General features: G+C 45.9%; 1 protein-coding gene across 1 annotated transcript; it reads left to right on the top strand.

Annotated features, from left to right (window-relative positions):
- The first annotated feature begins 21,958 nt into the window (after window positions 1-21,958).
- Window positions 21,959-68,880, top strand: LOC147668223 (transcription activator GLI1.S-like). The gene is made up of 11 exons (XM_086948692.1): window positions 21,959-22,055; window positions 34,938-35,036; window positions 40,741-40,936; window positions 48,264-48,429; window positions 49,109-49,216; window positions 50,863-51,003; window positions 51,677-51,826; window positions 52,822-52,986; window positions 58,281-58,523; window positions 61,944-62,226; window positions 66,381-68,880. The coding sequence occupies exons 1-11, from the start codon at window positions 21,959-21,961 to the stop codon at window positions 68,861-68,863; spliced, it is 4,131 nt and encodes a 1,376-aa protein (XP_086804818.1). The 3' UTR covers window positions 68,864-68,880.
- The last annotated feature ends 3,209 nt before the right edge of the window (window positions 68,881-72,089 follow it).

Raw genomic sequence — 72,089 nt, 5'->3', positions numbered from 1 at the left:
CCCCCCCCCGCCATGTCATAGAACCTAAAGGCGGTACACAATGAACAGTTCAGTATCATCAGTTTATAGGTTCCAATACGTAGGCAGCAACGGCATCGAAGCACTAGGAAGAGTCCCCACAGGGGTCTCTAATACTGATCTAGAACTGGAAGGTTTTTATCTACTTCTTAAACAGAGAAAAATGCTGCATGTCACACAGTTAGGAAAGTGAGCAAGCTGTATAAGATGAAGCACTTCATTGTATTGTAGTGCTTGTATAGCACTTTACACCACTGTCATGGCGCTACAGCACTCGCCTGGACAATTGGGTATGAGGGGGCATATTTACAAGACCTGACGCATTAGCATCAATGTTTCAGATTTCTTGCGCCTGCCACAAATGTCCTAACAACGCCATGGATGTGCTGCATTTACAATACAGTGCTCCATGGCGCAAGGATTCACTGATGCGTCAGAAAGTGACGCATTGCTGGAGTTGGTTGTAAGACTGATGCAACTCCAGCAATGCGTCAGAACACAGAGGAGAGTCCCATGTTAAAAGGCCTGCATCAATCTTTACGCCTGGTTTAAGAAGGCATATGGGATTTTGACGCAGTCAAGTCATAGAGTGATGCAGTGAAAAGGGTTAATTTTACTGGGTCAGTTCTACGTGGCTTTTAACGTGGGAACACTTACCCTTTATATATTATACCTGGCGCAAGTATGATGTGACGTAGGCCTCTACAAAATGATGCATTGGGCCCAATGCACCAGTTTGTAAATATGGAGCAGTGTGAAGCATTGATTGCGCCGCAGCTGGGTAAAAAACAAATGGCGCTGCAGCTGTGCTAGCACCTTGTAAATAGGCCCCTGGGTGTTGTGCCCGAGGGTTTGAACTTTGCAATATCTGTGTCACTGTGAATGAATAACTGTACCGAGATCTCAAGTGCGCCAGAAGGGTGCGGAGAAGACAAAGTCAAGTTTGAGAATACCCCTCAGAGTCTGCTTGTCTGACATATGACCGCTCCGATGGCCAGTTACTTGGCAACATCCAGGTCTTCACTGCGCTTACTGTATACAAGAATGGCCGCATGGGAGACTGCTCCCTGGCCTGTTGTAAGATCCCAGACTTTCCTTAGTCTCCACCCCTGCCTTGGCCCTCTCACGGCCCAACCAGGGTGACAAGTAGTACAGCGCTATACGCATCAGTGTTAACATAACATAGCACGGATCCCCAGGCATTTTATAACAGTAGTCATACCCAGCTTTCATTTTGAGAATACTCTACTCTTCACACCAGCACCTGAAGCTAAGTCCTGCTGATCGGTCCTGAGGCAAACAAAGAAAATCTATATTTTGGGGCCTAGGTTGGTCAGCATTTGTGGAGAGAGATATACTCAAAGGAATATGATGAAGCTGATGATGTACTGGCACTGGATCGGAGAGAGGAGATCCACTTTGGTTGTTGGCCCTATCATGTCTTTGGAATTTTTGGTTATTAAGGATGCCCCCAGATACGAGGCCTATTGGGACTTAATAACCAAGCCGAAAGATCGTAAATTGTACCATCAATTACGAGTTGGCTCGTTACCTGTGCGGGGGCTAACGCACTCCTGGTCCTCGGGGGCAGTGATAAATGTCCTTTCTGTGTAGCAGCAGTAGAGAACATCGAACACATATTCTTCTGCTGCCCCATGTATTTGGTACCCAGAAAAATTTGGCTTTCACCGGTTTGCCGCTCACTGGGTACTAGATCTGCTATTGCAGCTATTAGGATCTTAAAAACTGATACTACTCCCCTTATCGTCATTGGTGTAGCAAAATTCCTGAGCTGGGCCTGGTCACTCCGTAGTCGCAATATTGGAAAATGAAGTTTTTATGTTATTCGCTTTTATGTGTTTTTAGCTGCAATTTAGTATTGCTTATAGGTCATCATGGGTCTTCTTACATCATTGTTTAAATTTAATATTTTTTTAACCTGGTTATAAACTGTATAGTATTTATTATCTTATATACTAATCTGTATGAACTGTATTATTATGCATATTGTCTTTTATGATGTAAATCGAATAAAGACCTGTTTGACTTGACTTGATGATGTACTGGTGAATGGAATGGGAAGCAAAGTGACATACAAAATTGATTCTCAGGTAAATCAGGCCGCTAGCTGCAAGTACTGGGGTAACTACATAGAATGACAGCTGCTCTCCAGAGTGACAGCAACACCATACGGAATGACAGTTGTATTTTACAGAATGAAAGATGCACTCTACCGAATGACAGCTGTACTCAACAGAATGAACACTTATCAGACAGAATAGCAGCTGCATTCTACAGAATGACAGCTGTACTCCACAGAATGAGCACTTACCAGACAGAATGGCAGCTGCATTCTACAGAATGACAGCTGTACTCCGCAGAAAGAGCACTTACCAGACAGAATAGCAGCTGCATTCTACAGAATGACAGCTGTACTCCACAGAATGAGCACTCACCAGACAGAATGGCAGCTGCATTCTACAGAATGACAGCTGTACTCAACAGAATGAACACTTACCAGACAGAATAGCAGCTGAATTCTACAGAATGACAGCTGTACTCCACAGAATGAGCACTTACCAGACAGAATGGCAGCTGCATTCTACAGAATGACAGCTGTACTCCACAGAATGAGCACTCACCAGACAGAATGGCAGCTGCATTCTAGAGAATGACAGCTGTACTCCGCAGAATGAGCACTTACCTCACAGAATGGCAGCTGCATTCTACCGAATGACAGCTGTACTCAACAGAATGAACACTTACCAGACAGAATAGCAGCTGAATTCTACAGAATGACAGCTGTACTCCACAGAATGAGCACTTACCAGACAGAATGGCAGCTGCATTCTACAGAATGACAGCTGTACTCCACAGAAGGAGCACTCACCAGACAGAATGGCAGCTGCATTCTAGAGAATGACAGCTGTACTCCGCAGAATGAGCACTTACCTCACAGAATGGCAGCTGCATTCTACAGAATGACAGCTGTACTCCACAGAATGAGCACTTACCAGACAGAATGGCAGCTGCATTCTACAGAATGACAGCTGTACTCCACAGAATGAGCACTCACCAGACAGAATGGCAGCTGCATTCTAGAGAATGACAGCTGTACTCCGCAGAATGAGCACTTACCTCACAGAATGGCAGCTGCATTCTACAGAATGACAGCTGTACTCCGCAGAATGAGCACTTACCTCACAGAATGGCAGCTGCATTCTACAGAATGACAGCTGTACTCCACAGAATGAGCACTTACCAGACAGAATAGCAGCTGCATTCTACAGAATCACAGCTGTACTCCACAGAATGAGCACTTACCATACAGAATGGCAGCTGCATTCCCACGAATGACAGCTGTACTCTGCAGAATGAGCACTTACCACACAGAATGGCAGCTGCATTCTACATAACGACAGCTGTACTCCACAGAATGAGCACTTACCAGACAGAATAGCAGATGCATTCTACAGAATCACAGCTGTACTCCACAGAATGAGCACTTACCATACAGAATGGCAGCTGCATTCCCACGAATGACAGCTGTACTCCGCAGAATGAGCACTTACCACACAGAATGGCAGCTGCATTCTACAGAATGACAGCTGTACTCCACAGAATGAGCACTTACCACACAGAAAGACAGCTGCATTCTACAGAATGACAGCTGTACTCCACAGAATGAGCACTTACCACACAGAAAGACAGCTGCATTCTACAGAATGACAGCTGTTCTCCACAGAATGGAATCTGCACTCCGTAAATTGACAGCTGTATTCTACAGAGTGACAGTCGTACTCTACAGGATGACAGCCACACTCCTCAGAATAAAAGCTTCACTCTACAGAATGACAACTGCACCCTACAGAATGACAACAGCACCCTGTACTCTACAGAATGACAAGTGCACTTTACTGAATGGCAGTTGTGCTCCACAGAATGAAAGCTGCACTCTACAGGATAAAAGATTACTTTACAGAATGACAGCTGTTGTATGTCCCATTCTTTGATCAGACTACACAGAATGGAATGGGAATTTAATATATTGTGAACAAAAAGTGAAACGTTTAAGTATTCCAAACACAAGACAAAACAAACAAATGTTCAGCATCGTTATACACAACATAAAGTGCCACTTCTATCAGTGAAAGTACATGGAAGGATAGCTGTGTTCCAGTAAAATGACAGCCATGTTTCTTGGTTAGACAACATAATGTAGTGTAAAGGCAGTAAGAGGTAAAAGCTGCACACAGACAGAAGCATGGGACACCACAGCTCTTTCTTAGAAACATTCCTCATGACCTGGCCTGTTCTGGAGGTAAAATTACATGGAATGACAGCTGTATTCCAACCAAACGGGGGCCTAAGCTTTATGACTATGAAACACAGAATGCAATGTGAGCAACATATATGTTCTACCTAAAACTACCTACAGGCAGAATCTTGGAAGAGATGACACAGGATCTTCTTCAGGAACCCGCCAGGTAGTATCCTGCTCTTCGGATGAAGTTATCTAGAGCAGGAGCAGTGTTTCACTAGACTGACAGCTACACCGACCCTCTGAACCAACCCTCTCATGGTGCCCAGACCACCTTCCTCCGGCCGATCACTCCCACCAGTCCCCTCACTATGCTTTACCTCCACGCCCTGCTTCTACCACACATTCCGTGCTCACTCTCTTACTCCGGTCCTATTTTTCTACTTCTGACTTCCACTCCTTCACTTTGCTAATAAGCCCAATATCTCCCTTACTCCTCAGGCAGCTCTTATCACTTATGTTTCACCTTGTTTGGCCGCTAACCCTTCACTCTCCCCTTACCGTTCACAGCACCTTAATCCCTCGTGCTGCCCCTCTTTCTGCCGCTACAACCTACTTTGCTCCAATACTCTGTCACTTTGTTCTTACCTCCTCTCTTAGCTCAATTGCTCCCTCACTTTTCTCCAACTCTCTTTGTGCCACAGCCCTCATCTCTGCCCCTACACCTTCACTACATCCCCCCAAACCTGTTTTACTTATGTTCTGCTGCACTAGAATATATTGTGGCAATTTGGAAATTGGCTTGCTAGTGCCTACTTTTTAGGTCTCGACTGGCGACGCAGCGTGAAGCGCTGTCGCCAGCGTGACCTATTGTCGCTGACTTGCCTCTCAAGGGAGACAGGAGATAGGCATGCGCAGGCCGGACTGGAAATGTGAACAGGCGTGTTCACCACGTACAGTCACGTGCTGTGCACATCTCCTGTCTCCCTTAATGCGGGTGTGCACACAGGGAATAGCCATTGTGTTTAAACACCCCACTCACTCACCGTGCTGACTCAGGACTCCCCCGCTGCTCTCGAGGAGTCCCTGCTCACCGGGCGCTCTCTCTCTCGTCAGAGGGGCAGGCTCAGACGAAGGCGGGGCTCTCCATGAGCACGGGAGCCCTGCTGGCTCACACGCTCTCTTAATTCCGGCTGGCTTCACGGGCACGGGAGTGCGGGGTAGGCTCCCGTCTGCTTCCTGTCTTCTTGCGGCCCCATCCCAACACAGGTTGCCTGGCTTCCTGTCCGAGCCGGGCTGAGGCAGTGATTTCCTTAATACGGCGGCTTCAATACGGGGGAGGCTCCCGTTCCAAATGAAAGATAATAGCGGGGTGGGCACCCTCTTTTTCAACGAGCACCACTGCAAACTACAACTTATCAACTCTGCAGGTACAGATCAACGCAGGGTTATTTTGAGCGACTTTTGAAAATGTGTTTACTGCACTTTAGTATTTTTTCTGTCTGTGCCCCCTACCTCTCTCCCCGAGGTACTCCCCGGTCCCACCCATCTCTAGCTGCTCTTAGTTCTCGCTGGCTCTTCTCACCTCATTTCCTTCCCATCTTTCTTTCTCTCTTTCCCTTCCTGTCTCAATTCCCATGTGTCTCTTCAATGCCTCTTACAGTGTCCTCCCTTTTCCCCATCCTTCTAGCAGGTCTCCCACACTTGCGCTTCTCCATGAGACTCTTTACCACTTTTTCATACCCCTTCTCTCTCACTTTCCACCTTCTTTGACTCCTTTCTCCCTTCAACCTTTACTCTCTCCCCACTCACTACGTCTGAGCTTTCTGATGCAATTCACTGACAGTTTACCCTCTCGAGTCCTAAATTTTGTCCTGTTGCTTTTTCTTTGTTTTTTGGACATTCAGTACTAAGCAGTGTTGTGTTACCCTTTACTATGCTTTATACGTCGTCAGATTATCACCATGCTATATGTTGCTATATTGTACCTTGCTAGGCCACGCTGTGCTGTACTTCGATTTGCTTCCCTACACTGCAGTTTGAGAGGCTTTGCTGTGGGATTCTGTCATTTGCTAATCTCAACTATGCTTTGCCATGGCAAACTACACTATGTTACATGCCATATTTTGGTTTGCTGTACAATACTTTGCTTTTCCATAACATGACGTGCTTTCTTATGCTATTCCATGATATTCAATGTTAGTAGTATGCTGTGTTCCTGCTTTGATATTCTTTAATATGTTACGCTTTGTGATCCCATAATAGGTTGTGCTTTGCAATACTATAGCATAAGCAATCCTATGCTCAGCTTTGCTACACAGTTCTATAATAATGTATTCTCTATGTAGGTTGGGGATGGGCATCATGGACAATAGGGCAGAGGGTGGAAACCGTAAAAAAGGCAATATGAGTGGCATCTTAGAGATTTTTTTCCCCTTATGTCAGGTGAGGGGGAGGCACATAGACAACAGGAGAGAGGGAGATGGGAGGGAAGAAGCAACCCAGACAGGAGAATGAGGGTGGGAGGAAAGAAGCAATACAGACAGGGGAGGGTAAGAAGCAACACAGACAAGAGTGGGAGTGGGAGAGGAGGGAAGAAGCAGCAGAGAATGGTTGAAGGGTGGGAGGTGCAGAAGCAACAGGGATAGCATAAAGAGCAACACGAATGAGAAACATAAAGAAAACAAGCATTTGCAATGCAATAGATCTCGCATTTACGAGAGTTTGAGCTATTGGCATTGTAAATGCCAATTCCTTTTATTTATGTGTTGACTTTTAAAACATAAATAAAATGCATTGTCATTTACTATGCCAATAGCTTAAACTCTCGCAAATGTGAGACCTATTGAATTGCAAATGCTTGTTGTAGATTGGCAATGCAGAACCTGGCATGACAAAGCGGAAATTAGCATGAGAGGAGCAATGTGTGGTTCTTGTACCTGACCTGTGAAGAAACAGGCATGGTGAGGAGGAACTGTTGGACCTTGTATGCTTTCCCTACTGGGCCAATATGAAAATTCATAGTAATTTAGAAGCTGCCCTGGAACTGTATGCTTTTCATACTGTTATGACACAGAAAGTGTGTGGAAATGGTAAAGCCGGGATGGCAACGCATGTTTTCATATTTGGGCATGTGCAAATTAGAATTACATTTATATGGAATCAATGATCCAGACTTTATCTGAAAGCAGCAAGCTCTCTCCTCCAGGAGTTGCGGCATGGTATGTTAGGTTGTGTTTGTTATGTAACAGAATTAGTAGTGCATATTTCCAACATTTCTGCAGCCTCATAGCACATTCCGAATCAGGGGCCCCCGTACAGTTCTGCAATGATATTCGACCAGCCTCTGAGTTGTCTGTTGATGTTGTATTTAAGTGTGTTTCCTCTTGTTCTGATGGGAGTCATCCTGGATGGTGTCCAATGAGGATGTAGAGTGATGTTTTGTTTAGTGATGGGCTCTATTGTGACCACCTAGATCTGGTGATGAGTCTGTGCCAAGCATACGCGGATCGATGAGTTGTGAAGGACTCTGGTATGTCTTTCATTTCGCTAGGGTGTGTCTTTGTCCATTGCCTGACACAGCAGGTACTTATAGTTCAAGGCATCCTTCCCCATTACATGGCTTGTATGTCATTCCTGGTGTACATGGGTGTTTATGTATGGGAACGGATGTGCCACTGGTCGTGGAAAAAACATAGCCACCTAGATGGCTTGGAGCTGTGCTGTCCACATGGTTCTGCCCAGACTTGTCTAATGTGTTCTGTTGGAGGTTGTGTTAGTATTTAGTGCTTTCATGGCACCTTGACAGCCATTTGAGGTATATCTGAGTTGGGTGCATGTGTGTTCACTGAGTTCTTAGACTACTGTTGGGTTAACCTGTGGGCCGTGACCATATGGATGAAGGGAATCCAGGACCCAGACCTGTCCCTCTCAAGCATGATATCATAGATGCAGAGGCAAAATAGGCCGCCCTGTTCAAAACACCGTTCAGATACATGCTAGAGGTGGACTCTCAGGAACAAGAAAGCACAGCAAAATGGAGAGTTATCATGCATATTAAAGACACGGACTGCCGCAGGAAATGTTGCACCAGTCATCTGTGGTTTGGGATGCTTGTTAAGGCCTTTCTCCTATAGGAATGCCACATCGATTGCTCTTAACAATGCTTGTTTCATTTGGCATACATCCTTTTAAAATGGCATTCCGTATGGCGTGGCGTCATCGGGAGGAGTAAATAACCACCATTTCTGTGATCACCCTGACCCACTCCGTTGGGTTTAAAAGTATGTAAGGTGTCCTCTGCCCTGCTGCCTTCAGCTACACCAACAGTGCCCATAAGGGTACCCTGTTCCAACACGGCGGTACATGTATATAAATAAAAGAAATTCCGGGCCGGGCTGGAAACCAGATCAGCCTTTGCAAAAAAAGTTCAACCCAGCCCAACACTGCAGGAGGCCAGGTAGACTGGAGCATGGGTGCTTTCATGAGTTGGTCTTTGTAGCCTCTCACCCTCTGTAAGAAGCCTCCAGCCCTGGAAAAAACAGCCAGATGCCAGGAAGGTCAGTACAGCCATGACGCATTCACTATGCTATGTTGCAGCACAGTGCTTTACCATAACGGCAATGGCAGCATGCCTTTGCAGTGGTGGATGCAGAGAATTGGATTGCAACTTCAATGTCTTCTGATGCCCTCTTTTTTCAAACGATACAAAAGGGGATGATGGAGGGACCGTTTGAGCAAATCAAACACTCACCCCCAGTCAACTGATCTGGGTTTAATCCATCACTATTCTTTAGCTCACTCAGCCACCCCAGTTCAGTTTTTTCAAACATCGCTGCAACGGTATACACCTGTTACAACGCATTTGTTACAACGCGACTTTTACAACGCATACCATTACAACGCATTGCGCTGGGGGGCGCTCTAGGATAGGGAATAAGTATAATTTACTATCCAACACCTTCCCTAGGGTCCACGGGGACTGGAGTTAGAATAGTAAATTATACTTACCACTATCCAGCACCCCAAAGCGCTATGCGTTGTAATGGTATGCGTTGTAATGGTCGCGTTGTAACGGTAGGGCGTTGTAATGGTATGCGTTGTAACATGGTACATCCCGCTGCAACATATCAGCCCTCATTTGGCTGAAACACTAGGTGCCAACACATAGCAAGCACTGGCAAAGCCAATAGGGTTCATTTCGTGGTGGGATAGGTGTGGCGCAGCGGCCAGAGCGGCTGACTCCTGAGCGCGGGGTCACAGTTCGATCTCCGGCTGTAGCTCAGCTGAGCATCAAGTGACTCTGGGCAATAGCTCACTTGATCTCCCCGACGGCCCCCATTGCCTGGATACCCTTATGGGTGATAAGTCACGGTTTACAATTCTCTAAATATTGATATTATTATTAATAGAGACATTGGCTTTGGAAATTATTTGTAGCCATGCTGTACAGCTGTGGTGCTGCATGGCTAAAACAATAGGAAAACGGCCAGTACTGATGAGTTTCATTAAAAAAAAAAGCACATTAGTGCTGACTGCATCAAAGCGCATTTTAGGTCTCGCCCGCGTTAGCGCACTGCATGCACTCTCACTGGTGCCAGATATTGTTTTCTAAAAAGTTCTTGGAGCCAGCCCATTCCTTACCATTTGTGGGCTTCATTCTCACTCTCATTTGCTGCCTGCTAATTGGGCAGTGTGGGCTGCCTTTACTTCCACTTCTTTCTTCTGGAGCACGGGCCAGGTACTGATTGTTCCCACCCTCTGTTGTCTCTGTTTGTCCATGTGCTTCCCCATCCTCTTTTATCTGCACTCTTCCCTCTCCTGTATCCTTCTCTCCCATCCTCCATCCCTCCGTGTTGCAGCGTCCCACAACATACTCCCCAAACAAATAGGAAGTGGGTTGTGGGGTGCGAAACAACACACAGGAAAGAAGCAGGTGGGGGAAAGGACGGGCAAGATGGGATGGGGAGCATACAGGCAATAGAGGGTGGGCTAAAGAGAGCACACAGACAACAGAGGGTGGGAGGGAGGTGCTAGGGCAATCACATGGCCAACTAACGGCAAGCAGAAGGGTAAAGGACAAGCACATTTATAATGGAGGGTAGGGTGGAGGGGCTAGGTCAAGCACACGGACAACGGAGGGTGGTCAAGATCTTCAGCACCTAATAGCACAAAATATTTTTTTTTAAGCGGTGGGAGGTGAAAAATGGCGGGGGTGGAAGCAGCCGTGGAGGTTCAAGTAACATGGGTTGTGGAAGCAACCTGAAGGCCCGGGGTGGGGAGTGAAGCAAACCGTTAGGCGAAAGTGGGGGGAAGCAACGGGATGGATTGAAGCAATATGCATGGCACAGGTGGGGCGGAAACAACACAGAGGGTGCAGAGGAGAGAAAAGCACACAGGTGAGATAGAGATGCAACGTAGAGCTTGCAGGGAGAAGCACACAGTGAGACAGAGCAACACGGTGAGCGTCAGTGGTGGGGGAGAGAAGTACAAAAGGGAAACAGTTGGAAAGGAAAATCCATACACTTATGGGGAGTGCTTCAACAAAAAGATAACAGTAGTGCTTGGAAAGCGAGCAGTGAAAGGACACAAGTAATGTGTCCATGCTCCAAGAGAGGGATAAACATAAGAAGAAGAGGGAAAGCCCACACAAGCTGAAAAATAAGAAGCAAATGAGAGTGAAAATAAAACAAACCACTGGTAAGCAATAGGTGGTCTCTAAGCCCCACTGTAAGCTAACAATACACCTCGCAACAGCCAGTGCATGTGTCGTCTAGCAGGGAAGACCTAAAACGGCAGCTTTACATTCTTATATTAAAACACTCCTTGCTGGACAAGACCCATTCGCCACTAATCCTTCCTTCCAAGATACCTCACTAAAAACCAGGCGCGCAACGCCCATATGACTCAAAGGGCTTCAGCCCCCCCGTCGTGTGTGGCAGCCCGGGATGACACAGCTTCCCAGGCGCACACACAGCCGCACCCGAGTACTTCACAGGTCTTTTAAAGACCTTTTGCTTGTTAATGAGGAATTGTTGTTTCTTCACCCCTTCTAAGAGCCCCTGCAGCTACACTCTGTCTATTGCTCAGAGATTGAGCCCCCCCGAAATTTTTTCTTCGCCCCCCCCCACCCCGAAATGTGGCTCTAGTTGTGCCTCTGCCAAAAACCCACCTTACTTTAGTCACAGGGCACAAGTCTGGGGACAACCCGGCGTCCACTCACTATTTTCACAGGGTGGATGCCATCCAGCCTGTCAAGAAGTTGATCACCACAGAAATATGCTGAACTTGTCCTGGTGTTATTTTCCGACAACAGGACACGTTCAGCAGCACCTGCATGTTGTCTGCTGTCCATTCCCAGCAGCAATGTGCAGGCAGCTAGGGGGATTTGTAATTTTCACCTCCAGCTGGGCCAAAGATAAAGGCCGAGATTAAAGAGGCCCTTCAGGGCTCCTTTTGATGGAAAACAGCCTTTACAACGCGGGTATTACCACGCGCTACCATTACAACGCTGCTATTACAACGCAAGTCGTTACAACAACTTGCGCTGGAGGGCGCTGTTGGATAGGGAATAGTTTAATTTTCTTTTCCAACACCTTCCCTACTGTAACGTGGGCTGGAGTTGGAATAGAAAATTAAACTATTCCACTATCCAGCGCTTACAGCGCAAGTCGTTGTAACGACTTGCGTTGTAAAAACCAAGTTGTAATGGCACTCGTGGTAAAAGCTTGCGTTGTAATGCCATACAACACTTTTGATTGAGTATCCTGACTGGACACAGCCTGAAATTCACACTTAATTCAAATGCAACGGAGGGGAAGCAAAAGCACTGAGCTTGTTATCTCTTCACAGGTACATAAGAGAGGCATGCATTAAAAGAATGTCAGATGTGTTGGTCTGTCCCAGTATTTACACAAATAATTTAAATAGCACTATTTTATTTCTTTTAGAGTGCTACTCATCTCAGGACAGGGTGTCAGAGAGCTTCACATAACATAAACATTATACATTGACAATAAATTATGTAAGCGTGTAAATCAATGTACAAGACGTGTTACATGAGGCAGTGAGGGTTACAATGTAGGAAGAACATGTCCTTCATAGCTCACTGTGCTACATTAGAATGATTTCAAAAGGATCTGTTTTAATAACAGTAACCCAATTAGCTAACTATATAAAATAAAAACCTGTAATCTGCATGTTGCATGATGTGCTTTGCAGGAGATACATTATCCTTTTATACTACTTTGATTCAAATCTCGGACTACACTAACCACACAGATCGCTCCAACAAATGCGTTAACCTCCAGAGATATCTCACCGTTATTATTATTCCCTGAGATTGGAGCAGATGCCTTAACCCCATAAAATATTTTGAAATACAGACTTCGCAACCAATTAAGCAGAACAGATCTACTACCATGCTTCACTTTGTTGCCAATTTCTTTTTGGCAAGGTTTAAAGAAAAGAAGTATTTTTGGCACAACCCCAACGAAAATTCTCATTTGTTAAATCTCATAATGCGCTTAAATGTAGTTGCGATATACCTGATAAACGTGTGAGGTCTTAATATGTGACGTCACTGCTTGTGATGTTATTTCTTATGATGTCACTTCCAGTGAGGTCACTTCTTGTGCTGCCGCGTGGGATGTCACGCGTCGTGATGGCACGCGCTATGATGTCACTTGCTTACCTCCTAACTTGGTTAGTTCCCCCACTTCTTTTTTTAGGACTTGTGCCCTGATTAGTCAGCTAAGTAAACAACACAGTACGACAGAAATCTTACACCTAGCCCCCCCCCTTTCCCTTCTATGCAAAGAGCACCTGCACTCTCAGCTAGATCCTTGCTTCAGAAACACTCCAATGCATTGAAAATAAGCACACGGCAACATTTTTCAGCAAACACATTAAACCATTGAGTTATTTCACCTTAAATGAATAAACAATGCATTTTAGTCATAGCGGCAGGATAAACTATACAGTTTCCTGCTCTTCTTTTATTACAAAAGGACGATAGATGCTCTATAAATCATCGCAGAGTATGACAAGGAACCGAACCATGCACCTACTTTGAACATATGCCAGCAAAGTGTTTGGCTGCGGAGGGTCATCTGTTCGCCCGCCTCCTGGCCTTGCAGACCAGTTCACGAGCAGAGATCTGTAATCAACAATTACATAACGTTTCCAATTAGTTACAAGCCACTACAGGAGATGTTCCGGACCCGACTGCTACTGCTTAAAAGTAAGACGACAGCGCCATCTGGTGGCCATCAGAAAGCTGCGCTCAGGCGCGACTGACACTTGTCACTGCGGTTTTAATCATAAGTGGGCCGAGGCCTATCCAGGACATCTAACAATTGATATTTTAGAGTTTTATTGAGGTTCTTGCAGAGTATATACTATACCGCAACGCGGCTTGACGGGGCTGGTACAATAAAATTGTATGATAAAAATAATTATGGCCGTAGGCTGCATAAAAGGCTATAAAAGCCCAGAAAAACAGAAAATAGAAGATGCAGTTCACAAAATAAGGGTTTCAAGCTTTTTCAGAAGTGCACAAGAATTAATTTTAGTAAGAAAATAGGTAGTTCCTTCCTGAGTTTTACTTTAATATGTAAATTCAAAGTAAACAATAAAAATAAACAGAAACCGATTTCTGAGAACACAAATAGTAAAAAAAAAAAAAATTAGGGGAAAATTTATAGAAATCAAGTTTGATCAAAAATAATTTGAATAACCCTAGAGGAAAAAACAAATACCAATAAGAATTTACAAAAAAAAAACATCCTTTGCTGAATCAAAAAAACAATTGTAGACCCTATTGGGAATACTGGTGAGCAGACATTGTTTGAAAATTAAAGCAAAAGAAGAGACTTAAAGAAACAAAAGTAGAGGAGAGCAGGGAAATCGAAGTATAAGAGGAAGAATGACGCTAGAGCAAAGGACAGCCCGCAAAAATAGCTGAAAGAAGGAGGAGCATAAGAGAGGGGGAATACATTCATTTTAAAATGACTAAAGGAAGAGGGCTGATGGGGCTTCCTCTAGTTAAAACTCAAGTTGGGGTGGGGGGAGGCAGATGATTGACGGGTGGAGGAATATTGGGTGGAACAAAGCAGTGAAAATAGGGAAAAGTGGGGTTGCATTTTTATAAAATGAAATATCACCTAGTGTAAGAATGTGGAAGGCGAGTGGGATGAAGGGAAAACGGTCTATGCCGCGTGGAGAAGTGTGGCTCACTGGTTAGAGGAGGCAGACCTGGAAGCAGAGGTCAGCTTGGGACCAGGGTTCAATTCCTGGCTCGGCGTGGTCTTGAGTCCTAAAATGTCCATGGACTCGACAATTCTCGCTCCGGTGCCTACTCGATTCATGAGTTCCGACTCTGGGCAATAGCTTGCTTAATCTCCACAACGGGTCTCGCGGCGGGATGCCTGGCTTTCACCTTGCAGATACCCTGCAGGGGTTATCTCACAGGGGAATACCAGGACAGGTTCCCTAAGCAAGCGCTTAGAAACCGCTCGGTGATTTGCGCTATATAAATTCCAGTACATTTACATTTACATTGTACAAAGACCGACGATAAGGATCCACTTTCAAGATAAATTACATTCGCACCATTAACATCATCCAAAAGGCAATTTAGATTATGAAACTTCCATTTAGTGGTTTGACCCAACTGATCAATGCCATTCATCTAGAAAATTTCGATTAAACAGTTTAGGTGAAAATAGGTGCTCTCTAAATTAATTTTCCTATAGAACCACATTAGCCTTCTGAGGCGCTTAAGCTTTGTCACCCCAATGGCAACACTTGAGCACGACAAACGAAGCAGTGGGGAAGTCGCGGACCGAAGGGCTTCGTTTTTGTGGTGAAAGAAAGCAACTACTCAGGCTGGCAGAAATTCTTATGCATCAAACACAAAGATGTAAATTGATTTCTAAGGTCGTTTGGCAGTCTATGGAGGGATCTTCTGGCCTCTGATAATTGATCACATACGTTTCTGAAAGTTGGATTTAGTGCAAACTGCATAGACCTGTATTTTTTGGAAGTTAGCAAGGACATAAGCAGGGAGCCCCTGATACGGAATAGCGCAGTAGTAAAGCTATGGGTGTATACATGGCCCTACACTGAAGCCTGATAGTCTGTAGGGAGGAAAGGACAGATCTTTCTGCTAGGGCACGCCTGGAAGGTGCAAGCCATCGTAACAGGGCTGATCTGACATTTTATCGATAGCTCATAATCTAAAATCACTCACTAGCATCTCACTTTGCAAGCAGGCCTGGGGTCCAAACATAGGGGCATATTTGCAAAGCCCCTGCACCACCAGAGCGGCACTCTTTTTGATGTTCCGGTGGCGCACAATACTGAGCCATATTTACAAGGCCACGCAAAGCCACCCTACGTGGCTTTTCATGGACTTGTAAATATGGCCCCCTTTCCCACATAGGGGAGACATTAAAGTACCTTTATTTCTCTTCGTTTTTTGCTCTCTTTGTGCTGCATTCTGCAGCATACAAAGAAGGAGGAAAACACCATCAATTATTGTTTCTGTGCAGGAAGGTGTCCCTTCCTGCACAAACACAATCGTCCCTGCAACACAGGCACCGTTGCACCATGGTGCAAGGATGCCTTCGTTGGCGTTAGGCAGCCAATTGTGCGTCAGTACAGAGGAAAGAACAGGGATGCATCGTATTGCTGTAAATGCGCAGACCCGGACTGACCGTTGCGGGCAGCGGGCAATCCCCTGGTGCGCCGCAAGGGTGGGGGGGCGGTTTTGGGCCCCTGGGGGGTGTTTTTGTTACAGGGCCGTTTATGCAGCATAGCTGCAATATCGACCCTGTAACAAAATCGTCCGAAAACAGGCCCCGGCAAAGAGCTCGATCGCACCCCCAACCTCCCCCAGGGGGGCCGGCCAAGCACTTTGCCGGGGCCGGTTTTGGTTCCCAGTCCGGCCCTGTAAATGCGCTGCATCCCTGCACTTTCCTAATGACGCAACTCAGCGCAGAAAGATGGCTTGCAGTGCTGTGCCATTTTCTAGTAAATATGCCCCATCGTATTAATGTGGGTGTATTTCATAGCACTGTCTCGAGAGAACTAGCCACTTAGCAGAGCTGATGTTAAGGTGACCAATCTCTTACGCACATCTCTTTGGCGAGTGAGGAGCTAAAGAATAATCCAGAGAGGGGGTTGCCAGCCACTACCCTTTGGCTCATAGAATGGTAATATTGAAGCGCGGAATTCTGCCCCTTATCACAGGGGTGGGAGCCTCTGCGTTACATTAGAAGTTTTGAGAAGGTTTCTAGGAGGAGCCTGGCTCTCAGGTTTTGAGTGAAGGCTGCAAGTTTCTGTTGGCTTCTCAGCTCACAGCCAAGTGAGTTCTTGAGTTGTGCGCCAATGACCTACATCATTCTGCATCTTTTGTTTCCCTGCTTGAACCTGGATTGTAGAAACAAGGGTGCCCTGTTTAAATGTAGGTTTTGATAGGGTGTGTAAAGTAATGTTACTAGCTGTAGGTAGTTTGGGCGGAATCATTGTCGCTAGTGTTTTTTACAACAGTCGCGATCTAGTGTGCATAGGGGAGGTCTGGATCAAACCACGCCATGAAATTGTTTGCTGGATGTTCTGGGATTTTGGCAGGACCTAGTTCATCATTTTGTCAGCCCTGGTGTCTCCAGTATTGAGTGTGGAGGTTTCACACTCTTCAAGTCAGGGGAAGTTTTCCTTCAAATAGTAGCAGCTGTGTTTTAGGCATTTTGTGCCTGAGTTTTTGTCAATTTGAATGTTGAGTTGCATGTTATTTGCATAATATCTGGAATTGATTGTTGTAGAGCAACATAACCTGAGACAGGGACAGTTTACAGATGTTAAAGAAGATTAGAATGAATTATTCCATCTCTGTTTGTCTTCATCAATACGAAGCAGCTACGTTGTCATTCAGTTCTGAACAGCAAGCAATCCTTCAGAGAGGAAGCAGAACTGGAATCTAGCTCCTCAAGGTGGGAGTCATCAGCTTGCCTTGGAACAATGGAGCCCACATACCAGACAGGAGTGGCAAGAGAGAGCAAATATTAACAAGTGTTTACAATGCAATCAGTCTCGCCTTTGGGGGGTATAAGTATTTAGCTACACAGCACATTATTGTTGGTATAGCACAATTACTGTTCTACTGTGCACGAAGGAGTGAAAGGGTGAAGTACCACAGTCTGTCACTAGATGTCTCTTGAGAGCTCTTAAGGCCCACATAAGGTACTGCACCCTGCAACATGGTTAAAGAAAGGACAAGGCGCAGTGGCCAGAGCTGCCGACTAGGAAGTTGGGGATCCGTGCTCGAGACTGGTGTCGGTTCAACATGCTGTGACCATGGGCTGATCCTTTAATTTCCCCTGAGCGCCTGGATACCTGCACAATATAAATGAAAGCTATTAATTTAAAGTAACGCAAAAAATCAATGCAGCAATTTCGAAGGTGGGCAAGCAGTATTGTGAGGGTGCAGTACCACAAGCTGTCACTAGGCGTCCCTTCGGCCTCTTTAGGCAATGTAAGGCACTGCACCTTGTAACATGGATAGGGAAAGGATATGGCGTAGCGGTGTGACCTGCAGACTGGGGAGATGGGGATCTGTGTTTGAGTTTGGTGTCCTGTGGTTATGGGATGATCCTTTAATTTCCTCAGAGGGCCTGGATAGCTGCGATATATAAATGAAAGTTACTAGTTTAAAATAACAATAATAAATTAATGCAGCGATCTCGGAAGTGGGGTGGCAAGCAGTGTTGCGTGAAGGGGGACGGCAAAGGGAGATTAAATGAGGGCACTGCACTGCAAATCATACGTAAATTAACCAAACAAAAAAATTAGCCAAACAAGCAGCAGCCTTGGAGGGGTGGTGGGGGCCTGTGAGATGTGTTGCGTGAGGGGGAGGCACAGGGAAGTCAAGGAACGACAAGCAAATGAAGTGGTCTGAAGTTTCATTGCACAAGTAAACAGAACACTTAGCAAACAAAGAGGAAGGCTAACCAAAAAAAAGAGAGCTCTCAAAGTATAAATAACCTCAAGAGTAAGAACACATGTAACAGGGGAAGTCCTCATGGGAAGATACAAAATTCCAAAATGAGGGACTACTAAGTGTATTCACCAATGAAAAGCAGGCATTTCCAAAGGACAGCAAGAGGAACCGATGAAAAAGATTGGTGTATTTTTAAGCCCATATCCTAGATACAGCATGTCTTTAAAGAGACAGCGCATGCACTGCCCAGGCGAGACCTAAAAAGGATGGGAGAGAGGAAAGATCCTGCAGGACCCCACAAATAAATAAGCTTGTTCACAAAATGTAACAGAGAGAATTTGGGCTTGACTTTTCAAAAAGGAGCTAAACCACACAAATGCGATTCCTACACCACCCAATTCGGGCAGCCACTCAATTAAGATTGAATGGTCGACAGCGGTGAATGCAGGGAAGAGATGAAGGACAGCCTCACCTGGCACATCTGTGTCATAAGGAATAGATCTCAGTTCAGTCACCAGCACCAGGGCTGACTGGGCCCCCGCACCTGGGTGGAACCCAAGCTCTCAGGAATTAAGGGCACAAGCTTGTATTTAATAGTGAGGTAAGTGTTTTGACACATTTGTCCCCGTCACCTTTTATAAGGCTGGGAGCAAAGTAATACGACGGCAGTTGGTGTTGGCAAGATCATCCAGTATTTGGCAAGGGATAAACAACATCATTTTTCTAAGGTCTGGGAAGAGAGACCCAAGAAAAGGAAGCATTGTCCAATTCCACGGCCTGCTGAACACTAGCAGGAAATTGGTTGTACGGCTTTACAACGCGTGCTTTTACACCGCGTGCCATTACAACGCGGTTTTTTCAACGCAAGTCGTTACCACGACTTGCGTTGGAGGGGGTGCGGACTTAGGAATTTTTTAATTTACTATTCTAACACCAGCCTACGTACAGTAGGGAAGGTGTTGGATAGTAAATTAAAAAATTCCTTGTCTTGCAGCGCCCTCCAGCGCAAGGTAACGACTTGCGTTGAAAAAACCGCATTGTAACGGCACGCTGTGTAACAGCCGCGTCGTAAAGGCTGTTCCCCCTACAGACCATACCTAAATGGTCTCTAGGAAAACCCTTGCTTTTGACTACCGCTGCACTACCTCTTTCTTGGCTTGTCTCAACAATTACTAAACTAATGTAATAATTCTGTCTATACAACTTTCTACTGCATCTTTTTTATTCCACAATTGCACATTTCTTTCTCGTAGGAGGGACCTGAATAGCCTTATAATTGTTAGGTGTCTTTGTTTCCAGTATTCGAATACTGGAGCGGGGAGCTGGAAATATCCCCTCTCAGTGTCTGCTTTAGGTTTCTTCAAAGAGGCGACATAATGGCAAGTTTGAAACTTCCTGTTACCCTGTCCTGCATTAGCCATACATTCATCATATAACTGTGGACCTGAAACGTTGATATGTTCATTATGGATAAGTAAAGTTTATTTTTGCAAAATTAAAGATTTCATGTAAACCCTTGTTACTTTGCAAATGTTGTGAAGAGTTAGCTTTGCCACCTACATATTCCAATCATGATTATTGCAACAATTCCGGTCATACATGTCCTTATTCAGGCACTCATTAAGGGAGTTATACACTCCTTATGCAGCAATATCAAACTTGGAAGTCCCATTTCTTGTAATCCCACTTGAGCTAGTAACTAGTGGCGCTGGAACCAGGGATGCTGGAGGTACTGCAGCACACCATACAACTTGAGGGTGTTTAGATAGAGAACGAGTAAGAAATAGGTCCTTCAAGTTTCTTTCTCCAGGCAGTAGTTGTTGAGTTTTCTGAGACAGACTAACTCATATCCCTTGTCTTTCTGAGTTGGTGTTATTGGCCAGCCCCCTACTCTGATAAATGTTCCAGCACCACTGTCAGTCCTTCCTTTGACTGGCTGAATCAGGATCCCCTCCCAGCTCCGACACAAAGTCTCCATATTCTTTTCGTGCACAGTGGCTTCGTGTATTGAAAATCTCAGCAAGGGGTAAAATCTTGCATAGATACATTCTGTACATATTTTCCAGCTTGTCTGAGTTTGATTGGAGTAACTGTGAAAATGATGTTTCAATATGGAGAAAACTTTGTTGAACAAAGGTAAACCATGAGCCTTAAAATCTTTCTTAAGGGTAAAAATAGAGGAACTTCACTAGTGAAGAAACACTTCCTACCGCCCTAATGTTCATTATTTAGCGCCATACACCAGCAGAGTGTAGTAATCGGATGCATAAAGCAGTACTATGCAGTAATCAGAGCCACATATCAGCCCCTGTCAGTCAGTGACGTGAAGTAATCAGCCCTTACGTCAGTACATTGCAATAATTATCCCTGTCAACCAGTTTTGAGCAGGAACGCGCCCCATCAAAACACAGTTTTGATGCTGCTTGTGAGGCACACATATCTATGTGCTGCCTGCATAACAAACAGGGAACCGCAGGACGTATCAATCCAGCATCCCCAAAACAACAGGCCACTCCTCAGGGTTCTGGGGTTTCGGATTGCTTGTGTTCCCATTCAGAGGGAACCTGGCCTGGCTGTTCAGGTTAGACTGTTCCTATTGGAGCAGGGCCAAAGCTGCTTTACACATATCCAGTTCCAATCTGAGTAGTCATGGTGGGCAAAATCCGATGGGCTGAGGTGTGTCCCAGATAATAACTAGTGCCTAAGATTAACTCAAGCATTCCACCTATCGTTTTTTGTTTTCCTTTACTAAATAGGTCAGGCTACAGAGCTGAAAGGGTGATGAGGTCACCTGTCATTCGGGGTGACCTGCCGGTTGTGCTTTCTAAGGGAAGATGCTAAGTTACCAGTATGTTATGGAACTGCCACACTGTGTATATGTAAACAATAACATTGTGTATGAGTGTGCGTGAGTAAGGCAGAGTGGGTGAGCATGAGAATTTTAGAGTGAGTCAGTGAAAGTGTTATTGCTAGAAATCTAGACCCTTTGTTCCTGATAAAAGCAGATCGATCAAAATGGTCTGACAATACACACTTGAAGTGTGTACTTAAAGCTCCCCGTCTATGTCAAATACAGGACTCGAAAGACTGGTGTGTTCTTAGACTTATAGGATAATCACTAAGTAAGGACATTATTCTCATCTAAATGCATTGCCTCTGAATATATTCTTTTTGGCTATTATAAATATCTGGCACGGTACAGGCCCTCGTAGACCAGTCTTGGACACATCCTTGATGCACCATGTCTCGTATGCATGCCATGGGGACCAAATGAAAGGTGGTGTTGAGGGTGATGCAAAGCTTTTGCACGTTCATGTCTTGTTTTTCAGTATTTGATGAGGCCATGGCAGGGATTTGCTAGAATATTGATAATATTACTGAGTAAATTTTGCATTAGTTTGGTGTAGGCCACAAGCAATAAATTGCACAGAATGAAACTAGCACAGCAGAATGTAACATCACAGGCCAGGGCACCTTATTTTACAATCTCCTTCCTTTTCTTCAGGGCGCCCAGTGCGACAAATGTGGCAGACACCTATTTCTGTTCTCTAGATCTTCCCCAAGTGCAGAGAGTTTACTCAGTGCTGCCATTTCTTTTTCTTGCAGCCTCGATCGCATGTGGTCCTTGAAGGAGGCCCACTCTCCTTTGCAGCCAGCTCCTCATCTGCACTGGACAGACCATGTATAATGCCATGAACCCACCGGTGAACAGCTACACAGAACATTGCTACCGCCGGGCGCTCCACGGACAGGCTTCCTCCGCTCCCAGGACTGAAGGTGAGTTCCTATAAACTAACCCATAACAACGGCTTAAATTGGCTTTAAAACGAGGTAGGGATTCACAAGGAGCTTTTCCAAGAGAGGTCATGTGCACAATGAACAGCAGATACACCCTGCCACCACTACAGACCGCTAGAGTCGCGCCATCACCAGATCCAAAGACTGTAGTATGCTTCAACAATTGACGTATTTAGACAAAAAAGATCAAGCCCTCTAAACCACTTTCATCTGTACGCAGAGATTAGTTTTTCATCTTCTTGTCTCAGCCTCATTTTATCCAAAAATCATGAACTTGTTTTTAAATTTTTTCTCCAGCTTATTTGAGACTTCAGCAGAGCTCTAATTTTATGAACACTTCCAAAGAATTCAAAGGCAACTGGTATGTGACAGCCAGTCACCATTTGATGTATTTTGAATATTTGGTGACATTGAGAAGAGCTAAGTAGTCCAGCACTGCTGTAAGGTGGTGGCATCATAAATCGTATATTTCAAGACACATCATGACCCTACAAATGGTGCATGCAGAGGCCATTGATGCCATTAGTGACAAATGTAATGCTGCAGTCAGGTGCTGGGGAACACACAGATATTAATAAACTCCCTACACAGGGTATGATGACAAGGTGGTAGACGTATGAGATAGCTCCATGCAGGGCATTCTGGTCTTATGGGCAGGGGTGTAGATATCCCTCGTTGCATAGTATAGTGCTGTTATGGGACTAGAGGTGTGGATAGTTTGATGCACAGTTTGCTGGCTTTATGGACCGGGCCATAGCTCACCCCTCACCACTCAGTGGTACAGTCACAAAACTCAGCATTGCTCTTTTGGGGGGATGGAAATGGGGCTTGATGCAGGACACCATACTGCTGGTTTCAAGACGAGGGTGGGAATAGCCTCATGATACAGTGACATGTTCTCAGGAAGCCGGAGGTGAGGGGTTCTCCATCAAGCCGTATAATGTTCTCATAGAAGAGGAGGTGGAGATGGGCCCAAGGCCCAGCATGGTGCTATCAGGAAACATAGGCATGCTTTCAGGAGACTGTGAGATTTGCCACATGGCATAGTATGCTGATTTCAGGAGAAGTACGCCAGGGTTTACTACATACTCTGGGTTTAGGAGGCCAGGTGGGGTTGTCCCATTGGCAAAGTCAATACCCCAATTCTGTAAATCCTGATGAGGATGGGGTTAGTCTGTTGTCATAGAATATTGCTGGTCTGAAAAGGAACCTTGAATCTCTGTTGTGTCTGATAGGGGATAATAATGTTAGGATTATCTGCACCACAAGAGATATGGGAACTGAGGAGGTGGTGCTGAGCGATTATAGAGTTTTTAGTATCAAAGCAGTCAAGGGGCATTTCGATCGTCCTGCAGGAGGCCTAGCTGACACGAGATCTCTAAAATAGGAAATTGTTGGGAACATTTTATTCAAGGAATGTACACCTTTTTTGACAATGTCAGTTTCTGGCTTGTCATTGAAAAAACAGGAGAAAATGGAGAAAAATGGCAGTCCAGATCTAATACTGATCAATGCATACTTCCCCCAGGCAAAATGCAGGAAAAACAGGTAAAAGAGCTGGCAGTTCCAATGGATAAAGTTACCCTGTTCTTCCCTAATGCTCCAATCGTATTGATGAGCGATATTACTGCAAAGATTCGCCCTAACCCATCGAATGATGAGTTCCAGTTGGAGAAAAAAAATGCTTTGGGGACTCTGTGTCAGGTCTTGCCAGGTCAGCGGGTTGATGTGATAGGCAGACAATTTGTCACGCCGGTAGCCACCCTTAACATGACTATTATCAATGGCAGATGTGTAGGCTACCAGCCGGCCCAGCTCACTTTTGACAACGGAAGAGTGGCTACACTAATCAATTATGTAATACTCTCTTCCGAAAATGTTGGTTTAGTTAAGGTTCTAGTAATAGGTGATCTTACAAGTAGTGACCACAAACCACCTGTGCTCTCGCTGTACAGTGGTGCCTATTTAGGAGACCTCTGGCAGAATAGTCAGCCAATTTACTTTAGGGATAAACGTAGGTTAGTGTGGTCAGCACAATTAAAATCTCAAACTGTAAATAGTATGATGGAGCTTTTCAAATCTAAGACCGATCACCCATCTCAGTATATAATACAGGATTTTGGGAACTTAATTCCCTCCTTAAGGGACATTGCTTTTGTGGGCATTAATAGGGGCCGGGTTAGGAAGGGTAAATATAGTTCAGAGAAAGCGATGGCTAAGTCCACATTAAATAAGAACATAAGGTAGGCTTATAAAGCAGACAGCTTAGATAGGAAGCGCCTAATTAAAGTGCATAGGATAAATCATAGGAGAGAAGTAAGACAAATATTATGGAAAGAAAAACCAATTGATAGGACGAAGGCAATTGTCTCCCTCTGTTCGGGTAGCCTGAAGGGCTTCCGGAACATAGTTAATAGCGCTCTTGGGCTGTCTAGAAAAATCGTAGCAGTGCCAGTCCCTGAAGAATTATGGGTCAGTTATATATCCGAGTTGTATAAATTAAAAGAAGAAAATGGAGGAGTAATGGGGAGCGAGTATGTGAGGCCGCCAGAGAAGGGGATGGTGGAGAGCTCCCTTCAGTAAGTTGTATTAAGGCTGTAATAAAAGGTTTGAAAAGCTCTAGGGCACATGGTCTTGATGGCCTTTCATCTGATATAATGAAACTTCATCCTAGTTTGTGGGCTCAAGTCCTGGCACCAGTGTTTGGAGCCATAATAAGTGGATATGACCTACCAGAAACCTGTAAAGGAAGCATTATGGTTACGTTGTATAAAAAAGGTGAACGCGACCTGTCCTCACTGTAGGATTACTCTGCTGGACATTCCCAGTAAAATGTATACGAAATATCTGTTGGTTTTACTGGAAGACTGGGTAAGCAGTGCCAGAGTTTTACCAAGGGTCCAAATGGGTTTCCGTAAAGCGTATTCAAAAACAGATGGCTGCCTACTTTTAAATCTTCTTGCCGAAGAATACGCCTTAAATAGAAAACAGCTTCTCTATGTGTCATATATCGATTTGTCAACGGTGTTTGACTCTATCAATAGGGCATTACTCAGGGAAAAATGTGTAAATGGGGTTGCCCGCCTGGCTTATTAAAGTTTATAACTCAATTATATAAGGGCTCATGGACAAGGGTGGAACTAGGGGGCAATGGAGCTCTGTCTAGAAAAATAGCTACCCCCAATGGCCATAAGCAGGGGTGTATTTTGTCTCTGCCCCTGTTCTCAATTTATATTGCAGATGCTACGGCAGTATTAAAACAGATTTAGTCTTTCCCGCCAAAAGTAGGAGCTGAGGCCATTTCAATAATGTATGTTGTATGCTGATGATACTGTGCTATTGGATCTAATGCCACTGGATTCCTTTTCAGGGTACTGTAAGGCCAATGCACTGAAAATAAATACAGTTAAAACTAAGCTCATGGTCTTTTCGAAAGGAAGTTTGCAGTCCACCAGGCGTAAGTGGTGGTTAAACTAAGTGGAAGTGGTAAAAGAATATAGATATTTAGGTCTCCTCTTCAGATATAACCTAAACTTTAAATCTCACATAGACCTTCAGGAAGTTTGTTCCAGAGAGATTGCAGGGGCTCTACATAGGTTGGATCTAGCACTGGGGCATAAGTCCGTCGAAGTTCTTAGAGAGGCTTATAACGCAAAAAGTGTAAAGCTTACTTTTGTATGGCTGTGAAGCTTTGTCAGTAAAGAACATAAAGCGGCTGTAGATTATTGAAACTAATATCTGGAAACGATGGCTCGGCCTGCCTAGAGGCTTGGTGAATTGCGCTCTGAGGCCGGAACTAAGCCTGACTATTGTATTATTTAAATACAAGAAGATGATTCTCAATTTTTGGGCCTGTCTTACAAAGGTGGATGAGGGCTCCCTGAGGCAAATAATAAAATTCTATTTTCTGGAGAAGAGCTCAGCCAAATGGGTTGTTAATTTACATTACGGCCTCCTTGTCTATCCCACTAGGGATTAACCATCATAACTTGTCTGCATCACAGCAGAAACAAATATTAAAATGCTTGCTCGATGAGTATTCAAGAAAGGGAGATTTCGAATGTGGGCACTCTGGAACATCTAATGGAGTCAGAATATGGTGGTCATATCCATGCTTATTTGTGTGATATTAAAATCGGCTACATTAGGAAATGGGCCTTGAAGGTTAGGCTGGGGCAGATACCCGGCCTTTATAAAGCGGAAGTTGATTAAAGGGGTTGGGGTGGAAAGTGGAATTTGTCCCCTCTGTCATAATGCTCCATTGTCTTTTTTGCGCATAATTCTATTTTTTGCATGCTGTGACACAGTAAGAAGCAGTGTGTTATTTCCTGGTTTTAGAAATGTACAGGTCCATCACATTGACAACTTAATGGCAATATTATTTAAATGGAATACCTTGAGATTGTGATTTGCCGTTGGGAAATTTTGGTCTGTAGTTGATGAATGACTTGCTGAGCTAGGTAGCTCATAGCAACTGTTGTACTCTTATGGAATAGGTAGATTCGATTCAAATATCTATGAATTGCGAGCTCTGTCAAATTGAGTTTACTTATGAGTATTATAGAACACCATAAGAAATCAAAAGATACGAAGTAGAAACTGGAAGAACCCCCATGTTATTCCTCTCTAAAGCTTTAGATGGATCTTGCTTCTTTAACTTGATAAGTCGAGATCAGCTTTTCTTTTGCTATAGTTGTATTTTTGCACAAAATAATTGTATTTTGCACATACAATACTGATATTGTTATACTATGGAGAATTTCATGTTTGTGGTTAATAGAATACTTTTTACGTATTATCTGTGAAATGAAATGAAATGAAATACCAGCTTTTGTAAAGTGCACAGCTATCTCCAAAGAGGTATCCTGGCGCTGGGGGCCGTCAGGAAGATTAAGTGAGCTATTGCCCAGAGTCACATGGTGCTGGGCTAACCTGCCACCAGCACCGGGGATTGAACCGTGAATCCCGTGGGCCGGAGTCAGGCACGTCGGTAGGGGGCGTCCGTCGACTCCGCATTCGTAGTTGGAGCCGTGGTCGCCGGAATGACATCGCAGTATCTACTTAGATGCCGCCCCTGTGCGCTGACGTCAGTTCTTTACACAACATTCCACGTCAGAAGCGCAGAGCCATGCAAGACACTGACCACTGGTGCACTAAACTAGGGCCCTGAAGAGAAGTCCATTACCCTTGAAGTCAGTTCGCAGACTGGGGAGGATAGGTGGGGTGGTGAGGAATCCATAACTAATCTGTGTCTCTTACAGATATATCGTTACTGAAGGTAAGTAACTTGTTCATCTGAAAGAGACAATTAGTTATGGATTCCTCACCTTAGAATAGATACCCCAGCAACACCAATTCCGGAGGTGGGTCTGCGAACCAAGTTCACACCAGAAAGTCCTGGAGAACTGAACAGCCAAAGAAGCTGTCTCTCCGGACTTGGCTGTACAGGCAGTGGTGTTTGGTAAACATGTGCAATGAAGCCCATGTAGCTGCCTGGCAGATGTCATGAAGGGGGACTCCACATCCCAAAGCAGTAGTAGCTACCGTCACCCTGGTGGAATGGGCACGCAACCCCACTGGAGGTTCCTTTTTCCCTAAGGAATAGCAGATTTTGATGCAAAGAATGATCCATCGAGAGATGGTTTGTTTTGGCATGGCCCGACCTTTCTTGGCACCCACATAGCCAACAAAGAGCTGGTCATCCACCTGGAATTGTTTTGTGAAATCCACATTTTGGATCCAGACGGCGAAGCCTCTCATCTATAAAAAGGTGCGGGGCAGGAAAAAGGTGGGCAAAGTGATGGTCTGTCCTATGTGGAAAGGGTTAACCACTTTGGGAAGGAAAGAAGGCCTGGTGCGTAGGACAACTTTGTCCGGATGAACAGCCAGGAAAGGAGGTTTGGAAGAAAGAGCCTAAAGCTCACTCACCCTGTGAGCATAGGTGATGGCTACCAAAAAGTCAGTTTTAAGAGTCAAAAGTCTGATGGGAAAGTTATGTAGCAGCTCGAAAGGAGCGCACATAAGGTAGGTCAGAACCAGGTTCAAGTCCCACTGGGGCATTACGAAAGGAATTGGAGGAAACAAGTGAGAAATGCCCTTAAGGAAGCAATTTAAAATAGGGGACTTGAAAAGAGAAGGCTGATCAGGAAGCGGAAGAAATGCAGAAATGACCGAAAGAAAGCATTTTAAAGTGCCCAAAGCTGAGCCCTGCTGGGCCATAAAAGAATGAAGAGGAGAACTTCTGAAAGGTTTGCAGAAGGGGCATTCACAGCCTCTGCTGTGCACTATACCACACATTTGTTCCATCTACAAGCATAGACTGTTTTGGTGGAGGGACGCCTGGCTGCTAAGATAACGTTACAGACTTCGGGAGGAAGGGCGAACGCTGTCAACTGTTACCGCTCAATCTCCACGCAAGGAGGTGGAGGCAGGACAGGTTCGGGCGGAGGACTGTCCCCTGCTGCTGAGTCAGAAGATCCTTCCAAAGGGGAAGTCTGATCAGAGAATCGATGGCCTTGTGAAAGAGCTCAGGATAGCATACTCTTCAAGCCCAATCCGAGGCCACAAGAACGACTTGGGCCCGGTCGCGCTTGATCTTCTTCAGTACTCTGGGTAGAAGTGGTGTAGGCAGAAAGGTGTATAGAAGATCGCAACTCCACTCGCGGCGAAAAGCATCACAGATCGAGTGCCGCCTTGGAAATTCCAATGCGCAGAACTGCTGACATTAGGCTTTCTCTTCAGTGGCGAATAGATCTAACCAAGGCTCTCCCCACCGCTGAAAGAGACTTTGCATCACCTCCGAGTAAAGACGCCATTTGTGATCCATCATGCACCGGTGGCTGAGTTCATCAGCCCCGGTGTTCAGAGAACCTGCCAGGTGTTCAACCACCAGGGACATGCCCTGATGTTCCAGCCACTTCCAGAGATGAATTGCCTCCTGACATAGTGTCCACGACCCCACCCGCCCTGTTTGTTGCAGTACCATATGGCGGTGGTGTTGTCCGTGAACACCTGCACTACTCTCCCTTTGGCAGAAGGAAGGAAGGCCTTAATTGTAAGACGGATCGTCCAAAGGTCCAGAAGGTTGATGGAGCCCGGCTCAGCCGGAGACCAGAGGCCTCTGATCTCCACCTCTCCCATGTGGCTGCCCCACCCCAGAAGTGATGCATCTGTCACCACTGTGAACTCTGGCTGGGGACGGGAGAGGGACCTGCCCTTGACCCAATCCTGGTTCGTTAGCCACCACTGCAATTGATGTGCAGTACCCTCCGAGATCTGGACTCAATCGGAAAGATTCCCCTGATGCTGTGCCTACTGGAGCTTCAGGTCCCACTGCAGAGCCCACATAAGCCACCTGGCATAGTCCACCAGCAGGATGCAGGAGGACCATGAGGCACAGTAGCCTTAGGGTCATTCTGACCGAAACCCGGGATAGAGACTGAAAGATCAGAATTATAGTCCGAATATCCCGGACTCGCTGCTTGGAAGGATAAGCCCGAAACTGCGCTGCGTCCAGAATAGGGTGACCAGATTCTCAAAACAAAAAACGGGGACAGGTCATAGACATAGGACTACGTTTTGCAGTAACCATCCACATAAAAGTAGGACTATTTGACAGCTGTCATAGACATAGAAAAAGGACTACGACAGCTGCCTCCACAGACCGAGATGAAGCATTACAGACGACAAATCAGAGGTCTTTTATTGGCAGTAACCATTAATTCCATTTAAACAGACTTTGTCTCAACATTTGCTATAGTTGGTGACCACCCTTGCCTTGAAATTCTAAGTAGGTTTTCTTATCAAATAAGTATATATATCGCTGCTCTCTTGTTTTCTCCACGAGGAAGGGAACGAGTGCACCACTGTTGAGTTTATATATATATATACATACATATACACACACACATATGCATATATATATTTCCAAAACAAAGTGGTCATAATGGCGCGGTCACTATTTGCTGGTGCAAGCGTTGAGATATGACCAGTAGCCTAGAGTAATTTCAAACAAAAAGAAGGATGCTGCACTCCTGGAAGCTCATATTATCATGTTCTTTAATGAGCAAACAGCATTGCACAAACATCACCAATGCCTTTTAGCCATTGCGGCCTTGTTCACGGTAGTCTGTTTTCAATTAGAAGTGTGTGCTACTGTCTTTTATACTCTCAGGGGCATTCTGGGTCTCGTGTTTTTTTATAATATATTGTTATTTCACCGTGTTGCAATTACTAATATGAAAAGAAGTATTTCACTTTATTTCCTTTTCTTTTTCCTTTCTTGAGACAACAGAACTGTTGCATTTGTAATTCTTACATAAAGCGAGTGCACACGTAAATCCAACTTGCCAACTGCTAATATTTTGAATAGTTCAATGTGTATGCACCTCTTTCACATCTAGTTATTTTCACACCCATCATTTCGTTTGTTGTAGCCTTGATTGGAAAATTAGTAATTGCATGTGCTATGAAAATTATGGCGTTTCAAAACGATCCCAGTCACTTACTTTTAGCACTTCGGATTGCGTTGTTATTGAAGTCCCATTAAAGAGTTTCCAGACCCTGCTCTCTGATTTTTCATTGAGTTTCAGGGTTGCATCGGTATGAGAGGCATAGTTTTCAAATGACACACACTCACATCTCCATGAGTCTGTCCATGTTCAGGAGAGTTTCACATGGCACCATAGAAGTCCAAGGCCAATCCAGGCTGCAATAGTCTTTAAATGTATCGTACATCAGGTGCAGGGAATTTGTATTCTCATTCCACTCTCTAGCTGTTTTCGATCTTCACATTTTTCCTCTCATGCGGGGAGCTGCCCCTTAAGTTTAATTCCAAAGCAAAGTGGTCATAGCGGCGCGCACTATCTGCATTTGAAGACCTCTGACATAACCAATAGCAGTAACTGAAGAATCAGAACACCAGAGCCGGTGGCTGGCACGATGACGTAGGTGGCGCTGCGTTGTACAAAGAGAAGGGAAATCCCGAGAGAAAGTGTCTCTCTTCAAAGGATTTCCCTTCCCCTACAACGCTCACCTAACGCCATGCCTTGAGTGCAAAGAGAGCATGCACGCGCACGCTGAACCAAAACACCAATGAACAATGAAAAACCGGGACATTTCTATGTTTCACCCGGACACTTTTTAAAAACCCGTTCATTTCCTTAACTTGGAAAAAAGTGTCGGGAAAACCGGGACGTCTGGTCATCCTAGTCCAGAACCACTCCGATGAAAAGGAGCTTCTGAGAGGGAATCTGGTGTGACTTTGGCACGTTGATGGTGAACCCCAGCGAATGCAGAAGTTCGGCCATATTCTGGAGGTGGGAGACAACAGCCTGGGGCGAGCCTGCCTTCAACAGCCAGTCATCGAGATAAGGGAAGACTGGAACCCCTGATCTGCTCAGATTAGCGGTGACCACCACCATCACTTTTGTGAACACCTATGGGGCGCTAGTAAGGCCAAAGGGAAGCAGGGTAAACTGAAAGTGCTCGTGGCCTACCATGAATGGTAGGTAACGCCGATGGGCCGGCAGTACGGGGATGTGAAAATAAGTGTCCTGCAAATCCAATGCTACCATCCAGTCTCCAGGGTCGAGGGCAGACAGGACCTGAGCCAGTGTCAACATTTTGAACTTCTCCTTCCGGAGGAAGTGGTGGACGTTCCTGAGATCCAAGATAGGATGCAGGCCCTTGTCGTCCTTGGGCACCAGAAAGTAGTGGGAATAAAAACCATGACCTACTTCTGGGGCAGCAACACCCTCGATGGCTCCCTTGACTTAAGAGAGTCGTAACTTCCTTTTGGAGAAGGGCCCGGTGATCCTCCGACATGCAATGGAATTGAGGTGGCATGGATGGAAGGGTAGTCTCGAAGGGGTGAGAGTAGCCCCTTCGGACTATCTGCAAAACACACCTGTCCGGCATTATGTTCAGCCAGTGGGGGAAGTGATGGCAAATCCTGCCGGCCACTGGGGATTGGTGGCCCTGAAAGGTCGGACTAGGAGGGCTTGGAGGCTGCTGCCAGAGTGGGCGCAGGTGGACTAGCCCGCCCACTGGCCCCAGACCCATGATGGTGGGTCCCACGATACCGGCCGTGCAGAGGCTGGACAGCTTCCCTAGGCCTGTGGTTCTGAGTGGATAGTGGCAGGGCACCCCTTCCATAGCCACGAAAGGGGCGAAAAGCAGACTGCGTGGGGTGAGAGGTGGAAGCAAGGCCCAAACATCTGGCCATAGCCCTGGAGTTCTTAAAGTGCTTGATCGCGTTGTCTGCTTTGTCGCCGTACATGAGACGGCCATCAAAGGGCATGTCCAAAAGTGTAGCTTGGACATCACCCGAAAAGCCAGTGGATCTCAGCCAGGCATAGCCTTTAAGGGCTACTGACGCAGAAATCGTCCTGCCTAGGGAGTCGGCGGTGTCCATCCCACTTCGGATGGGAAACTTTGCTGCGTGTCTCCCTCCGGCCACTGCACGGGAGAGCACGGCCCGGGCCTCCTCCGGGCACTGCGGCAGCACCTGCGCAACCGTGTCCTACACAGAGTGGGAGTAACGGCCCAAGAGACATGCGGCAGTCCTAAGCTGGAGGAAGAAAACATTTTCTTCATAGATGGTCCAGCTTCTTCGATTCCCTATCAGGTGGTGCTGTAGGGAATGCACCCTTGGAAGTCGAGGCTTGGACCACCAAGCTCTCAGGGGTAGGGTATTGGGAGAGGAAAATGGGGTCGCCCGGGGCCGGGCGGTGGCTTAGGGCAATCATCCTGTCCACAGGGGCCCCTGTGTTGGGCTTGGACCAAGTGCCCAAAAGGATGCCTGTAAGGGCCTCATTGAACAGCAGCAGGGGCTCCGAAGAGGCTGAAGCACCTTGGTCAGGAGTTTAGTCCTGACCGCCACCGTAGGAAGCTCAAGGTTTAAGGCCTTAGCCGCCCTACGCAACACCACTTCGTAAGATGCACCCTCCTCCGTAGCCATGGTAGGGGAGATAGCATGCCAAGATCTGGGGAGGTGTCTAGACCACTGACCTAACCCAACTCCTTTCTCCAATCCGTTCCTCTAACTGGTCTGCCAAAGGGTCCACAGACCCCTCCCAGTCCTCCTCACCTTCCTCTGGTAGCCACTCAGGGCAATAGGGAACACTAGGGGAGAACAGTGGTACAAAAGTACTGGTTGGCGCTAGTCCGACTCCGTGTCCACATTGAGGGGGAGGCTGGGGTCGACGTCGGCTGGGGACACAACCGGTGACGGAGGGGGCGGAGGTGTTGACACTGGATTCGGCGCTGGAGGAGGTGTCACGAGGTCGACCAGCACCAGTCCGGATCCCGGCCTGGATCCCTGGGGGCCCTACGGTGCCAGAGCAGAAGTCACTGGCATCAAAGTCCTAGAGCCCCCAGCCGAGTCTGTGGGGCCCGAAGGCGTGCCGGTGGAGTCGGGCTGCCCAAAGATGGAATGGAGGACTTCGTGAGAGCTACGAAGTTGGGCAGGGTTGCTCCAGCTCCCGGTAAGGTAGGGAAGGCCAGAGTCAACGCAACGGGCTCCACGGGCGGAGCCGAACAACTACCGTCCGCTTCCCACATCGCATCGGCCAATGGACGGGAGAACGTGAAGAGCGACAATGCTTCTTCGCCTTCTTCTTGTGCTTCGACTTACCCCAAGATGAAGACTTCGACAAGAAGTGGTGGAGATGGCTCCGCAACCGATCCCGCGACCTCCATCTTGACCGGGACCTTAAATGGCGCGGAGCGGACTGCTGGGTCTCAAAAATCTTTCGGGACTGCTCCCACAAAGACTTCGGGTTCATGGCCCGGCAGTCGGAGCACGTCTACAGGTCATGGTCACGCTCCAAACAACAAAGGCACACTAGGTGCGGGTCCGAAACTGACATCTAGTTTTGCAAGCCTTGACGCTGGTTCGACGACGGGACATCCCTACATACACCAGGAGTCGAACGACTCGAAAAGATGTCGACAAAAAGTCGCAAAAAAGAGAGCCAAAAAGTGAGTCGAGGTATCGCTCTCTCCGGATCGGCGCTGGCTGGTGCAGAAACAGAAAGAACTGTCGTCAGGGTGCAGGGGCAGCGTCTAAATAGATACTGCGACGTCATTCCGGTGACCACAATGCCAACGTCGAACGCGGAGTCGACCGATGCCCCCTACCGACACGCAGGGGTACTGCTGAAGAAAAATTCTCCGGATCCAGTCTGACGCCTGGGGGGTAATTCTAAGGTGAGGAATCCATAACTAATTTTTTCTTTCGGATATATTATATTAAATACCGGCCTGTGGTCTTTTTGAATATTTTGTGCTTAAGATTGGCGTATTTTGAACCGTAACAATTGTATTTTGCACAAATAATAAGGAGATTGTTTTATTTTAGGTAAATTCCTGATTGCCGTTTTTAGAATATTTCATATGTATGGCTGGTGAATTTTAGATGTTTATGTTTATTGATGCAATGAAAGTCATTTATGATGAATGGAGGTTTTAAGAATTATGTTGTTTTTTCAGTTGTAATTGTATATCAATTTATTGTTTGTATTGCCTTATTGGCAAAATATCAAAATATTAAATAAACAAAACACCTTGACAAAGTATTCCAGTTTCAGGCATGAGGGGTGTGGGCAGTCCCATGGCGTACTGTGATATTTTCGATGAACTAGGAGTCATGAGTGGTGCCGCATGGCACAGTATGGTAGCTCCAGAGTCCTAGTGGAGGTTTTTATAATGACCTGGAATAATATGGTCTTCCTAGGGTGTTGCAGATAGGGAATTCTATGGGAATACATGTGATTTCTGTAGTGGGAGATGTGGGAGGACACACTGAGAACCATGCTAACAAAATAGTGCACTAACTGCTGACTTCTGTCTCTATTTCAGCAATAAATGAGATGCCTTACTGCCACCAAGCAAACCTCATGACCAGCTACCATGGCTGCGGCATGGCTCAGCCCAACGAGCACATCATCAACCCAGATGGTAAGTAAATTTGGGGCACAATGTGTAAACCAGGGGTGAAAGCAATGAGCGAATCAAAGCACAAATGTACACATGATAAGTACACAATTAATTGAATTCAGGGACCCGCTGTGCACATGATGACTGCATGCAGCAGGTAAATTCAGGGCGCTCTCTGCCCCCTCTGATGGAACACTATGATTGAATTCAGGGCAAACTCTGCCCCCTCTCATGGGACCCAGAAATTGAATTCAGGGCTCATCTGCCCCTCTCATGAAACACAGAGAGTAAATTTAGGGCTCACTCCGTCCCTCTCATGGAACACAGCGAGTGAATTCCGGGTTCACTCTGCCATCTGTTATGGAACACAGAGAGTGAATTTAGGTTTCACTTTGTCCCTCTCATGCAACACAGCGAGTGAATTCAGGGATCACTCTGCCCCTCTTATGGAACACAGCGAGTGAATTCAGGGATCACTCTGCCCCTTTTATGGAACACATCGAGTGAATTCAGGGATCACTCTGCCCCTCTTATGGAACAGATCGAGTGAATTCAGGGATCACTCTGCCCCTCTTATGGAACACATCATGTGAATTCAGGGATCACTCTGCCCCTCTTATGGAACACATCATGTGAATTCAGGGATCACTCTGCCCCTCTTATGGAACACAGCGAGTGAATTCAGGGATCACTCTGCCTCTCTTATGGAACACAGCGAGTGAATTCAGGAATCACTCTGCCCCTCTTATGGAACACATCGAGTGAATTCAGGGATCACTCTGCCCCTCTTATGGAACACATCATGTGAATTCAGGGATCTCTCTGCCCCTCTTATGGAACACAGCAAGTGAATTCAGGGATCACTCCGCCCCTCTTATGGAACACAACGAGTGAATTCAGGGATCACTCTGCCCCTCTTATGGAACACAGCGAGTGAATTCAGGGATCACTCTGCCCCTCTTATGGAACACATCGAGTGAATTCAGGGATCACTCTGCCCCTCTTATGGAACACATCATGTGAATTTAGGGATCACTCTGCCCCTCTTATGGAACACATCATGTGAATTCAGGGATCACTCTGCCCCTCTTATGGAACACAGCGAGTGAATTCAGGGATCACTCTGCCCCTCTTATGGAACACAGCGAGTGAATTCAGGGATCACTCTGCCCCTCTTATGGAACACATCGAGTGAATTCAGGGATCACTCTGCCCCTCTTATGGAACACATCATGTGAATTCAGGGATCACTCTGCCCCTCTTATGGAACACAGCGAGTGAATTCAGGGATCACTCTGCCCCTCTTATGGAACACAGCGAGTGAATTCAGGGATCACTCTGCCCCTCTTATGGAACACAGCGAGTGAATTCAGGGATCACTCTGCCCCTCTTATGGAACACATCGAGTGAATTCAGGGATCACTGTGCCCCTCTTATGGAACACTCCGAGTAAATTCAGGCATCACTCTGCCCCTCTTATGGAACACAGCGAGTGAATTCAGGGATCACTCTGCCCCTCTTATGGAACACATCAAGTGAATTCAGGGATCACTCTGCCCATCTCATGGAACACTGTAAGTAATTCAGGGCTCACTCTGCACGCTCTTATGGAACACATCGAGTGAATTCAGGGATCACTCTGCCCATCTCATAGAACACTGTAAGTAATTCAGGGCTCACTCTGCCCCTTTCACGGAATACTCACTCTGCCCTCTCTCATGATACACAGTGAGTCAATTTAGGGTTCACTCTGCCCCTCTCATGGAACACAGTGAGTGAATTCAGGGCTCACTCTGCCCCTCTCATGGAACACTGAAAGGGAATTTAGTGCTCACTCTGCCCTCTCATGGAACACAGCAAGTGAGTTCAGGGATCACTCTGCCCCTCTTATGGAACACATTGAGTGAATTCAGGCATCACTCTGCCCCTCTTATGGAACACATCGAGTGAATTCAGGGATCACTCTGCCCATCTCATAGAACACTGTAAGTAATTCAGGGCTCACTCTGCCCCACTCATGGAACACAGCGAGTGAATTCAGGGCTCACTCTGCCCCTCTCATGGAACACAGTGAGTGAATTCAGGGCTCACTCTGCCCCTCTCATGGAACACTGAAAGGGAATTTAGTGCTCACTCTGCCCTCTCATGGAACACAGCGAGTGAGTTCAGGGCTCACTCTGCCCCTCTCATGGAACACATCGAGTGAATTCAGGGATCACTCTGCCCCTTTCACGGAATACAGTGAGTGAATTCTGGGCTCACTCTGCCCCCTCTTATGGAACACAGTGAGTGAATTCAGGGATCACTCTGCCCATCTCATAGAACACTGTAAGTAATTCAGGGCTCACTCTGCCCCTTTCACGGAATACAGCGTGTGAATTCACTACTCACTCTGCCCTCTCTCATGGAACACGGTGAGTGATTTCAGGGCTCATTCTGCCCCTCTCATGGAACAGAGCGAGTGAATTCAGGACTCACTCTGCCCCTCTTATGGACCACAGTGAGTGAATTCAGGGATCACTGTGCCACTCTCATGGAACACTTTAAGTAATTCAGGGCTCACTCTGCCCCCTCTTATGAAACACAGTGAGTGAATTCAGGGATCACTCTGGTCATCTCATAGAACACTGTAAGTAATTCAGGGCTCACTCTGCCCCCTCTTATGGAACACAGTGAGTGAATTCAGGGCTCACTCTGCCCCTTTCACGGAATACAGCGAGTGAATCCACTACTCACTCTGCCCTCTCTCATGGAACACGGTGAGTGAATTCAGGGCTCACTCTGCCCCTCTCATGGAACTATGCGAGTGAATTCAGGACTCACTCTGCCCCTCTTATGGACCACAGTGAGTGAATTCAGGGATCACTGTGCCACTCTCATGGAACACTTTAAGTAATTCAGGGCTCACTCTGCCCCCTCTTATGGAACACAGTGAGTGAATTCAGGGATCACTCTGCCCATCTCATAGAACACTGTAAGTAATTCAGGGCTCACTCTGCCCCCTATTATGGAACACAGTGAGTGAATTCAGGGATCACTCTGCCCATCTCATAGAACACTGTAAGTAATTCAGGGCTCACTCTGCCCCTCTTATGGAACACATCGAGTGAATTCAGGGATCACTCTGCCCATCTCATAGAACACTGTAAGTAATTCAGGGCTCACTCTGCCCCCTCTTATGGAACACAGTGAGTGAATTCAGGGCTCACTCTGCCCCTTTCACGGAATACAGCGAGTGAATTCACTACTCACTCTGCCCTCTCTCATGGAACACGGTGAGTGAATTTAGGGTTCACTCTGCCCCTCTCATGGAACACAGCGAGTGAATTCATGGCTCACTCTGCCCCTCTCATGGAACTATGCGAGTGAATTCAGGACTCACTCTGCCCCTCTTATGGACCACAGTGAGTGAATTCAGGGATCACTGTGCCACTCTCATGGAACACTGTAAGTAATTCAGGGCTCACTCTGCCCCTCTTAAGGAACACAGTGAGTGAATTCAGGGATCACTCTGCCCATCTCATAGAACACTGTAAGTAATTCAGGGCTCACTCTGCCCCCTCTTATGGAACACAGTGAGTGAATTCAGGGCTCACTCTGCCCCTTTCACGGAATACAGCGAGTGAATTCACTACTCACTCTGCCCTCTCTCATGGAACACGGTGAGTGAATTTAGGGTTCACTCTGCCCCTCTCATGGAACACAGCGAGTGAATTCAGGGCTCACTCTGCCCTCTCTCATGGAACACAGCGAGTTAATTCAGGGCTCACTCTGCCCCTCTTATGGAACAGAGCGAGTGAATTCAGGGCTCACTCTGCCCCTCTCATGGAACACAGCAAGTGAATTCAGGGATCACTCTGCCCCTTTCACGGAATACAGCGAGTGAATTCACTACTCACTCTGCCCTCTCTCATGGAACACGGTGAGTGAATTTAGGGTTCACTCTGCCCCTCTCATGGAACACAGTGAGTGAATTCAGGACTCACTCTGCCCCACTCATGGAACACAGCGAGTGAATTCAGGGCTCACTCTGCCCCTCTTATGAAACACAGTGAGTGAATTCAGGACTCACTCTGTCCCCATTCATGGGACTCGGTGAGTGAATTCTGAGCTCACTCTGTCCCCTCTCATGGGACACGGTGAGTGAATTCACTGCTCAATCTGCCTGGTCTTATAAAACACAGTGATTGAATTCAGGGCTCACTTTTCCCCTCTTAAGGAACACAGTGAGTGAACTCAGGGATCACTTTGCCCATCTCATGGTACATTGTTAGTAAATCCAGGGCTTACTCTGTCCCCTCTCATGGGACACGGTGAGTGAATTCACTGCTCAATCTGCCTGGTCTTATAAAACACAGTGATTGAATTCAGGGCTCACTTTTCCCCTCTTAAGGAACACAGTGAGTGAACTCAGGGATCACTTTGCCCATCTCATGGTACATTGTTAGTAAATCCAGGGCTTACTCTCTCCCCTCTCATGGGACACAGTGAGTGAATTCACTGCTCAATCTGCCTGCTCTTATGGAACACAGTGAGTGAATTTAGGGATCACTCTGCCCGTCTCATGGAACACAGTGAGTGAATTCAGGGCTCACTTTGCCCCTCTTATGGAACACAGTGAGTGAATTCAGGGATTACTTCGCCCCTTTCATGATATAATGTGAATGAATTCAGGGCTCACTCTTTCCCCTCTCATGGAACTCGGTGAGTGAATTCACTGCTCAATATGCCCGCTCTCATGGAACACGGTGAGTGAATTAATATATGTAATACATGTGTGGGTGCTAGATAAGCCTAGAGTTTAATAGTCTAATATACTACATTTACCACAATTATTGAGTCTGGCGGCCCTTGATTAACTAGAGGTGAAGCCTCAAGTGGGTCACAGTGCTCATGTTGGGAAAATAGTAATTGTTCCCTGACAGCTCCACCCTCAACAATGGTAATAAAATAGTATATATTGACAACAGAATCTGCTTGCATGGTTGATACCAGGCTCTCTTTCATATAAAGTAGTTATAAATATAGGTGTTTAATCTTAAGCAGAGCAGAATGGGTTAAATCTATGCAGTGAGAATAAATGACAGTGACTAGGACCTGTGAGCATGGCCATGGTTGGTATCTTCTGTAAGGTGATTCTTGAATGGAATCTGTGAGACACTACTCAGTGTTTCTTCAAATCAGGTACTGCTCTCCTGGGACAACAAAACCTTTGCACTGGGGTTATAAGTGTGAGATTCTGTGTTTAAAAGTACACGTGTTCAAATATTGGGACTTTGAGCCCTACCCTACAGGCATGATTAAGGTGCAGGTGGAGCAGCACATCCACCAAATGCAAAGACGCTCTCTGTGGTTACTGGCTTTAAACAAAACCATGAAGAACAATCAAAATAAATGATTACATTGGCTGTAATAATTCATGGAGTGCGATATCTCAATTCCAGTACTCGGATTCAGAGGCGGGCGGGCCCTCTGGCATGCTCTGTGGACCGCAGACTAGCGGCTGCTGTCAGAGCAGGATGGGGTGCCAGGACCCATCAATCGAAGCCCCTTTGTCCCAGTCTAACCCCGGCCTCACTGTGGGGCTGATTTGAAAATGTTTGCCAGGGCTGATTTTGATTTCTTGTCTGACCCTGCTCAGATTTGTCCACTCTGCTCAGCCTTTCCCCTCCTCTTCCTCACATACTTAACATTTTCCCCGCTTGTCTGTTTTTTCCCCTCACAGGGTCTCGGTTTTCCACCCCTCGTAACAACATGAAGTTGAACAAGAAACGGGCTCTCTCCATATCTCCCCTGTCGGATGCAAGTGTTGACCTGCAGACGGTGATCCGAACTTCCCCCAACTCTCTGGTGGCTTTCATCAACTCCCGCTGTAGCTCAGCCAATGGCTCCTATGGCCATCTGTCCATCGGAACAATCAGGTAAAGAATCATGATGTCACATCCTCCCCAGCATTGTGGGATGGTGCTCCAAAAATGTCTGCCATTCAGGGCAACCATAAATGAAGTGGACCTGGTCATTGAAGGGATTGAAAGGCAATGAAAAGAAAAAAAAAGCTTTGAACATGAGCAAATTTATTGTACGAGCAATGTCCCCTTTAATACTTGTACATTCGAACATCTAACCACTAAACAACACAGTCTAAACCACAACTGTGTCTTTACTACGCATGCTTTTACAACAAAGTTAATTGTAAAGGCATGATTGGTAAAGAGATATGCATGGTAAAGTGTGCAACCCAGCCCCCCAGCCTGTGCCGTAACATCCGATACCCCAGCCCTGCAATCCACCCAGCCCCAGCCCTTAAAACTACCCGACTCCTCACCCTGAGCCCTAACACTTGGCCCCTGCCCAAAAAACTACCCTGACTCCAATCCCCCCCCCCCCGGTCCTAAAACTGCCCGCAGCACTGAAAGTTGCGAAAGTTGCCCCTTCCCCTCCCCCCACCCTGAGGCCTAAAACCCTGCCCCCTGCCAAACAATAACCCTAACTCCAGCCCCTCACCCTGAGCCCTATACTGCCCCACCCCTGGAAACTGCCTCTTTCCACCCTCCCTGAGCCCTAAAACCTGGACCTAGCCATTAAAACTACTCCTACCCCTTTGTTCTGAGCTCTAAAACCTTGCCCCTGCCAAAAAACTACCCTTACCCTCCCCTCGTCCTAAGCCCTAAAACCGTCCCACCCCTAATAACTACCCCTCCCTCCTTCAAACCTGCCCCAGCCCCACTTACCAGGCCACGTCCCGGAGCTTCCCCTCCCTATCCTTCCTGTTCCTCTCCCTGCCCATCCGCACATCTAGACCGCTGACTGCATTAACCACGCATATGTGTGGTTAAGGCATATGCGTAGTTAAGTCATATGTGTGGTTAAGGCATATGCATGGTTAAGGCATATGGGTGGTTAAGGCATATGCGTGGTTAAGGAATATGGGTGGTTTAGGCAAGCGTTGTTCTACTTGCGTGGAAATGCCCTCCATGGCTCAGCCCATGTTGTAAGGGCAGTTTCCCATTTTTGATTTGAGAAGTAGCTCACAACTGTTATTTTCTACATTTTTATGCAATAGATGTGAAAAGGAACAAATGCATACATAATATTCTGATACAGTTTAGAATTTCTATGTCTTATGACACGTCACTCTATAGAGAAGGTCAGGTGGGTATTTAATAATATGAATTCGTACAGCAGGAAATATGTCCTTATCAGACAGCTATGGTGCCCCTAAATGTGCATTGTGAAACATTAGCTGCTGGTAGCTGTATCACATTGAATAGCTATTTTCACGGTATTCCTTTGTCCGTCACATAGTATAGTCCCGCTAGACATGCTTCCATTGAACAAGTTACTTACCTTCAGTAGCGCATTATCTGGTAGAGACAAGATCTAGCCACAGATTCCTTACCTTTGAATTTCCCAGGTGTCAGACTGAACCTGGAAGATTTTTGCACGATCAGTACCCCTGCATACTGGTAGGTGGCGTCCATCAGCTCTGCTTGGCATCGTCAACATCGTCCGTGCCGTAAGTGACGTCAGTGTCACCTATATAGGCGCCACCTCTTCGCACTGATGTCAGTTACTTTTTACAACTTTCCACACCTGGAGCGTAGAGCCTTGAGTTGCACTGCCCCTAGTGTGTACAAACTAGGGCCCTCTAAGTGATAAGCCTTGACTCTAGAAACCTGTCTGCAGAGCAGGGTGGATGGATCGGTTGGTAAGGGATCTATAGCTAGATCTTGTCTCTACCAGATAATGCATTATCAAAGGTAAGGAACTTGTTCATCTGATAGAGACTCTAGCCTCAGAATCCTCACCTCTGAATAGATACCCAAGCACTATCATCCCAGGTGGTTGACTTTGGACAACTTCTAAACCAAAAACTCCTGCAGGACTGAATGGGTGAAGTGCTAGTCTCTTTGAACCCTACTATTCAGGTGGTAGTGTCTGGTGAATGTGTGCAGGGACGCCCACTTTGCGGCCTGGCAGATTTCCATGACTGGGACTCAGCTTTAACCCTGATGGAACTAGCCCTTAAGCCCTCAGGGGGCTGCTTCTTGGCCAGTGTGTAGCAGATTTTTATACAGAGAATTACCTAGAGCAAAATGGTTGGTTTCTGTACCTCCCGACCCTTCTTTGCTCCAATATACCCCACACATCAGAAATGCGAGGAGCAATTTAAGGATCCCACTGAGGCATAATGAAAGGGGAAGATAGAAACATATGTACAAGACCTTTGAGAAGCCTAGGTACAATATGCGACTTAAATAAAGAGAGTTGGTCAGGCAGCCACAAAAAAGGCAGACAGAGCAGGAAGGTATCCATTGAGAGTACCCAGAACAGAGCCCTGCTGGGCAAGGGTAAGGATAAAAAGAAGGACATCAGAAAGAGAAGCATAAAGGAGTCAATAGACTATTTCCTACCAGATAATACAAATTTGTTCCAACTGCAGGCATACACCGTTTTGATGGAGGGACGCCTGATTGTCAAAATAGCATTGCAGACTTCGGGAGGATGGTTGAATGCTGTCAACTGCCACCGCTTAATCTCTACGCAAGAAGGTGTAGAGTTGACAGGTTTGGGTGGAGCACCTGCTGCTGCAACAGAAGATCCTTCCGAAGTGGTAACCTGATCGGATGATCAATGCTCATGCTGAGAAGCTGGGGATACCAGACTCTCTGTGCCCAGTCTGCCCACAAGGATGAGTTGGGCCCAGTTGTCCCTGATCTTCTTGAGAACTCTGGGCAGGAGTGGTATGGGTGGAAAGGAGTACAGGAGGTCTGAGCTTCACTCGAGATGAAAAGCGTTTCAGAGCGTGAGCTGCCTTGGAATCTCCAGTGCACAAAACTGCTGACATTGCGCATTCTTGGTGGAGACACACAGATCTAACCAAGGCTCTCCACACTGCTGAAAGAGACCTTGCGCCACCTCCGGATGAAGATGCCATTCATGAACCACTAGGCCCCGGTGGCTGAGTTTGGCATTTTGGGAACCTGTCAGGTGTTGAACCACCAGGGATATGCCCTGCTGTTCCAGCATTTTCCAAAGACACACGCCTCTTGACAAAGGACCGCCCAGTTTGTTTGGTGTTGTCTGTAAACAATTGTACCGGTCTGCCTGTGATGGAGGGTAGGAAGGCTTTCAATGCCAGCCGTATCGCTTTGAGCTCCAGCATGTTTATGTTGAGTCCAGATTCCACAGTAGACCAGAGTCCTCTAATCTCCACCTCTCCCAGATGGCCATCCTATCCCAGGAGTGATGAATCTGTCACTACTGTGAGATCTAGTTGGGGAAGGGAGAGAGTTCTGCCTCTCACCCAATCGCGGTTCGTTAGCCAACACAAAATATCTTTTACAGTTCCCTATGAGATCTGGATCAGGTAGTGGAGATTCGCCTGGTGCTGCACCCACAGGAATTTCAGGTCCCACTACAGAGCCCACATATGCCATCTGGCATGTGTCACTAGTAGGATGCAAGAGGCCATGAGGCCCAGCAGCCTCAGTCATTCTCATCAAAATTCAGGCTAGAGGTTGAAACATCGGTATCATAGACTGAATATCCTGGTCTCGCTGCTCAGAAAGATAAGCCTGAAAGTGCACTGTTTCCAGAACAGCTCTGATTAAATGAAGCATCTAGGAAGGAATCAGTCAGGTGTGACTTTGGCATGTTGATAGCAAACCCCAGCGAATGCAGAAAGTCTGCTGTAGTCTGGAGGTGGGAGACGACAGCCTGGGGTGATCCTGCCTTCAGCAGCCAGTCATCCAGACAGGGGAAGACTGGCACCCCTGATCTGTGGAGGTGAGCTGTGACCACTGCCATCACCTTGGTGAACACCCGAGGGGCACTGGTAAGGCCAAAGGGGAGCACGTTGAGTTGTAAGTGCTTGAGGCCCACTGTAAACCTCAGGTAATGCTTATGGGCAGAAAGGATGTGAATATGAAAGTAAGCGTTCGGCAAGTCCAACACTACTATCCAGTCTCCTGGATCCAGGGCAGACAATACTTGAGCCAAGTGAGCATCTTGACCTTCTCCTTTTTGAGGAAGAAGTTGAGGGTTCTCAGATCTAAGATAGTGTGCCTTTGTGATTTATGGGGATCAGAAAGTAGCAGGAATAGTAACCATTGCCTACTACTGACAGCGATACCCTCTCTATGGCTCCCTTGGCCAAGAGAGCCGTGACTTCCTCGTGGAACAAGGACAAATGATCCTCCTTCAGCTGATTTTGAGTGGGAGGCAAATGGAGGGGAGGGATAAGAAGGGAAGGGAGTAGCCCCTTCAAATAATTTGTAACACCCACCTGTCCAATATTATGGACTGCCAGTGGTGGAGATGATGGCTGATTCTGCCACCAACTGTCTGCTCATGATCTTGTAGGGCAATATTAGGAGGGCTTAGAGGCTGCAGCCACAGGGGGATTGGCGGTTGTTGCCGACCTCTGGCTACCCCACCCACGGAGTCAGTATGAACCACATCCTCGCCCCTGTACAGACTGGGCAGCTTGCTTGGGCGGTGGGTGGAGTGGGATTGGCATGGGTGAAAATCTCTACTGTAGCCATGAAAGGGGTGATAGGCAGATTGGGATAAATGGGGGGGGGGGGAAATGAGAGGCCCAAGGACTTGGTCATAGACTGTGAGTCCTTGAAGTGCTCCAGCGCCGAGTCTGCCTTGCCGCCATAGAGACGGTTGCCATCAAAGGGCATGTACATGAGGGGAGTCTGGACATCCCTTGAAAAGCCAGATGTTCTCAGCCAGGCGTGGAATTAAAGCACCACCATCGTCTAAACTGCTTTGCCCAGCGAGTCTGTTGTATCCAAACCACACCTAATGGTAAACTTTGCTGCATCTCTCCCATCTTTTACTGCTTGGGAGAGCACAGCCCGGGCCTCCTCTGAGATCTGTGGCAGCACTTGCGCAACAGTGTCCCACAGAGTTTGGGAGTAGCTGCCCAATAAGCATGTGGTGTTTACTGACCACAATATAAGGCTGGTCGAAGACAACATCTTCTTCCGCAAGCTGTCTAGCCTCTTGCATTCCCCGTCCAGGGATGTGGCAGGGTTTGCGCAAAGGGAAGTAGTGTCCTGGACTTTCAAGCTCTCAGGGGTGGGGTGTTGAGGAAGGAAACTCGGGTCCCCAGGTGCAGGGCAGTGCCGGAGGGCAATTGTCCTGTTTATTGGAGTCCCTGTACTGGGCTTGGACCCAGTTTCCAGTAGGACATTGTCAATGCTGCATTAAAAGGGAGCAATGATTCTGAAAGGAAGCTCCCGGCTGCAGCACTTCTGTCAAGATATTAGTCTTGACTGCCACTGAGGACAACTTTCAGGACCTCAGCTGCCATCTTGACCACCAAGGAATAAGAAATACCTCCACCAATGCCACGGTATGGGAAGAAAGCATACCAGTGTCTGGGGATGTGTCCAGACCACTGGCATTCTCGAGTTCCACACACCAGTCTATATCCCCTTCTAACCGGTATTCTAAAGGGTCCAGTGACTCCTCCCACTTTTCTCCCATGCCTAGCCCCTCAGAAAAGGGCTCAGGCACCGACAAGGGGGTCCTGTCGTCAGGTATAAGAATGGGGCTGACACTGACGGTGGGCGGTGGCAGAGTTGGGAGTGATGAGGAAGGTCATGGAGGCACAACCAGCGCCAATCTAGATCCATGACCATATCCATGGGGGCTCTTCGGAGCCAAGGCCTGAGCCATCGGTGCAGAACCAGATGGGACCCCCTCAGACTCAGCGAGGTCCAAAGGTGCTCCATAGGGGTTGGTCCGCTAAAACACTCAGCCTCGTAATGACTTGAGTGGGCTCGCTCCAGCTCCTGGAAAAGGTGGGAGGCCTCTTCTGTTTCTTGGGCCTGAATGGCACGAGGACCAGGAATGGGAAGATGACGACTTGGGACTCCTGGAGTGGTCCCACGACCTCCCACTCGATCGGGATCTCCGAGGAGTCGCTTGATGACAGGCACCACATGGTTTAAAACCTGTCTTCCTCAAAAAAGACTTGACCAAACATCTAAAAAAGTCTGTCCAAACCGACAGAGGGGTAGCTCTTTCTCTGAATAAGGACTAACTGGCACTGAAAGGAAAGATCTACATCAGCGCACTAAGGTGGCGCCTATATAGGTGGCACAGATGTCACTTCTGGCACGGCCCATGCCAATGACGCCACATGGAGCCAACTGGCGCCACCTACCAGCGTGCAGGGGTATTGCTTGTACAAAAATCTTCCGGATCCAGTCTGACGGCTGGAACATTCAAAGGTAAGGAATCTGCGGCTGGTTATCTCTATCAGGTAGGTATTTTATCAATAATAAGTCCCCAATTAGATAATCATTCTACAACAACCAACTGCGAGTGCTGATAGATGGCTAGGCCTTAGTTGCTGAGTGTGTTCTAGAAGGATTTAAACACTGAGGGTCCTATTATGTAAAGAGCACACTTTCCCTCTTTGTGCCCGGTGCACTTTAAAACAGGTGCATAGGGAGTAAACAGGGAAAGTACGCCCTATTACATGGAGTGCGCTGCCCCAGGGCAGCCGCCAACTTGCGCTCCCTTTTGGGCAGCACATTTCTGTGAAAAAGGGAGCGGCTGCTTTGAAGCCGCTCCGTGTTTTTACAGTGCAGGCGGCAACCTGTCTGCACTTTTAAAGGGGATTAGAGATCCCCTTGCAGGCGGGTGCAGTCAGTGACTGCACTCACCTGCATGGGGATGACTGGGAGTCCATGGGACATCCTTTCCCCCCTTCAGAGGGCTGCCATCAGGGGGCGCACTCATAGTGCGCCACCTTTTAGATGTTGCATTGTCAGTGCGCCTCCTGAGAGCTTCTTTGCATCTGCACCCGCATCTATAATACGGTGCAGGCGCAGAGGCAAAGAGATTCCTTCATTTGCATGAGGCACACCCCCACGCAAATGAGGGTACACTACTTGAAGATAGTGCTGCACTTTATGTGAGCTTGCGCTATAGGTATTACAGAAGGGGACGAACAAGCATCTGCGGCCTCTTTTGATATACCAAAGTGCCCCTGGGGCACGCAAAGTGGAGGCAAACCCCTGTTGGGCCCTCAGGGCACTTATGTGAAGGTGAGGTATTTTTCAGGATTCCACAGCCCCCATCCTGACTCCCCACACTGTAAAGTCTTTTTAAATGGTAGAAACTCATCCCACACTAATGTTCACTCTTTTTGCTCAGCTTTTCATGTGCATAAAACACAAGTTGGTGATTCATAAAACACAAGTTGTTCATGTTTACTTTCAGTCCATCGCTTGGGTACCAAAACTACCTTGGGCATCCGAAGGCCCAGGGATCATCATTTACCAACAACCCATCCATGCCATTCATGGGCCACCTCGAGCACTACCACAACAGGGCCGGTGGGATGGTCCAGCATCTGCCAGTCCGCGGCTCCACCAAGCACTGCCAGGTGAGTGACATAATCGAACTATTGCCCTTGCGCTCAATGTATGCAGTATGGTAGCAATAACTAGAATAGTGTAAGGGTGAATGGGTCCGAGTAGTCGGGTAATGAAACAAAATTTAGAGAAGAACTTCCTACAATGTTGCAAATGCACTAGATTTTTGGAACTCAAGAAATTAAATTGTCTCATGACTGTCACACATATTCCTTCTCTGACATAAAGTAAAATTGTATTTGAACACAAAGGGGATATTGTTATATGTTGTGAAGAATTATCCGGTTTCTTCTCAAAAAGATGTTCAACCTCACCAGATGTTGTGATCTTCTTTCTCTTGCTAATGTTTTGTTCCAAAAAGAAATCCATATTGATTTTTGGGAATGGCACTGGCAACATGGATAGCATCTGTTTTTCAGTGACATTATGCGGGAGATTTGAAGAGCTTATTTAAAAAAAAAAAAAAAGAACAATATTTGCAGTGATATGACCTCTTGGCGCTGCCCAGAAGCTAACAACATAGCATTGGGGTTTGTGAACTGAGTGTGTATGTGTAGGTGACCACCAGCCAGACAGAAAACTATGTGTAATTTATAGCGATACCACAGCTATGGAAAGATAAGATGTGTGCATTAATCTGGTTGTGTAATTATTAGAATTTGTTTTCTTTCCTTTCATGGTGCCTTGCAGATGAAGTTGGAGCCACTGGGTGCTCCTGGTCTTGACTCTCTAAATGGGAAGTGTCTGGAGGAGCGGTCTGAGGGGGATGTCTCCAGTCCGGCGTCCACGGGGACACAGGTGAAGCTATCCACCTCTTGTTACTTCGCTCTCTTACCCCACGTCACTGCGCACTTCACCATGGTGTCCCAGGTCTCCTCTAGATCGCCTGTACTGCGGATCCGCATCATGTAGATCTACTATGTGGCTCCATTCTGGCCCTTTCCCCTTTGTGCCTTCTCTCTGTGGATCTTTACCTGAAAGTGGTCTGGGACAGAGGTGACCCCAGTGCAGTGGTGTGGGCTATTATCCTGTAGTTAATGTTGGGTGGGGAGTTAAGCTCATATGATGGGTGGAACCAGCCAGTGATCCTGGAGTATATTTGAGAAGTTAAATGGAATTCACATAGATTTGCTTAATGGCAACTTAATTGTGATCCACATTCTCGTTCAATCTTTACGGATCTAAGCAAGTCCATCTCCCCAACCAGGTACCTGTTTACTCAGTAGCAATGTCCCCCAATACAGGCCTTCAAGTAGGCGTATGTTACAACCGCCTACCGAGAAAAAAAGCAGGTTTGTACAGGTGGGTTGCTGGTCTCTTTTCCACTGCAGTAAAGGTTCTGCACAAGTGCTGCATCAGTTTAGTGTCTGTGTGGTTATGTAAAGAGAGGACATGTACCCAAGGAGCCCATCGAAGAGGCGTACTATGTACGTCTCAATCCATTTTGGCTGAAAGAAGGAAGTGGATGATAGATAATGTATCAACTACTTGTCTGTAATTCCATAACTTTCAGTCCATCCTTTCTCCTTTGAGTCACTATGTAGGAGCCTCCCAAACCCACCTATAGTCACTGAGAGCGGACAACCTGGAGGCATGAGTGCAAGTGGGGATGTCTTCAGAGTAGGTGGTCCTAATATACGGCCCCTAGAGGGTGTGTTAGGGGCAAAACTTGTTTGATGAAAAGCTATATGGCAATGAAGTGCCTGTATGACGAAGAAAGTTCACCTCAATCTATAACGACTGGAATGAGGAAATGTGGGCGTAAAGTACTGGAGGTACCGGTAAGTAATTGAAGCCTTAATATGGATTGGTGCCCATGCTAAATAAGGCCTTCATACAGCAACGCTGTGATGGACAAGTGTCTGAGGCCACAGAGTAGAATTTCAGTACTAGAACCTCTGCCTCCTCCAAATTTCCAAAGGTGGATGAAACTACTTGATGTTGACAAAGTTGCCAAGTTTTCAGTCCTATGGATTAGGGTTTAGAGAAGTGTTCTAAAATCACTTTTCAATCAATCAAGTGGCTTGTAAAACGCGACTACTCATCCGTAAGGGTCTCAAGGCACTGCTTAGTGTTTACGCACTGTAAAAAAGGTGAGGCTTTTCTTTCAACAGAAACTTAGCCCAAGTGATTTTTTTAGATTTTTCAGAAACTTCATCAGCAACCCTGGCAACTGCTTTGGGAAGCCTGGTTTGTTTCTTAAATGCTATTATCAGCTTTATTTAGAAGAATCCTAGGGGACATTTCACTCTTAGCTGAGAGGCGTAGGATTTAATAAGCATGGACTTGAAGACCCCTCACCCTACTATGGAGGTCTGATGTGCACCCAGGGGCAGTGTTGGAAGCACACTTTGCCCTACAGTGTATGGTCGATGCAATGCTCTTACTGGCAGTTCACTCATGCTTCCTGCTGATGGTTGACAACTTGTTTTTCCCTTCCATAGGACCCTCTGCTTGGGATGCTGGATGGCCGGGATGACCTCGATAAGGAGGATGGAAAACTAGAAGCGGACGTGGTGTACGAAACAAACTGCCACTGGGAAGGCTGCAGCAAGGAGTTCGACCTACAGGAACAGCTTGTGCATGTGAGTTTCTACCCTCAGGTATTTGGGGAAATACTGAATAGCAAGAGTACCCGTCCGACTATTGCAGCTGTTGAGTAAAATAATCAGTATGGTTGGTCAATGTTCATTTCAAAGAATTGATCTTCGGAAAATGGGCTGGCCATCTAGACAAAAGAAATTGTAGACCAGTCCCTTCTTTAAAAAAATAAAAACTTTAATATGCTCCATGTACCCTTATCTTTTTTGGCATCACATCCCACAAATTGCCCCATCGGCAATAGTAGAAATTGTCCAAAGACATGATGTTTGCAACTGATATACAAGTAGTTTAACACCTTGGCTGCTTGAGATGATCTTCTGCTGTGCTGGACCATAATGGAAATGGGTGTGGTCATGACAAGCTCAGCTCGTCATGAGCACACGAGCACCGTGCCTCATGATGAGCTGAGCTCGTCATGAGCACCGAAGGGGTTAATTCAACCACTATGCTCGTTGATGATCCAAGGTCTATCAGCATGAGGAAAAGGCTTGACCCTATTTGTCCTAGCTACTGCCAGATGGCCATGATAACCAGACCTTCTGAAGTGTAAATCTCGGCGGCCATCAATTTTCCTTCAATGTTCTCTGATGGTCCAAGTGCAACTCCTCATTCCCCAGAAGGCCAAGCACTGACCTCTGCTCTGTTCCTCCCCAGCACATCAACAACGAGCACATCCACGGCGAGAAGAAAGAGTTTGTGTGCCATTGGCAGGACTGCTCGCGAGAGCAGAGGCCCTTCAAAGCGCAGTACATGCTTGTGGTCCACATGCGCAGGCACACGGGCGAGAAACCCCACAAATGTACGGTGAGTAGCCATGTGTCGTGACAAGGTGTCATGGGGATGCACAACGGGGTGTGTACGAGGTTCAGCTGACAATGAGGGTGTGAAGAATAAATCCAGAGTGGGTGAAGTGCATGACTGAGGGAAAAGGGCCAATATTAGCCGATAGGATGGCTAAGTGAGCTAAACACTTACTGCGGACATATGCCATAACCTGCAGGTCATGAGTTTGAACCTTTCATGCTTACTTGGGTGTTACATTGCAAAAAAAAAGCTATTACATTTTGCAACCATGTGATATAATATTAGTGCATGTTATTTACAGTGTTTAGAAATGACTGGAGTACACTATATAAAAAAAACATTATTATTAGAGACCAGCTACCTGGAAAACTTTGTGGGAACACTAAGTGGGAACACCAGCGATATTGCTCTCCCACTGACATACACTGTGGGCACTGAAGGAGCATAAATATCAAATCTGGGTTAAAGGAATTTGTAAAACTCCTATTAAAAGAGATTGATTTAGGGTATTGCTGGCAAGAAGCTAAGAGACTGGCCAGATTACAGTGTAGAAATCGAAGCTCACAGTTAGGCTAGTTTACAGAAATATCTGTAGATTTTCTGTCAGGCCTCCGCCTTCGAAACATCAGCGGGGTTCGGAAGAGTCAGTAATATTGTTTATGGTCTAGAGATGCACAATGCTTGCGAGAAAATCCCTCAGATGGTCGACATTGAAACACCTCTGTGGTATTTAAAATAAGCAATAGCATAAAAAAGTATTGCAGAGGAGTAAAACAGATCTTGAGACTTCATAGTTTCTTTGCTGTGTTCAATTGGGCATGGGCGTGATCTAAGACCAAACACTCTTATCTGTGGACACCAACGATGCATCTGAATTACAGACATAAGTACCCTCTTCTCACTGTTGAGCTGTTATATATATTGTCGTCCATGGTGATGTCTCATATTCGTGAATGGAATTGGCGCCTCATTTTCCTTTGTGTTTTTTCCTACAGTTCGAGGGCTGCAACAAGGCTTACTCACGGCTGGAAAACCTGAAAACCCACCTGCGGTCCCACACGGGCGAGAAGCCTTATGTCTGCGAGCACGAGGGCTGCAACAAAGCCTTTTCCAACGCTTCTGACCGGGCTAAGCACCAGAACCGAACCCACTCAAATGAGGTACAGAGTGGACCGGGCACCGCCTTGTCAGTGGCGATAACAGTGAGGCGGTAGAAAGCAGGATCCCTAGAACTCCACTTATTAAGCCACACTGCCCTGCCCCTCTGGCTGTATGTCAGAAAAGGGCTGGTGAAAATATTATTTCACATAAATATTGTTCCTAAATATCACCTGCAAAAATGGTGTCCAGTTGAGGGTAGATTATCTGATATTAACTCAAGGGCATTGATGTTTTCATAAAAGATATTCAGGACACTAAATTTACATAAGAAGTTGAGTCCACAATATTCTGGTACCATTCCACCCTGCTTGCTTTACTGTCCAAAAATTCAAAAGATGTGTTTTCTGTCAGTGTGCTCACATAAAGTTGCAGCCAAAAGCAAAGCCAGAAATCCCTAGTCAAATTGAGCTTCAGGGAGTCTACCTGTTAACGCGACACCTGCCACTCATTCATATTCACCCAAAAACTCCTTGAGGTTAAACAAAACTACCCTTTATCACCCAAAGGGCGAGACTGTGAAAATGCTGAGATATTAAGGGTCCCCTTTACCAGGTCACTGCACCGCTGGTGCGTCACTTTTTTTGACGCACCAGCAGCGGACTGGGCCTGCCCATGTTTATAAGGCCACGTAAAGTCACCCTGCGTGACTTTTCATGGCCTTGTAAATATGGGCCCATTTCACACATTACTCTGCGCGAAAGGGTTATTCCATGGGTGTTGCTGTGGGTGTTCCCATGCAACATCCATGGAACCTGAGACATTCACAGACTTAAAAAGGTTTGTAAAGCTGGGAATGCATTAGAATCCTACACCTCCCCATGGGAGGTATAGGAGTGGCGCAACGAGGAGAAATACTTTTATTTCTCCTCCTTTTTTTCCTTTTTCTATATGTGCTGCATTCTGCAGCAAACATTGAAAAGGGAAATGTCACCAGTTATTGTTTTTGTGCAGGAAGGTGACCCTTCCTGTACAAAACAATCATCCCCGCAATGCAGGCACCCTTGTAACATGAAGCAATGGCGCATGGCAGCTAATTGTGTGCCAGCGTAGTAGAAAGCACACGGATGTGTCGTATTGTTGTAAATACGACGCATCCCTGTGCTTTTAAAATGACAGAGCTCGGTGCAGCAAAATGACTTGTGGCGCATTCCTGAGTTTTCAGTGCAGTGCAGCCAGATAGATTGCTGTGTGAAAGAATTATAAATCTGCCCCTGGGTTCCCTGCAATTCCTCCAGAAGCCCTCTGTATTCCACAGCATCACGCAGAGCCTCCACAGCATCACTCAGGGCCACCACAGCATCACTCAGGGGCACCACAACATCACTCAGGGGCACCACAACATCACTATGCGCTACCACAGCATCACTGAACGCCATAGCATCACTCGTCGCCACCACATCACTCTGCGCCATCACAGCATCAATCTGTGCAACCATTCAACAACAACTGGTTCAAATATGTTTCAAGCTTTATTACAAATGTCACAAAAAGATGTTAATATTTCAATTCTGTTCTTGGATTTTCATCACAATAAAATACACTGAACATAATCTTCACAAAAGTTATTTACAAAAGTTTAATCTATTGCCATTATAAATTACAATCACTTTTATTTAAGTATTGATTATTTAAAAAAATTAAAAGCCATTGTTATTTGTAATATCAATACAGCTAAGTCACGTAAATATAAAACATGTTGCATTACAAATGCTATATGTGTCACATTTGCGAAAATTATAACTGTTGGCATTGTAAATGACAAAGCTATTAATTTAGCTATTTTCAAAACCAGCACATAAATAAAAAAATTGTCATTTACAAGACCAATAGCTCAAACTTTCCTAATGTGAGACCTATTGCATTGCAAATACTTGTTTCCTCAGGGTTTCACAGTTTAGACTCTGCCCGCTCCTTGGGATAAAAGTTGATGAAATCACCTTACTATTTTCAGAGAGCTGTCGATTTGGATCTATGTGATAATCTTAAATTCTATAACCCAGAAACCCAGTAGCACTAGCCCTTTTCCAAGAAACCATAACCATTTTTATGTGTTTCACCAACAATTTACCCTTGCTCACACACATTGCTCTGCATGTCAGATCTCATAATTCCTTACCAATAGACGATGCGGTTACAGTTTGTTTTACGAATACATTTGAAGTAATTGTGTTCTTGGTTAAATATTCGTTATCTAACCAACCAAGTTCAGCAAAACCCCTTAGCTAGGCCCATGTTTTATCAATCGGTTTATATATACTTCTAAATATCCACACGAGGGCAGTGACGTTCTATGAACCTATCTGTGATTTGCATTCCTTAGTATGCTGTTTCCAAGAGACTCCAAATAACCCCCCTCCAAGGCCACAAATACCTTCCTCATACAACTCACTTTAATTAGTAAAATTTATAAAAGATATTTCGGAAAGGCTTCTCTGAATTGTAAACATCCATCATTGTTCCAGAACCCATCCCCTCACAAAAAAAACAAAACTTGAACCCATGTATTCATCAATTATTTCATAAAAATGAATGTCCAAAAATACTTATGAAACAAGAAGGAAAGAAGGAAGTAGGAAGTAATGGCCTGATGCCTGAAATTTCCATTCACAAAAAGTGGTTGCAAATTGCGCACTGACATTTTGCGAATGGAAAAGAATTGTGTGAACTGACCTAAGTAATAAAAGGTTGGTTCACAAAATTCCAAATCTTAGTGGGCTGCTAACCGACCTACTCAATATCCATGAGGTAAGTTGCAAATTGTGACTACAATTGGATGCCAAGCAGTGATGGTGTGCTGCTGGGGTTAGCGTGTCTCTGAGCTCATTTTTAATTAAGTAAACTTGTTTTTTTGATGCAACCCATTTACCTTGAAGGAAAGAGAAGTGCATGCAAAAATAATTTTTTAAAGAAAAGTTTGTTTACGAATTTGCAGTGGTCCCCAGGACCATCGGCTACTTTCCAATAAACTCCTTTTTACATTAACAAAAGAGAAATGTTAGCAAGAGGACCCCTTCCAGTTTGTGAAGGTGTTACCATTCCAGTTCAAAAGTAGGTAACTTTTCAATGTTTTGTGATCAGGTTCCACTCCCAAACAAGGATCCAGCCCTTAATGAATCGCTATTTCAAAGAGAACACCCTAAACATGTTCCTTCCAAAGTGCAGTTCTTTATGCCTTTCTAAACCCATGTTGTGATTCAGTAACCTTTTACTAAAATGCAAAAAGGGTTTAGTACAAAACAAATAGCCACTTTACAGTTGCACACCCTGTGATTTTGTGAAACACCGGCTTTGCGACTAGAAAATGGATTTGTACATCTTCGAAACAAATGTCAACTACATTTCTAAAATTTTAGCCATCACTTTTATTTGCGTGTTTCTTTTGCGCCTTCTTGTTCAAGAAAATGATAGCAGAGTGAAGGACATATATGAAGATTTCAAGAAAGTTAGGAGTTTCTGACAGGCCAGTGTGTTTAGTTCATTTAGTCACATGTCAGGTTGGCCTGATGTGACTGTCTACCTGTTCTTCAGCTAAATCCTGCTTTTAGAATAACTGAATATTTATGTAGGCTAGAGTACATTTTGTCATTATTAACAGTGGGTGTGAAGGCACTGATGAACATGGGAGGGGGAGCTGCAGCACCCCCAAAATAACCATTCTGGAGTTCAGAAGGCGAATAAGCATATAGGTTCTTTAAATTTAGTTTTTATCTTGTCACATTTGCTGTGCTTTCAAGGACAGAGGTCAAATGTCAGACTACGAAGGCAGACGGACCCGAGTCCATCCAGCATTGTTCTGTAACTGGAACCGAACGACCTTCAGTCGTCTGTTCCAGCCCAGGAATTAGGATGCGACGGACCTTCGGAATGCATGCTCTCATAGCAAAATGCTAAGGTTCAGTTCATCCCTGCAGGGAACAACAGGGGAACATAATAGGTGCCCCCTAGGCCGACATTCGGCAGCCTTGCACCCATGGGGCCCTGCTGGGGGCCTCCAAAGCTGTTTCCCATTGCCTTTTTGTGCCAGAAAGGCCGACACAAAAAGGCAAGGGGAAACTGCCATTATATTACCTCGGCCAGAAAGAGCCTGCCAGTGGAATACTTTGGCCCTTCCAAATGGCGGACGGGCTCTCCGAGCCTGTCGTTAGCCATTCAGAAGACTGATTTGGATTCCCTTCCGACTGAGCCCATCGAAATGGTTCGGTCGGAAGGGAATCCGAATCGGTGATTACGATGTGGGCAGGAGGGCTCCGACCGACGGTCGGAGCCCTTCCTGTCCGCATCATAATCGGGCCCAATGTCTTTTGACTCATTTCTGCTTATTATTTTAAAAGGGAGATTGGTCTTTACATTTTTTTCTCTAACTGTAATGTGATAGGATTTTGTCAACTAAACTATGACGATCTTGCTGGGTACTTACTGGGAGTGTGAAAGGAAAGTCTGTTGAACGTCATTTTTTTGTGAATCACAATACAGTGTAACTATCTGTAAATGAACTGTACAAATATTTCACAATATTTCAGCAGTTAGGGAAGCACAAATAAAGCCATTTTTTTGTGAATCACAATACAGTGTAACTATCTGTAAATGAACTGTACAAATATTTCACAATATTTCAGCAGTTAGGGAAGCACAAATAAAGACATTTTTTTTGTAATTCTGAAATGTGATGGAAACCAAAAATATAATACGATCAAAAATAATCAATACACTTGGTGATACATGAATGAAATAATCAATGAAACCAATTTCCACATGTTATTGTTTGAGCACTGTATCGTTTTATCAGGAAACCTGCATGTTTGTGCCAATTTAGTGCCCATTTCAATGGAAAATGTGCTGTCTGTACAGGACAGTGTGCTACCAAACCATACTTTAGGAATATGTTTGCAACAAAGTGCTCAAAAATGCACCATCAATTACATAATAAACCCTTCTCACTCTCCTACTGAATACATTTTCTACACTTATTGTTTGTGTGACTCTTTTTCACAACCCCTACAATTCTGGTTGATCAATGACAGCACCCCTCTCTGAAAACTGGTCCAGCACCTCTAGTGGAGGGGACTTGGGAACCATAAGTGGCCAGGATATAATAAGGGAACATGTTGCTGCTCAGGGAGCCTCATGGTAGGGAGCATGTGATTTAGTATTGTGTTCCAGGCCACACCGCGAAAAAGGAGCCTCATTTCTGCCCTGAGCCGGTTTACTGATGCCTTATTTTTAAATCTGATTGCAAATAATGGCTTGTTTTGGAAAGATGCTCTCTCTTACTTATCCTCTCTTCCTGTGCCAGAAACCCTACGTGTGCAAGATCCCCGGCTGCACCAAGAGGTACACAGACCCCAGCTCGCTGCGCAAGCACGTGAAGACAGTGCATGGGCCCGAAGCGCACATCACCAAGAAGCACAGAGGGGACGGCGTCTTGAGGACCCTTGGAGGAACTGACGGGGTGAGGTCCCTGGCAGGACCTAGCGGAGAGCAGGAGCTGGACTGCAGGCGAGAGGAGGGCAAACTGATGGTGCCAGAGGGGGCGTTGGTAAGCAAGAACATACACTGTGCATTCTGCTCATTTTAGAAATGTAGGGGACCATCAAAAGAGTGCAATCTAATATATTACTGAAAGACACAACACAATCAGCTTTTCCTAACAAGCCAGCACAGAATCCCAACCATCCATTCCCTCTCAAGTTCTGTGCCTAAAACTGAAACAGGGCTACTGGAATTATGCAGCAGTGGTAGGCCAAACTATGTGGCAGGGAGGACCAATTCTTGCACAAGAAAGGGAAAATCATGCTGCAGCACAATTTGTATTACTTTATTATGTTATCCTTTTTACACGTGTTAACAGTATAACAGTATCTAGGCAGCAAACGCAGGGATCGCGAGCACCCCCACTTCCGCTCTTACCTGTGGCCATCGCGAGGGATCGCTAGCACCCTACCCCCCGCTGTTACCTGGGGCAGTTGCTGGCAGCAAATGCAGGGACCACCACGGGCGCCCAAAGATCTAGCTACACCACTGACCTTTACACCTCATTAGTAGCAGTTTAACACCTAAATAAAGCAATCAGCATGACTGAAATAACTAGTTAACCTTTGCAAGCAGTTTTCCATGGAGCAGAAATATGCATGTCAGTGTTTTTAGTAACTTTTGATTCCATTTGAACGAGAAACTATTGTTTTGTTAAACTTTGCAAATTATACAGCAGATGAAAGATTATATCGAAAGTCCAGTAAATCCATAACTATGAGGAAAATGCCACAGCCGCAAAATCACATCCTGTGGCCCTGACCTAAACTGTCAAGCACATGCAGCTTATTCCCAGGCTGTGTGCCTAAAGTGCTAAAGGCATACAAGATCCCAGCCAACATCTACCTCTAAGGCTGTGTACTAAAGTGCCACATACACACAGGGGTCCCAAGCAACCATTTATGCCCTGGTTTGTACTTGGAGTGAGAGGCACACGCAGGATCCCTACCGCCATTGTCCTCCTAGGGTAACAATGGTGGGACAGCTGATCTTAATTCAACCAGCTTCTTTCTCCCCAGATTTGCACCTAATGTGTTCATCCCAGCTTCATGATTAATCCCAGGTACTGCATCAGCCAGACTTTTCTATGCATGCTACCATAAAGAAGTAGAGAATCCAGAACCAAGCCAGCCTGTCTCTATTAGAAGAAATAGAGCACGGCATGAATGGCCAGGAGACTTCTCTATGGGCTACAACAATTCATACTGCTGCAGAGGAATAATGCTCCTGGGTACTATGGCAAACACTGTTGTAAAAAATACTGCATTTAGCCCTGTTTTTAGGTCTTGGCTAGACAGTGCACACGTTGTCTCAAAGAGACGCATTGAGTTCTATCTATGGGCTTACAGGCCGACGATCTCCTACCATTGGTACACTTCCACGTCGCTCTCATTTTCTTTGATGCCATTCATCATGTCATGAAGGCATCATGCCCTCTTCTTGTGTTTGGCCCTCCCATAGTTCATGGACGAAGTACATGTCTCCATAAACTGCTCCCAGTTTTAGGAGCTACTTTTTTCTTTGTTTTCAAGCACTCTATAGGAGTTCTTGTGTTTTCAGGCTGACTCCCTTAAACTTGGTGCTGCTTTTCTTTTTAACCCTGCTGCCCCCGTCTTTTTCTACTCTACCCTCCCTCTGCTTTCCCCCGCCCATGTAAAATATTCCTGTATACAAGTGTACACACAGATCATGGGTAAACTATGCATATTTGCCCACATACACACATACCACTGAACTGCATGCACATGTACATAAACAAATGTATTCCATAACCCGCTGACTGTGGCGCGAATTCCGCCGCGGTGCGGGTGAAATAATGAGTGGGCGTGGTTCGGATGGTCCCCGGCTGTCCTCCGCACATGCCCACCGAGACGTCGGACGGCCAGGGTCCGTCTGATGCATCAAACAGGTTGAAAAGTGGTTAAAAAAAACAGGACTTGTTTATTTTTTTTAACACGATCCAATGGTATTGGAGCGCTCGCTTTATCCTCCATCTTGCCACAGCACAAACACAAGCCAATGGTATTACATTAGAGAATGACACATTCATATTTATCACTAATTTGGCTTCAATTAAGGCATTTTATTCCCCTTTATTGTTGCCCTCTCCCACCGTCTCCCATCGTTGATTGCCCATCACCCCTTCCCATCTTGCTTCCCTGCTTGACCCGTTCCCCAACTACCTCCCTTGTCGCTGCTTCTTTTGATTTTTTTATGCACAATCCAATGGTATTGGAGCGCTTGCTCCGTCCTGCGTCTTGCCATAGTGCTAAAACCAGTCAATGGCATTGGAGCACTTTAAGTGCTCATTGGCTACATTACACAATGACACAGTCATTGTCATAGGCAGGGGGAAGCATACGTGAATTCCAAGAATCACTGATTGTTCAGCCAACCCCGACATTTTAGCCTGGTTCTCCAGTTACCTTGTCTGCAGCTCTGGTCGTAACACCACATCCTCGCTTCACTACAAAGCTCCTGAACTGTTTCCCACTATCACTTCCACATTTGTTCAGCAAGACCCTGTCAATACCGAACAAGCATTGGCAAAGCAAATAGATCTCGGCAATGCCTGAACTATTGACCCTGTCAATGTGAATGTCTTTTAGCCATGTTGTCTAGCAGCACATCTGTTGTTCAGCATGGCTGAAAGTCACTAAAAAAAGCGATATCCTGCTGGCAGCCCAGGCCATATCATATTACTTTTTTGTGTTAGGAGGGGCAGGAAAGTGACTTCAACACGGGGGACGAAGAGACACCAGGTCTGCTCACCATCCTGTGATTCTGGGCTTTCGGAAACCTTCAGCCTTGCTGAACAGCAGATGTGCTGCTAGACAACATGGCTAAAAGACATTCACTTTTGACAGCCAACAGCTGAGGCACTGAGAGGACTTATTGGCGTTGACAATGCTGGTTTTTAAAGGTTCTTCCTGGTGGACTCGACTAACTGCCTTCTGCCCTGACACACCATTGCAGATATTGAGACTGACAGGCTATGCTCACTTGGTAATGATGTCATAATATTTTACAGGACTAGTTTTAGTTCCCATCCCAGTCTACATTCCAGATATTCTACCATACAGAAACATATAAGGCCAACCAGGGCAAACCGGACGTTTGGGGATTCGGAGCCTAACCTAGATGCCCTAAAGTAACCTGTGCCTCACACAAACAGGGAAATCCCGACTACAGCCATACTGTCGCTCCTAGGCGTAGGATCATACAGATACAGCATCAAACCAGCCTTGGGGTTTGTGTTCTCTGTATCTATATGAATCCATACAGATGCAGAGAACCCAAAGCCCTAAAGGCATGACATGATTGATCTTTTCAGCCATAGCAGCATTTTATCAAATAGGTCACTCTGAAACTACTTATATGTGGCATATTCAGCCTGTGGCTAATAAAACTGTTTGTTGCTTTTCAGAAACCACAGCACAGCCCCGGTGGCCAGTCCTCTTGCAGTAGTGAGCGCTCACCCCTTGGTAGTGCCAACAACAATGACAGTGGCGTGGAAATGAATTTGAACACCGGGGGCAGTTTTGAGGACTTGTCCACGCTGGAGGATATCCCGTCTGTGGAGTCTGTGGGCCATGCTGGCATGTCAGCGCTCAAGAAGCTAGAGAACTTACGGATCGACAAACTCAAGCAGCTGCGAAAGATGACCCAGCCCACCAAACCTGTGAAGCTACCTAGCCTTCCAAGCAACGGTGAGTGATGTGAGCTGGGTTTTACCTCAAACACAGCAGCTTTCTCCTGACAATATCCCACTCTTCGTAGGTGGTCCAACACTACAGTGCAGTATTGACCCATTGGTTAAGTTATAAAATATAACAATTGGATTTTCAAATTTATTGGACTGCCAAAATTACTTACAAAAGGTAGGATAAGCTTGTAGGACGCTGTTACAATTATGAAGTTGGGCTTTTACTCATTTTTAAGTTTTCTCTTAATAAAACCGTAAATAAGGTACTCCCTAATTAAAATTAAAAAGGGTCAGTAGAAGAGTGTCTCTCAATTCAAATTTCCACCTATACACGTGAACTTTACTTTGACAAGCTGCAACCGGTTTCAGGAACATCTATCTTCCTTGGGGACCAACATGCCTTCTAATAATTATTGAAAAATATACTGAATACATACATACCTGATTCGAAGCACTGAGTCATCAAGTAGCCATCGGCATAATCACACTATGTGTACCACTTCAGCATTCATCTGAATAAGTCCTGCGTGCCCTGTGATCACTCAAACAAACAGAGTACTCAGAGTGGAAAAGGCACACATGCACGTACTCAAGCTAAAAAGAAAATCCCCGAAAGCTGACAGTGCCTACTTGCCACTCACACCCCCTCATCTCATCCTCTGCCCTACTGCAGGAAAAGTACCATTACAGAAAACGAATAATCAAGATTAGCATCAGAGAACAAGTTACTTACCTTTGGTAATGCCTTATCTGGTAGAGACATGATCTAGCCGCAGATTCCTTACCTTTGAATTTCCCAGGCGTCAGACTGGATCCAGAAGATTTCTCTTAAAGCAATACCCCTGCACACTGGTAGATGGTATCAGTCGGTTCCGTTTAGTGGTAGCGGCCGCAGTGGGAGTGACATCTGCGTCACCTATATAGGCGCCATCCCGGCACGCTGACATCAGTTACTTTTTCTTGACCTATCACGCCGTAAGCAGGGAGCCATGAATTGTACTGACATTGGTGTTAGAAAACTAGCGCCATGAAAGGGATCAGCCCTAACCCTAGAAACCTTTCCGCAGTGCAGGGAGGATGAGTGGGTTAGTAAGGAATCTGCGGCAAGATAATGTCTCTACCAGATAAGGCACTATAAAAGGTAAGTAACTTGTTTATCTGATAGAGACTTCAAGCCTCAGATTCTTTACCTTTGAATAGAGACCCAAGCAATACCATCCCCAGAGAAGGGACTGCGGACAAGTTCAGACTAGGATATCCTGCAGTACTGAATGGCAAAAATGGCCATTCCTGCTGACTTGACTGTCTCGAAAGCAATGTTTGGTAAACATGTGCAGGGATACCCACATAGCTGCCGGACAGATGTCTAGGACTAGGACTCCACGTGCCTACACAGTGGTAGTAGCATTAGCTCTGGTGGAATATTCCATTAAGCCTTCAGGAGGCTGCTTCTTTGCCGCAGCGTAAAAAACCTTGATGAAGAGGACTACCCATTGGGAGATGGTCCTCTTCTGCACCACCTGAACCTTCTTTGTTCCAAAGTATCCCATGAAGAGTTGGTCATCCACCCAGAACTCTTTTGTGCGGTCAAGGTAGAACAACACTGCTCTTTTTGGGTCCATATGGTGGAGTTGCAACCCCGCTTCTTTAGAGGAGTGTAGAAAGTGGACAAAATGACAGACTGTCCCACATGGAAAAGTGAAACCACTTTCGGAAGGAAAAGGGCCCTAGTATGAAGCACCAACTTGTCAGGTAAAATTGTCAAGAAGGGAGGCTTGAATGATAAAGCCAACTGCTCACTCACCCTTCTGGCGGATGTAATTGCCCCTAAAAAGGTTGTTTTGATGGTGAGCAGCTGAAGGGGCAATTATGCAAGGAAGCATGTAGCACACATGAGGAAGGTGAGAACCAAATTAAGGACCCACTGAGGCATAACAAAAGAGACAGGGTAAAACATATGTACAAGGCCTTTCAGGAATCTATGTACAATGGGTGATTTAAATAAGGAGGTTTGGTCTGGCAGCCTCAGAAAGGCAGACAAAGTCGAAAGATACTTTTTCAGGGTGCCCAGAGCAGAGCCCTCCTGGGTTAGGGTCAAAATAAAAAGCACCACATCAGAAAGGGAAGCAGACAAGGGGCAATAGACTTTTCTGTACAATATGATTCATATTTGTTCCACCAGCAGGGGTATACCGTTTTGGTGGAGAGTCGGTTGGCTACCATGTTAAAATTGCTGACTTCGGGAGGAAGGTCAAAAGCTGTCAACTGTCACCGCTCAATCTCCACACAGGAGCCTCCCCTGCTGCTGCGACAGAAGATCCACCAAAAGAGGCTCCCTGATCGGGGGAACAATGCTCGTCTACAGAAGCTCAGGATCCCAGACTCTGTTTGCCAAATTTGGAGCCACAAGGATGACTTGACCCCAGTCATTCCTGATCTTCTTGAGAACTCTGGGCAGGATTGTTATGGGTGGAAAGATGTACAGGAGGCCTGAGCTCCACTCGAGACAAAAAGCGCCTCACAGCGAGAGCCGCCTTTGAAACTTCAGCACACAAAATTGTTGACATTGCACATTTTTTGCAGAGGCGAACAGATCTAACTAAGGCTCTCCCCACTGTTGAAACAAACCTTGCACCACCTCCAGGTAGAGACGACACTTGTGATCCACTAAGCATCGAAGGCTGAGTTAGTCCACCCTGGTGTTTAGGGAACCTACCAGGTGTTCAACCACCTGGAAAATGCGCTGCTTTTAAAGCCATGTCCAGAGACGCAGGCAAAGGGTCCACGACCCCACTCTGCCCTGTTTGTTACAGTACCACAGGGCAGTAGTGTTGCCCATGACCACTTGAACTAGCCTTACCTTAATGGAGGGAAGAAAGGCTTTCAATACCAATGGATCAGAGCTTGACTGGCGCGGAAAAGGAAAGAGCTGATGTCAGCGCGCTGAGGTGGCGCCTATATAGGTGCGGTGGCGCAGACGAGGCCACGTAGAACTGACTGATGCCACCTACCAGCGCACAGGGAAATCTTCCGGATCCAGTCTGACGCCCGGGAAATTCAAGGGCAAGGAATCTGTAGCTAGATGTCTCTATCAGATATTTTGCTTGGTTTCCTAAATAAAGGAAGGAGGCATGCATGGGCAAACAGCTGATACCAGAAGTATTTTGGTGTTTAATTAGGAGATGGGCAGCCTGATGGAGTTTCCTATAAACACAATATATCAGTTATGAAGAACGTTTTTAGAAATGAATGTAGCTACACGTCCAAATTTTCTTGTAATGCTCAGCTGCAGTGGGCTTGTTTTTCAGCTTGTGCTGCTTTCCTGTTTTTATAGTATGACCCTCATATTCCTGAGAAATGGTACATGCAACCCGTAGTTTTTCCAAAGGTTGATTTCCTCCATATGGAATACTCACCCAAAAAATGTGTGGTTAAGTCTCCTTTTAGGCGCTGTTCTCTCTGTAAATGTATGCATTTCGCCATGTAGGCAAAATAAAACCAATTTCCAGACTGTCTATGTACATACGAGTCTACATCAGCTTCTAAATCCCTTCTCAAACTTTTCTAGATTCCACCTTATTTAGTCTACAGGTTTCCATTAAATCAGCCATTAGATCGCCACTAAATCAGCGTGCCCACCAAATTATCCCTTAAACCTAAGCCTTTTCCACCTGGATTACTGATAAACCAATCCCTAGACCTCACAAAATCAGCCTCTAAAACTTTCAATGACTCAGTTCTCATTTAAATCAGTCTTTGTCTCGTTTAAATCAGTCCCAGACTGGAGTTAACGTAATCTATGTATCCAACATCAACTCATCACACTCAAAAGGAAGAAGAATTCATTTATTTTTCAGAAAAATTAAACAGACAGGAGGTACAGCCAATAAACTCTTGTTACCATATTTAATGATGATCCATATCTTTCGATCCAAATTTTAGTCTTAGCCCCAGGTTTCTTCCTAAAAAAATTATGTTCTTGTTCAAATCCCTAATTTCTTGATACTTAGCTAATTTAATTTGGAAGTTTTTGAGCATGTGCCGAAAAATGAATACCAATGGAAATGCCAAATGAAATTCCGCATTTTACATTGAGACAGTTGTGAATGGTACACTTGTTTACTGGTATACTAAAACGTTTTGCATTTGTTTTTTCAGGTTCACAGGGAGAAGCCTGTGGGCTGCCATTGATGGCGCCCAATCGCCGATTGATGGAGCTATCTGCAAATGACCTAAACTCCATGAACCAGCACAATGAGAGGCGCAATAGCACCACCAGCACCATGAGTTCAGCCTACACCGTGAGCAGAAGGTCCTCAATGGTGTCCCCTTACCTCTCCAACCAGCAGTCTGGTGAATGCTTAGGTCCTCCCAATGGCATGACTATGGGGGATCCGTATGACTCGGGTTCCACAGATGTGTCACGCAGGTCCAGCGAGGCTAGTCATTGCGGTGGCCTCCCAGGATTATCCAACTTCACACCAGCGCAGCAGTACAGACTGAAGGCCAAGTATGCAGCGGCAACAGGTGGCCCCCCACCTACCCCACTGCCTAACATGGATCGAATGGCAACTAACGCAAGAATGGGCTACGGAGGAGACTACCATGGTGCACCCATGCCTTCATTTCCAATGGGTGCTCCTCATCGAAGGCACAGTGCCAACGAGTATCACAGCTTTGGTACAGGAATTATTCATCCGCATCTGGCACCAGGAGGCAGTGTTAGGCGAGCCAGTGACCCTGCAAGAAGTGGCATGGACCAGCAGGCTGTCCCAAAAGTACAGAGATTCAAAAGCATGACCAACATGAACACAGTAGTGATGAACAGGCAGATGACAGCCCTCCAGCAGCAGTTTAGCGGATCTGATGCTAGTCTCCAGCGGCACATCTTCTCTCCGCGACCTCCGAGCATCACAGAGAACGTCTTCATGGAATCAGTGGGTATGGATGGACTCAATCACGCAAACGAACCAAATTTAGGGGTTCATAATCACATGGAGCCTTACACAACATATACTGACCCCGAATCCTCTGTGCCTAACACCAATGAGCATATCAATTTTAACTGCCAGTCTCAAGCCATGAACATGCAGAGTTCACAGGTGTACAGTGCATCTCCCAGAGTCATGAGCAATGTAATGCTAAACCCAGAGAACCATACGGGGTTGGATAATGGTGTGATACCATCAGATTACAATCTAAACCAGTGCCAGATGAACCACCGAGCTCATCACTTCCAACATACATCAAATGTACAAAGTAACGCTAACGGGCCCATTCAGTGGAATGAAATCAGCTCGGGTAGCATAGACATGGTTGCCGACCCCAACCAGACAATGATGCATCCCACTGTCATGTCAGGAAGTCAGTATCAAGGTCAGTACCCCACCTCTAGGCCACCCCCGCATGCTAAGGCACCCAGTCTGCCGCAGAGTGGTACAAGCCAGCAAGGAATGTTTCCACACGGCCAGAGGTTTAATCATTTAGGGCAGGTGCATATAAAACCAGAGCAGCAATTTCATCAATCAGTGCCAGCCATGACCTCGTGCCAGAATGCAAAACAATCAATGGATCAGCAGCTGCACCAGCAGGATCTTGCCCATTCTAATGTGATGGCTATTGCTTCCGGTGACATGAGTTGTGACTACCAGGCAACAGCCGAAAACCAGCAAAGTGCCTGTCTTAACCCGGGGTTGAGCCCCGATATGCTAAATCACCAAGGAAGAAGACCACAAACCCCCATGATGCAAGTCAAGGAAATGATGGTCAGAAACTACGTGCAGTCTCAGCAAGCACTGATGTGGGAAGAGCAGCACAAAAACGAAAACCTGATGAGCTTGAACGGAGAAAGCGTTGACACTGGCCAAGTTCATGTCCTGCATGGCTCACAAACCCAACCGTACATGAGTCCAAAGTTTATGAATTACCAAGACAAGTCACCGCAGTGTAATCTGATGAGCCCCGTTTCACAGGACAATCTGTCTGTTCATAGCAAACCCTTGATGAGCCCAGGAGCACAGTGTTTCCGTCAAGGGGTAATTCCGCGTCCCCCTGGTGGCCCAAAGCCAATGAGCAGGCAAAACAGTATGGGCAGCTCATCCCAGCTAAGCCCAACCTATCCACCGTCAGAGACCAGTCCAAGGAGACTACTTCGGCTCCCACCAGTTCAAGCTCAACCAGAGACACCGGATAATTCTTCCCTGATGTACTGCTCTGGGCAGATCCCCGTGCATCCCAGCAAAGTGGGTATCAACAAGTTGACTGGTCCCCAATCCCATGAACATATGAGCTGTGAAAGTCAACGTCCAGGCCAGTACAATCCAGGATCGGACCAACTGAGGTCGAGCTCTGCACTTTACCCTCAAGGTCAAGTTGCCAATTCTTTGGATAGTTTGGATTTGGAAAACACCCAAATAGATTTTGCAGCTATTATTGATGATGCAGACTCTGCTTCTTTGATGCCTGGGTGTTTGAGCCCAAGTGCCCTTCATGGTTCATCCCAGACATCTTCCCGCCTTACCACACCTCGGAACTCTGCCGTAATGATGCAGTCCGGAACGCCGAATATGGCCATTGGAGATATGAGCTCCATGTTGACATCATTGGCTGGAGAAAACAAATTCCTCAATACAATCTCTTGAGAGTGGGATGCACAGTGATACACTCTGAGGACAATACGATGCAGCTGCGTGTATTCCAATGGCGGAATCTGAAATGCAGTAACTCCTTCGTCCAAAGGCATGGAAATCATGGCCATTCCTGTGAATGCTGATTCTCTCGATGGAATGCTCTCGAACACCATGGTGCTCCCCAAATAAATATCAGATAAAGGGGAAATCATCGCAAAGGACCCCTGGTCCAGGAACTAGTGCTTCCCTAACCAGTGAGGGAAACAAAGCAATACTTGATAGAATAAAAAAATGAATAACGGAAAGTTCAACATTTTCAAGTGAACTTTAACCCAGTTTTAGCTTTGTTGAGTGAATGTCTTTATAGATAAAGTGACCTTCTATTGTCTCTGTAAGCCACAACATCAAAAACCAAACAAAAGAAGCATTTTGTGCCTACCTCATGGTACAGTTAAAAGTTAAAGGCAAAGCCTTTCTGCACATGATGCCTAGCCCCAAGAAACATTTGCAGGCAAAGGGGAGAGTTTTGTTGACCATGAATTTACTTTTTGCTGGTGGCAGCAGAGTGTTCAAGTTGAGCTGCAGGCGGCTAGTGAAAGGTTGGCAGGACTCCTCCTACGCTTGCTGCTCCTGAAAGCCTGGTAGATCCTAACTCTCCAAGTTTCAAGTTATAGGCAAATTTGTGTTTAAGACATGATTGGTGGGAAGGGAGTTGCACTGCCGCTGGTCGGCAGTTTCACAAGAATGGATCACAGAAAACTAGGAAATGGTGTACCATACCTGTTATCCTCTAAAAGGGACCGATATTTACCTTTAAAAGGGTCTACTGCGAAGATACGATAATGGCTTTATGAGTCTCTGCCATTCATGGACATGCCGTTGGTGCTGAGTAAGTCAGAGTGTGTGTGACCTGTAAGCCGGAGGACCGGGGAGAAGCAACATAGCAATAACTTGATGAGGAAACACCAACAATTCTCGATTATCACAAGGGCTGTCCAAATGCAGGGCTCCAGCACGGGTAGAGGGTGGCTGACCTTACACTACATTTTCACAACATCTACATAGGATGCAGTTACATTCAATAACCATTGAGGGAAATTGTTTTCAGTGTCATTGGATATTGTAAAAATCTTCCTTGGAGCAGGTCCCACTGGGCTTGCGATCGGGGCCCTTGTTCTAGCCAGTGCTGCAGGAATCCAGAAAACATCCTCCCCAATTGTAGTATTTATGGACCTAACAACAGTTCTGTCTCACACTCCAGAAATCCACCAATATTTCTCCACTAATAGCAACATCATGGACTGTGACAGTAGTTCTACATAACTAGAACATTGTCCACAGAACAATCCAAACTACTTGGGGAGAACCAGCTGCCCAAAAAGATATTTTATGAACCCTTCACACATCAAACTCGCCAATATGAGAGGAGTCGTGATGACGAAAATAGTCATGCAATCTGGAAATACTCTGATTATTATGCACTACTTCTTCCGGCAAAGTATTGCCATGTTTCTAATACACGGGTGAACATGTTACCATGATGACACTATTCATACCCAGCAAATGGTCTGTGTGATCATAGTGCTCACAGAACCCGGCAACAATAACCACAAAAACTCATAAAACCCAGCTAAACTTTTACATGATCAGATAATTCAGAATCCAGCAAAAATGCTACATAATTTGATACCTCATTCAGAGCAAAACTATATTACCATACAACTTATATGCTACAAAAAATGTATTGTTACAAAACTCAAAGAGCTGAGCCGAACTTCTATTTCATTACATGATCAATATAGCACAAAAAAAACTATATGTACTTAGAACCCAGCAACTGGTCAGCATGCATAGAGAGCACATGGAATCAAACAAATCTAATCAGAAAACTCGTACAACCCAATCAACATTTCTACCAACATAGAATTCATAGTACCCAAGCATCTTCTTTCCAGGATCACAGAGTTGGTAAAACTAAACTAATCAGCCTGATTACAAACCTTATACAACCCCTAAAACATTCTCTATAATTAGAGAAGTTGGCGAAGTCAATTAAACATGTGTATCGTGATGGAACTTGCAGAAACCAACAATACTTAATCATGGTAGCAAATTTCATATAACACGACAACATTTCTATATGAGTAGTGATCTTGTAAACACACACACAATTTGATATTAGAGATCTCTTATAAACCCGTACAACTTCCTTTGGCTTAAAGGCCTCACGGAACCCCAAAAAATATCTTCATGCTTACAGAATTCAGGGTGTCCACAATCATTTTCGTTAAAGAACTTGTGAAACTCAGCACATTTTTCCAAGATGACAGTAAATGTGAAACCTGTGAATTGTTTGTAAAGTGTTCAATTTTCCTTACCAGAATCTGATGCTTGGTAGTACCCATTTAACTGTGAGCTTATGGTTGGTAGTTCAGGTGAACCCACATAATACTGTGCACACATACCCCCACTGGGACAACAGTATCGCCATGGCAATGTTATGTGTTTAATATGTTACTGTCTGACATTACTTGTTGCTCACTAGAGCCTTCACTTATACCTCATATGCCACCAGCAGAGAGCTAACGGGCACCCATCTCCCACGAGAGTACGACACAGATTTTTTTCCTCCTCCAATAAGGAGGTTTCTTTCATTTCTTCCCCACGTTGCTCCACTGCCAATGAGGCTCTGTTTACATCACGTTTCCAGAATCTCACCGCTTCCCTCATGCACGCAAACACTTCTCATTGATGTGTGGGTAGGGCAGCTCCAATCCTTGGAAATACACATTCGAACTAACTTGAAAAAACCAAAGATATTGTTTGTTTTATTGTTAAAGAAATAATGGTACGTTTTTTGTATTCGTTTAAAACAAACAAATGCTGTTTTTTTAAAGGACTGATGTTTTGCATACACAAGAGTTTTTAAAGAAATACATTTTTTTAACTAGCTGCATGCCGGTCACCTGTGCCTACAATTTTGTATGCTGTTTTTGTACATATATAAAGTATGTGTATTTTTTATATGTAAATCTCTTTGTTTTGCTAGCAAAATTTCATAATAATAAAATAAAAAGACAATAAGGAAATAGCCAAGCTGTGGACCTTTTCATTACGATAAGTCACGCATGTTGCAGAGAGTAGGTAAGTCAATGTACACTGGCACATATACCTGCTATTTTAATGATATGATGAGCAACCTCCAAGGTGTTATGTAAACCACCTCAAAGAACAAAGA

This window comes from Lissotriton vulgaris, unplaced genomic scaffold (assembly GCF_964263255.1).
Source record: "Lissotriton vulgaris unplaced genomic scaffold, aLisVul1.2 SCAFFOLD_1533, whole genome shotgun sequence".
In the NCBI taxonomy this organism is placed as follows: Eukaryota; Metazoa; Chordata; class Amphibia; order Caudata; family Salamandridae; genus Lissotriton; species Lissotriton vulgaris.
This window is presented reverse-complemented; position numbering and strand designations above follow the sequence as displayed.

What these genes read in the sequence shown, in the direction of transcription:
- LOC147668223 (XM_086948692.1), top strand. Translation starts at nt 21,959, where the DNA reads ATGTATAATGCCATGAACCCACCGGTGAACAGCTACACAGAACATTGC. An exon ending in AGAAACCCCACAAATGTACG is followed by an intron (nt 51,827 to 52,821) that starts GTGAGTAGCCAT and finishes TTTTTCCTACAG; the next exon opens with TTCGAGGGCTGCAACAAGGC. An exon ending in TGGTGCCAGAGGGGGCGTTG is followed by an intron (nt 58,524 to 61,943) that starts GTAAGCAAGAAC and finishes GTTGCTTTTCAG; the next exon opens with AAACCACAGCACAGCCCCGG.